The sequence below is a fragment of the Schistosoma haematobium genome, chromosome 2 (assembly GCF_000699445.3).
Source record: "Schistosoma haematobium chromosome 2, whole genome shotgun sequence".
Lineage (NCBI taxonomy): Eukaryota > Metazoa > Platyhelminthes > Trematoda > Strigeidida > Schistosomatidae > Schistosoma > Schistosoma haematobium.
In genome coordinates this window covers 25,750,099-25,816,469 of record NC_067197.1, presented here as the reverse complement: position 1 = coordinate 25,816,469, position 66,371 = coordinate 25,750,099, and the positions used below count along the sequence as shown (strand labels likewise).

The following is a 66,371-nucleotide window of genomic DNA, read 5'->3' as shown; positions in this document are numbered from 1 at the left end:
TGAATTTTTAGTCTATTTCATTTAAACCCTTGGCTACTGTTACCATAAGATATCTTATGAATATGCATTGGATTCTATTTATTATATCCTTTATGAAACCTTGTTCCTATTAGACAGGACACAACTGAAGAAATATCCGATACTGTACTGTTCAAGTTGACTTTTTCACGTATAAAATGTTTGATCGACCTTTCAGTCCATGTATTCAATAAACGTAGTTAGATTTTCCGGTTTATAAAGAATGAATAACTAATATAATCTTATGTTGTGCCCAGTTCGTTTGACAGACACATTGCATCTTCAGTAATGCTATATGTCACATCATGACATAATCAGCATATTGTGGATAGATTCAAAGTGTTCGGAATAAATCACGTAATAAGTGTTTCAACGTACAAAATAAAAGCGTTGACTTGCAAGGGTCTCAAAAAGAATTTACAACAACAAAATCATTGTATTAAAAGTACTTACATTCAAATGTGAAATGGAGTTCACAACAATATTTAATGACTTTAAGTAAGATTAATAAAGGAAACAATTTTTCATAAACATTTACTGACACAAGACATCAGTAGTACATTTCATGTAAGCAATTTGTACTCATTTTGGTAATTGTAATTTTTAAATATCACAGGTTGCAAGAAGCTAACAAGAACTAAACGAATCAATAATGAATTCATGTTATTCTGTTCATATCTTTGTTCCTACTCTCTTCAAGATGATGAGAAAGGAATTATACTTATGAAATAACCACATTCACCAACGATAAATAAAGAAAAATAAAACAAGTTTTGCAACAGATTTCTTCACATTTTTTCTGCTGCACAACCATTGACAATAAGTCGGATTTTTACTACTTTTAAGTGTATTTTACGGAAAATCCGATGACATTTAAATTGTCACTTTGTGTTTTTTCTCTCTCTCTCTCTCTCTATATATATATATATATATATATATATATATATATATATATTAAGGAGTAACTCATTTCTACTAGAAGGGCTACTAATAATCCTAATAGATTAGTGTTTATTTACGTGGTGATATTACTTTGAAGTCATTTTTTAGTATTTTTTTGAAAATGTACACACTGTTTATGTCTCATACACTGCTATCTTCACACGTATCTGTGTGTCCTTTTTTCTTCTATATTACTCTTTGTCTGTTTTCATAAATAAACTGATGAATACCTAACTAAGTATCTTTTGACTAGTAGTAGATAACGGCCATGATAATTTCTTCTTTTCATTCTGACCATCTATCTGATTAATCATATGCATAAATCATACATATCCATAACACTACTTTTATTCGACTTTTTATTTAAACGTTTTCATAACGTGATAATTCATAGGACTATTCACGAAGTTACCAATGATATGGATTTTTTCGTTCGTCATCACCCTATTATAGAGTTAGATAGAGCCAATAGAAATGTATTCATTAATGATAGTAATTCATTAACAGCACATAATAAATGCACAGAATGGAACCATACCTAAAACATGGGAAATGTTGGGGAATTCATTGATTTCTTTCACTAACAAGAATTATTTTTGGGTCATTTTTCATTTATACATTGTCATGAAAATTATTCATCTAAATTAAAACGTACTTGATAAGTAAATTGAAAGCAAGTACATATTACATAATTATTCAATAGTAATCCGTTAATTGAAAATGGAGTAATAATGAATTAGATCTTTTTCTAGGTAATAAAATAACAAAACTTCTGTGTATCTATTCGATAATGTCTAAATTCTGTAAATAGAAGGAATACACTCTTTCACTGCTTTGTCAAAATTATGTCTACTTATTATGTGATGTATGTTATTTATGTTGACAGAGATAAGTAGTGTGTAGCACCAATTAGAGGTGGAATGCATGTCAAAAGAAGGTTGAGAAGACTGAATTGAAGAAAACTGAGAGGGAAACAGAAAGGAATTGGGAGAATTGTAAAGGATACAAAGGATAACTGGTGGAAGATATGCAAATACAGTATTTAATGTAAGTAAGAACTTTCATCTAAATTTGATCGAATAGATTCACAGTATTTGGGCGCCGAGTTGATGTGAGACATTAAAGAGAAAGTATGTATATGTAAAATTTCAGCGAATGAATTTGCCAGGCAGAACGTTAGATTTACTTCAAATCCATTCGCAGAGATGTTACAAATACATTCTTCCTTCTTAATATTTAATGTATGTTTTTCATTGTTTATGAACATTTTGTAATTCTGCACTATATAATCAAAGTATCTTCTCTGACCAAGTTCTCGTCTACTGCAATTATATTGTTGTATTTACAAATATTAATGTTCACACACACAAGATAGTTTTATACTTATTACTGTCTACAATACCATTTCTCTAATATTTCTTCTAGGTGTATATCCTGGCATTCTAGTGAGAAGCAGTGACCAGTGGAGTTCAACCGGGTCAGTTGTGGGATAGGAACTCACTGATGACAATGGTGGATATGTCGCTCAATTTCGTGGATTAGTTGAAGTTAGACATTAATAACGTTGGATGCCTGCTCAGTGGTGTTGTGGTTAAGTGCTCTCGCACGGGGTCGTGGACGGGCACTACTGAGGAGTCCCACAGTAGGACGAAACGGCCGTCCAGTGCTTTCAGATTTTCCATGGTGGTCTAGCTTCAATGGACTCATGATCTCAACTATTGAAATAAATATTTCTTCACTATTTTAATGATGAGACAAAAGTTATCATTTTCAATTAGCTAATTTCATTTATCTTAGAAACATTGGCATTAAGTCGCACACACTCGTAAACGTTAATTAATTGTTACCGAAATCATTTACTCTATATGAGGCCATATATCAACCCGTATATCGTGGCATAGAAATTATCTATAAAATAATGAATAGAATTTACATCTTAGATCATTTCTTTAAGTTGTTTTACATTGAATATGAAAAGGCACATACAAATAATAAAATCTATCAGGAACAGCAATGACAAACAAATTTGGTTAGATTCATTTGGAATATTTTGTTGTTGTTGAAAAACCCATATATGAAAGAAGTGAAAATGAAGTTGTTCAGGACAATAATAATTAATCATCTACTATATAGAATATAATACGATTGAAAGATATATCTTCTTTGAATTTTTCAAGTTATTAAATCAAAAATCAAAATAACCCATAGTGTCATTGAATAAGAAAAAGAGAATTTAGCGAACAAAGTTTTCTTTTCGACGAAATCATTCACTTAAGCTGTATATTCGTATTTATAATTATATGGAAAATATATGTCTATAGGAGGATACACATTCTTGGATGTTTTAAGGATAAACTTCCGCTTTGAGCCACATCAATGTATATCTATAAATTTACTTGCTTATTTGAGGTGCATTACGTAGGCCGCACAAAGCGATCACTTTCCAAACTCTTCTCAGAACACTATCCGACTTGGCTTTTAAAAAGGAGAATGTAAAACGATTACTAGTTCTGTACAGAAGCATTTAATAAACTATGGACACATTGCTTCAAAGGATTTCTCTTTTAAAATAATATACAAAGTCAAAGGAATTGGATCAATGGGATGCCCAATCAATATTTTATGCACTGCTGAGGCATTGGCAATCCACAAACTTAAGCCCGAACTTTGCACACAGAAACAATTCGTCCAACTTCTCATCCTTCGTTGGCCCTAATTCCCTTAATGGATATGTTTCTAGGTTTTTTTCTTTCCTTCTGCACTTTTATTTGATTAATATCGAATCTTTTAATGATTATTTTTTCCATTTTAAACTCTAGTCATTTATTCTTATTACCTTATACAAGTTTTCTTGATTATTATTCAGTTTATTATTATGACATTTGTGTTTGTCGCTTTCCTTCCTATCTGTCAATTGGACTATTATCTAACCCAGAAACTATTTTCGTCGTTACCCCTTGATTAGTACGTTAACCTCATTTGTTATTTATTGTCGAATCCATTTTTGTGATACAACCCATTCTATCCTCCTATAGATATATATTTTCCATATAACTATATAAACGAATGTACAGCTTAAGTAAACGATTTCGTCGAAAAGAAAATGCTCATCGCTGAATTCTCTTTTTTTTCTTATTCAAATCAAATATCACTTGTTTTAACTAAATATCTAAATAAGAATGTTAAATACAATTTTTCTTTTATTAATTTGAATTATTTGCAAACAAATTTTTATTCAATGTTAAATAAATATACAATTGATTGATCACTGAATAGTTACCAATGTTAATTTTGTTTGATCTTTTCAGTATTAATCAAATTCGATCGATCAATATTACATTCTGACAGTTAGTTTGAGTTCTTGAACATCGTGTTGATTGTGTTGTAATAGTAATGTAAATCAGGTTACAATTTCACAATTGTGAATGATATGGAAAACTGTTTGATTACTTATTTATTTATTTCTTAAATTTTAAATTATGATGGAAATGTCAGAGAAATAATGTTTAGTTTCTTTCACTTTATGAAGCACATTTATACACAATTATCTGGAACTTATAATAATCGATATTCTGAAAATAATAATTACAGAATTCACTCCAGCTTACAGGCATGATCAATTTGATATAAATATTAACGTTAGACGTGCAGGACAAACATGTGACAGAAGAAAGTTTTAAGTATACTAGTTCAGTAGTTGTTTAGGTGGTACATGTGTTACAGCGATCCAATGCATCAGCCAGGGATCTTTAATAATTCTTAAATGGACAGTCCGTTGATTTATGAACGGAGTAATTAAGGTCATTTCGTGTGCCAGATCGAATTAATGATAATTATCTACAACTAGAGAAATTAAAACGTAAACAGAGAGCACGGAACAACAAAGCAGTAATTACCAAAATATATCAATCAGGTCTATCTAAATGCGTGTGTCATGTGACACAGTGATATACTGTTGGTGTCATTCAAATTAGTTAAACTTGCTAGGGATGGGTTTACCATAAACTGAGAGCAAGTAGGTGTTTCTACTTAGGGAATGCACTGATAAAAATGGCTAAACATTTAAAGTTCCTATAATATCACTTGTGGAATGAAATACACTTACAGGTGCTAGAATATTCAATGCATTTTCAGAGGAGCAGTATGCATCGATGCAGCGAACAAATAATGGGAGTGATTTTATCGTACGGATAGATTGTGGTAGGTTATTCCAGAGTCTAGAAAATTTACGGGTGAAGTAATTCATATAAAAAGATGATTTAGAATAAGTTTGTTTCACTATCTGATTGTACTTTTTAACTTTTCTTGTTTTCGTTTTAAAAAAAATAAAGTGCTTGATCTTACAGTTCAAACTATAGTACATGACCTGATTTCATTATCAATGAAACAAACTATAGAAGTGGGAAAGAATGTTAATTTAAAAGGAGCTTACGATGTTAAGACATTTATTCAGTAACATTTTTAGTTTGCTCCATATAATTGTTCTTATAATGTTTGTTAATAGATTATGTACCAAAAATATGAATCTATTCGTAAATTATCTTAATTTGTTTGCAGTTTCATAAAACTAACAATTCCCAGGGTAAATCTTTCAAATCTTGTAATAATTGTCTTTGTTTATTGCTTCCATGTTGTTAATGTATGTAATAACAGTGCTTATTTGTTCAAATAGACTGAAGGATAATTATCTGTTTACTGTTAGATTGATCATTTTCATTTTAGGCATTAGTAACAACTTAGAAATCAGTCATTTCACCATCTTAGGATTTTGAGAACATTTCAGTTCTGCTTATATTTCTTTCATTTTAATATGTTTTAAGTGAACTACATTGGAAAGGTTTATGTTTGGTTTATAATTTTGTTCTAATTCATTCTTACTTGTTAGACATTTAACTTTAAAATTAACTTTAAAATTAATAATTCATCCGAATGTAAAAAAACTATTATACCATTTATAAATATCTTTATATCACAATAGTATTTCAGCATGTTCGCTTATGGTATTCATAAATGTACTATTAAATAAAGCAATGATTATTGTCATTGTTATTCAATGATACAGATGATTACAACAACCATAAATCAGCTGTTACTAACCTTTGTCATAATAAAAACAAAACAAATTTAACCATGGGATAATCAGTTTATTTCCACTAAAATTCCACTAATTCATATTTATTACTGTTATTATTTTATAAAATATATTTACCATAATTAACCTGTAAACTGATGTTACTTTTAAAAGTAATCAGATAAACAAAATGTATATAAAGACAATCGGAATAAACTACAATTTCTTTAAAAAATTATTCTTGAATATATGATCGTATCCAAGTTTTGCTTGGTATACATTTATGTTTTAGCCACTGTTGTATTTTTAAACTAAAGAAGAGATAGTTATTCGTCCAAAAAAGAATTATTTTAATCAGAAATATAGTATCAACTTATCTTTGTATTATTTAAACTTGGATTAATTTCGATTTGGTTATGTATTATCTGAAGAAGTGGATTACATTAAGTTACGAAACGTCGGATAATCTAAATTTTTTTCTATTCATTGAGATATTATAAAAATCTTATTTTTATTTATAACAATCTACCCAATGCTCAATTTATTTGAAATCACCAAGTCAAACATCGTTAATAATACCTACATATATAGATATATTATAATATGATAAAATACTTAAATAAAGAAGTTGAATTTTATTCAAAATAGTTTCATTACCACTTTAATATTTGACAGAGAGACATTGAAAATTAAGAAGCTTTGGAAAATCATTTCACTTTAATATGCGATTCCTTTTTGTTTTCACGTCAGGATCTGGAAACAAGGATCTTCCGTTGTCAAAGTAGGAGTCTGATAATAGGACAAAACGGTCATCTAGTGCTTTCAGGTTTTCAATGGTGGTCTAGCCTACATCGACTCATGAATTCAACCACTAAAAATTACTACAGTCTCTACAAACCCTCATTCGAATAATAATAGGCTAAGTATAATTGGTCTGTTGTTTCAGTATCTAATAGTTTATATCATATAACATGAGTCAATTCAATTAATCACCTAACGTATTGTTTTCCGTTATCAATTCGGTGGCTTATTCGCTTGCTGAGGAGTTCCATACTAGAACGAAATAGCCGCCAAGTACCTCCAGGTTTTCCATGGTGGTCTAGCTTCAATTGACTCATGATTTCAACTATTGAAACTACTAGAATCTTCACAAAACCCCTTCTGCCAATATAGTTGTAAGTTTTAAGCAAACCTTATTTTTGTACACTTTTAACTCTGAAGTAAACTAGATCAAAAGTTGTATCTACAGTTTTGCGTCATCATGATTTGGGTAGAAAGGTAACTACAGTAATGAGTTTTGGTAAATACAAATTTCTAAATAAGTACGATTTTCTAATATGAATAAATTACTGCGTCTTAGTGGCTATACGTGTTATCTTCTTTTATCAGTTTACTATGATCAAATGCTTTACAATCCGTATTTACTCAGATAAATGAGGCATTCCGGTTCTTCGTTTGTACATGAGTATTAGAAGGTCAAATGATCGAACTTCTGAGCTACCTATTTTACAGTTGTGCAAATATTACAGAGTATGTTTCTTTTAATATTTTAAACATGTTTTAAATAAATAGTTATGTCTGCTAACCATATAATTAACTCATATACTTTTATAAAAGCATAAAACATACCGCAATGGTAAACAATATAAAACTTCGGCAGAACTATCACTGTGGTTGGTATTCTTTTTCCTTGTGATCCGTCCTTTGGGAAAACAAGTATTTCTTACACAAAAACTCATTCACCAAAATTACATGTAACTAAAACAACATAGCAAAGAGGAAATTTAGGAGGTACTGCATATTTTGAATTTGAAAATTTTCTATTATAAATAAGCACTTGGCGCCCAAAAATATCACTTACTTTAAGATACTTCACTATTAAAAGTGGGAAGAAAATTTTACATTTTCAATGCATTTTGGCTTACATTCACTAAGTCTGTCCTTTATCACTTTTTCCGTTTAAATAAGTTTTTAATTTTTGTATTTTACATTTAACTTAGAAATCTTCGGTAGACTACATTTTTTTCTGTTCAATACAATAATTACTCAATGTTATCATAGTGTGGCACTATTGCTATAGATGTATTCGAGAGATATGTCTTAAAAACGTTTTTTTAGGCAAACATTCTTACATAAATCGGGAAATAAATAGGTTTCAACAGGCCCTCTGAATGAAAATATTACCTTATATCTCAATCTATTGAATCATGTCTATCACAGACTCACTTATTCGCAATTGAGTAATTTCAACTTCAACGTTATTTTTTATAAGTCATTTTTTCATCGTCGATTAACATCAGCTGGTAAACCATTGAAACCTAAGAAATACTGTACAATTGTGTTTGTTTTGTTTTAGAATTGGTCAGCGGTGTACATCTTTGATGTGTTTTATGTGTGACCACAACATACTTAGACCACTAAGCCGATATTCAATTGTTTATAAGTGTTAACCTTACTCAATACGTGATATTTTGCAACAGTTAACTAGTGTTATCAGTGATAATTTTTTCGATGTTCACATGTTTTTAAAGTTCATGTGCTACTGTTTTTATTCAGTGCTTTAATAAGTAGTCTTGAAACTATTTGTTACCGAGCTGTCTATGCAAATGATTACTTTTCCGAAGCAAATCTGTGTTTTCACGTTCACTCTACCCATCTATTAGAAAACCATACAATCTTTTTTCACGATAGATCTATGAAAATATGTTCTGTGAGGAACCTACCAATGTGAAGATACTTAACATTCCATTCGATTAAAATCAATGGTCATTGAAAGTTTCCCTTAACAGCTTCAAATGTCTTAGTGTTAACGAAGATATTTTGAAAATTAACATTTCCCTTTATTTTGTAGAATATAAATACAACACAATGACGTGAAATCACTTACCCGAATGCTCCGGCAGGGCCGAGGGTGAGGAAAGTCTGCTCTCCCTCGCGAAATCATCTCACATAGCCATGCGTATGCAGCTACTAACAGGAAGGGCCTAGTCAATGTCTTATCGTGGCAGGGGGGTTGTTTACGAAATTGGGAGGACAGAAAGCGAATTTTCGGAGTTTAAACCCGGTTGATGGGTATTGCGGATTGACCTAGAGGAGTTAGAAAATCCTGATTTTAAACCAATGTTGCACATGGGCTCCAGGATGTTGAGGGAACAAAATGGCATATGAACCTAGTGTTGGTCACCAGTTACCATGGAATTTCATCTTCTAACAATTCTCCACTTCCTTGTGAATTAGTATATGTATGTATAAACCAGTACATTTCAAACACCTAAATACCTCAGTATGGTGAAAGTGATTTATGCGAATGACTAGTATTAAAAACTTGTACTCTAGATAAGTGATAACTACAAAATTTGGGTAGTTAACATTGTTTCAGTTGAATAGTCCAGAAAGGACCCATGATACATTATTATAAGCAAAATAACTATTTATTATATATTAAGTATTGTTCTAAAATGATGAATATTCTCCAAGAATTTCTGAGTATTAAAGCATTGTGAACACATAAATTACTTTCTGTAAACTATACAGTACTAGATTTCTTCACCATTCTTACCATAAAACATGATAAGAAAAATTCGAATTATGTTCGTTTCTTAATTCATTGCAAATTATATATTAGTCTAGTTTACAGATTGAAATGGGCAGAATAAGTGTCATAAACAAAAATTAACTGACCTTTAGAAAGTATAAAATCAAAAATGCTACTTAAAACAAAAAAAGTTTGAAAACAAAAACAAAATGAGGAAATTCACAAGAAAGTACTAATATGTATCATTGTAAGCACTGTAATTTAGCAAACTTATGAAAGTATGTTCAATAGTAAATGAACAAAATTTAAGTAATTAAAATTTTACAGAACCATCCACGAAAAAAAGTAAACGGACTGCAAATATTACAAGTATATATTTTCACCTTCTTCTGGTCTTTCTATTAAATTGAATTTAGGTAGAGATTCAAATGATTTTCTGAATGTGCACTTCGTAAAGTTATAGAAAATGCATTTCCTTTTTGTTTTATAGAAAAAGGTATACAGTTTCTTTTACATGTATAAGAGTATTTACCAGTAGGATTAAGTGAATTTCTTTACAGCAGGTTAGTAGAAATATTGGGATAAGAGAACGAAATAAATTCACAATTCCATTCAAACAATTCACAGGTTTTTTTATTTAGATGATACGTTAAAATGAATTTTCATCATATATGGATACAGACTAAAGAACAGTTTAAATTTGGAAAGCAATGAACAAATGCTTTGCATTTGGTTAAAATTATTGTCAAAGTACTCACAAAATCTCACGCAGGATCAAGTCTCAAAATTTCTTATCTTACAGAAATGATTTTATGTACCACAGATTCGAAGTACATTGATTTATTTTTTAACACAATCAATGCGATATAAGGAAAGGTCGTAGCTGATGAAGTTCATTCACGTCAGATGTATGAAAATTATCAACAATGGTATTGAAAATGGCCATGATATACCACGAAATATTTGATGTCCATAATAGAAACCAGAGGATAGCAAGTCAAATGTATCTATTCTATCCTCAATAGATCGATTCTGCAAACTGTGATGTTCATTATAGGTATCATCACCAAGGTTTGAATAAATTGAGCATTGGGTAGATTGATATAAATAAAATAAGATATTTGTAATATCCCAATGAGTAGAAAAATTAGATTTTGTATCATTTCGTGACTCAGTGTAAGCCATTTCCTCAGAAAATAAGTGACCAAATCAAAATTAATTCAAGTTTAAATAGTAAAAAAGAACAACGCAAGAATATGACGTGATGTTCATTAGCAGATTATTTGAATTACATTTTGAAAAAGTCGAAAACTAAGAAGAAACGGTTGTACAATCTTCATGGATCTTAGTGATTCAAAAAATTTACATTAGATCATAAAGATGACCACGCAGTCATGAGATTAAAACCGAGGGAAAGGGATGATAAATTATTATTTTCATACTTCCATTCAATACTACTTAAGATATCATAAATAAGTAGCTGGTGATTGAAACGTGTCAATAACCAAAATTCCGTTAATAATACATTCATATTAAAGTAGTGTGAACTTAATTAACTAGTAGAATGAAAGCCTAAATAAATGTATATTCCAAAACAAGCTGTTCTCCAATCTTTTACTGAATATTTATCCCATATTTCTCATGTCGACTTTCCAATGACAATTGGTTATTAAACAAGTTTCAGCATTTTATAAGGTGAAAACGTCTCCATAAAATGAGAGATAGATATCAAATTTTGGTAAATCACTTCTCATCATATCAAGAAGATACAATTAACTGACAAATTACTAGTTCTTAAACCAGTTAAAGTAGCTTAGACTGTTAGATATTATTTGCTTACTTTAAGAGTAAATGAATTTTGAATAAAACACATAAAATCCCAAGAACTAAAGTGTTAGATATAGTATTACCAACCTAAATACTGCATCGCTGGTATTTAATCTGCAGTTGCTAAAGAAGTCTCTAAGTGTTGACGAAAGGCACACTTTAATTTGTAAGTGTTTGATAGTCAGATGTTTAATTCAATCGAAGGTTGAGTACATCAATTGATAATTGAGTAAGTGTAAACTGCATTAGTAATGCAACTTAACTTACTACTTATATAACCAAATAATTATTAAAATGATAATCTAGACATAACACTTTATTAAAAGTATATAAATAGATAATTAATTTTGCCATTGATAACCTCACATGTGGGACTCTATTAGTAGGTGACAAACTGGAAATGACATAGTTATGTATTGTAAAGTTATTAACATAAAATAGTCTTTTAAACCATTTGATTGACTATCCACTGAAGTTTGGGATGAATTTTTTTCTGTACAAATAGAAAGCATTACTGAATAATCTAAAAGTATCAATAACTACTCAGAATATAGATAATAAAGTATTTCGGTGTATTGACAACCTTATTTAGACTCAGTAGACACCCAACTTCGAGACCAACAGGCAGGATTCCGTAAGGATCGGTCGTGTACAGACCAAATCGCAACTCTGCGGATCATTGTGGAACAATCAATTGGATGTAATTCATCTCTCTACATCAACTTCATTGACTACGAAAAAGCGTTTGATAGCGTGGACAGGACAACATTATGGGAGCTTCTTCGACACTACGGCGTGCCTGAGAAGATACTCAATATCATACTTAACTCCTATGATGGATTAAACCACAACATCGTGCATGGAGGACAACTGACAGACTCGTTCGGAGTAAAGACCGGTGTCAGGCAAGGTTGCTTACTCTCACCGTTTTCCTCTTTCTCCTGGTGATCGACTGGATCATGAAGACGTCAACATCTGAAGGGAAGCACGGGATACAATGGACATCTAGGATGCAGTTGGACGATCTAGACTTCGCAGATGATCTGGCCCTTCTATCCCAAACGCAACAACAAATGCAGGAGAAGACGACCAGTGTAGCAGCAGCCTCAGCAGTAGTAGGTCTCAATATACACAAAGGGAAAAGCAAGGTTCTCCGATACAACACAGCATGCACCAATCCAATCAAAATTGACGGAGACGATTTGGAAGATGTGAAAACCTTTACATATTTGGGCAGCATCATTGATGAACAGGGTGGATCTGATGCAGATGTGAAGGCGCGGATCGGCAGAGCAAGAGCATCATATCTACAACTGAAGAATATCTGGAACTCAAAACAACTGTCAACCAACACCAAAATCACAAGTTTCAATACAAATGTCAAAACAGTTCTACTGTATGGGGCAGAAACCCGGAGAATTACGAAAGCCATCATCCAGAAAATACAGGTGTTTATTAACAATTGTCTACGCAAAATACTTCGGATCTTTTGGCCAGAAACTATCGGCAACAACCTACTATGGGAGGGAACAAACCAGATCCCAGCGGAGGAAGAAATCAGGAAGAAGCGCTGGAAGTGGATAGGACACACATTGAGGAAAGCACCCAACTGCGTCATAAGGCAAACCCTCACATGGAATCCTCAAGGCCAATGGGGGTGAAGAGGAAGACCAAAGAACACATTACGCTGAGAAATGGAGACGGACATGGGAAAAATGAACAAGAATTGGATGGAACTAGAAAAGAAGGCCCAGGACAGAGTGGGTTAGAGAACGCTGGTCGGCGGCCAATGTTCCATTAGGAGTAACAGGCGTAAGTAAGTATATATATTAATTACGAAATCATGTAACAATACTTTCATGAAAATGGTAGATCACAACGGAACCTTGATGTGTGGACCAATGGCAATCAGCTAGGATTGGCTGATGAACCCAAACAAACGGCTAGATCTGTTTTGTTCTTTTTTCCTAGCTTTATTAATTGCAATAATATTTGCGTTCTTTTTGGCTTGATAACGTGTTCTTGATCTTAGATGGTTTAACGCTTGAGAGATCAGTCATCTTTTATGTGCACAATGACATCAGTTCCGCCGTTAATCCTAGGGAACCAAGCTTCACATCAAAACATATATGGTCCCAAAGTGCCCTGGTACGACCGAGGGTGGGGGGGAGTCAGCTATCCCTCTCGGTCACATGCATACAACCACTACCAGGGAAGTCCTACTCACTGCCTCCTTGCAACACGGGTGTTGTTTACGAAATTGAGAGGACGAAAAGCGAATGTCCATCGCTTCAACCGGGTTGGTGGACACGGAGAGTCCAACTAGGAGAGTTGGAAAACCCTGATTCCAAATCAACGGTGTACATAGTCTCCAGGATCCTGAAGGAACAAATGGCATATGAACCAATCGTTGGTCACCGGTTACCATGGGACTGCATCTCCTGACGTTGTTGCACTACCATATGGACCAGATCAGGTCAAAGGCTCCGGGTGTGGTTCCCTGAGAAAACCACCTCCTCCGGTGTGGGCACCCGCTCAATATCCCAGCTTTCACATAAACCGAATGATTTATGGCCCAGGACAGAGTTTGTTGGAGAATGCTGTTCAGCGGCATATGCTCCATTGTGAGCAACAATTGTAAGTAAAAAAGCAATCAGTAAATGATCCCCTTATTTACATTGAAAATTTAATCAATCCTGACAAAAGCTTTGAGTAATTACTCACTACGCTAATCTAGAGCGAATGAGTAAAAAGAATACTGAAAGATAAACTTTCCAAAATATAATCAATAAAAGTCAATGTAATACCACTTTTAAGCATTACTTAAATAATATAAAAGATGTTTCTTATATTACAAGGTAATATTGAATTGTATAAGAAACAATAGTTAATAACAATACAATCAAGATTACACAGAAATTATTTGTGTAATAACAGTCTTTCGAAAGAAATACACTATATTCTTGCTGACTTGTTAATGTAGTAAATGTCCAATATTATTACTTGTTTAAATCATTTTACAATATACATATGATTCTTTTAATTTATTTATCTGATAATCTTATTCTGACATTCTGTTTATTATATAAATAAAACTGTTTATTTTGATTTGATTTATTTAAGGATATAATGTGTTAGTTTACTATGAAATGAATAGAATTCCATTTTTTTTAAAGGAGATATGAAGATATAAATGACAAATTAAAGCAAACAAACAAGAATGAATGAATGACTGATTTAACTACAGATAAGTAAAACAAGTTTTCAAACAAAAAATCATATACACATTTTCATGTTGAAGCATATAAACTAACACATACAACATCATACATATATAATATGTACTCATTATTTATCGTTAATACAAACAATTACCTTAACTACGATTACTTTGATGGATAATAATACTGTTTCATTTATTCTGAATGAAAGATAATTTAAACATCATGATTGATTGGTACTGTTAAAGTAAGTACACACGGATACACGGATACATACATCGAAGTTTGTATGAAGAACAAAAATCAATTCACCAAATACCAGAAATAAGCAACGAAGGAAGTGTTTTTCAAAATGATATCCGTCAATAGGCTGTTTGTTTTATTTTCCTCGGCATATATATATATATATATATATATATATATATATATATATAAACAAATGAATTAATCAATTATACACTTAACTGATACAAATAATAAACCAAACTACATTAAAGAATTAAATAATCCATTATTTTATCTTATTTATTATAACACTTTTATAATTTGAATTATTACAGCGATCAAGGTTACAGACATTCTTTAATGAATTTTCACATGAACTCAAAAGTGATTATATAATCATATATATATATATATATATATATGCCAAGTCTAACTGTAGGAGAGTAGAAAACCAGAGATTGTTATGTCATTGTTTATTCAAAATTCTAATAGTTAGTTTTCATTTAGTAATGAGTATTTTTAAGAAGGATCTTAAAGTGAGATGTCTTAATATCATGATAAGACTAAAATAAACTCTGGAACCTTGTATATCTGCCTAAATCTGAAAACAGTCTGATCACAGTACATTGTATGAGAGATGAAATTATCCACAGAAAAAAAGAAGACTATTGATGAATTAAAAAAAGTGATGTTTTAGCCAAGATAATACAATCATACAGTTTTGGAAAATGATATCACTTCACTAAAACGTCTTTATTCTTATCCACAGAAGTAAATATTGATTCTTGTTAGTTAGTTTTCTTTTGTTTTACAAAAAAAGGCTTCTGATCTTGAATAAAAACATACAGACAAATTAGAGTTCATAGATATAACCAAAGTTCTGAGTACATAATTACAATATTTATGATACTTTCATATTAAAAGACTAGTATTTGAATGGACAATATTCTTTTCGATAAATTCTTTTCAGGTTCTACAATTATCTATCCAAATTAATAATCCGAAAAATGACCAGGTTAAGGGCAAAGTACATAGTTAAAAGCATGTGAATTTAGGATTGTGATAAACAAAATACAATAAAACTGTTCATGTTAATATGATTCATATATAATGTTTACTTGAATCAGCTTATATGTTAAGTAAAAATTTTTAAGATCCATGATCAGAATAAATATGGGTCAAATAGGGTAAGAGAGAAATAATAGTGCAATTACAATTCGTTGGTGGGTTGACGTCTATGGGAAGATCTGTGTGTGCTGCTTCGATGTCCGGTGGATTCATTGGAGCCGGCCTATTCAGGAGTTCCTCGAAGTATTCTACCTATATGTTCCGGTGTTGTTGAATTTCAGTGATTGGCTTGCCTTCTTTGTCTTTGACCGGTCTCTCTGATTTACTGTATTTCCCTGATAGTTTCTTCGTTGTATCGTAAAGCTGTTTCATATTTCCTTCTCTAGCAGCTTTTTCCGCCGTCGTTGCTAGTTCTTCCACGTACTTCTTCTTGTCGGTTCTAATGCTCCTCTTCACTTGTTTGTTTGCTTCTGTGTATTCATCTTGTGCTTGGACTTTCTCTGTTCGTGTTCGGCTGTTGTTAATTGCTGCCTTCTTGTTCTTCCTTTCTTTGATCTTGTCCAGAGTTTCTATAGAGATCCACTCCTTATGATGGTGTTTCTTTAGGCCCAGAACCTCTTGACACGTTGAAGTTAATGCTTCTATGGTGCCTTTCCAGTTGTCTTCCATAGTAGTTTCTTCTTCCTTCAGTAGACCTTGTAAGGCTTGCAACCTATTGTTGAGAGCTATCTTGAACTCATTGAGTCTGTCAGTATCTCGAAGGAAGGCTGTATTGAACCTTTGTAATGCTGCTTGTCCAGTTGTCCAGTTCTTCTTTAGCTTCAGTTTTAAATTGGCTACAACTAGGTGGTGATCTGAAGCTACGTCAGCACCTCTCCTGGTTCTCACATCTTCCATTGTCCTTCGGAATTTTTTATTGATGCAAATATGATCTATCTGGTTCTCTGTGGTGTGGTCCAGTGAGATCCATGTAGCTTTGTGTACACGTATGTGTGGAAATATTGTGCCTCCTATAGCCGATTTGTTGAATGCACACAGATTTGCAAATCTTTCTCCATTTTTGTTTCTTTCTCACAGTCCATGTCGTCCCATAATATCTTCATATCCGGTGTTGTCTATTCCAACTTTGGCATTTAGATCTCCCATCAGAATAGTTAGGTCCTTTCTTGGGCATTTCTCTATGATTGACTGCAGCCGCTCGTAGAATTGATCTTTAATGTCGTCGCTGCTATCATTGGTGGGTGCATAACATTGGATAATATTCATTAAGATTCCCTCCTTCTTTGTTTTGAATGATGCTTTGATGATTCTGGATCCGTGAGATTCCCATCCCACAAGTGCATTTCGTGCTACTTTGGACAGCATTAGAGCAACTCCCTGAGTGTGTGGAGCATTTTCCTCTTCGTGACTGGAGTATAGCAGCATCCCTTCCGTAGCTAGCCTTTTCTGTCCAGCTTGGGTCCAATGGGTCTCGCTGATTCCCAGTACTGCCAAGTTGTATCTCCTGATTTCCGTTACTATTTGACTGGTCCTCCCGGTCTCCCACATTGTTCGGACGTTCCATGTACCTATAAAAAATTTTGCTCTGGTTGTTAGAAGGGGCATCGGCCTCGTGGCTTCCGAAGGAACTCAGCTTTCACCATGAAGCGTCATAATTCTTCTAAATGAAGACCTTCTAACTCCCGGGGCAGAGTTAAAATGGTTTGAATTACTTTTTCTGGTAAGCGTTTTTTTAGCGAGTTAGTTTTCTACGGGATGGGGACGCTAACCCCATGCCCAACCCTCCTCCTTTACCCTGGCTTGGGACCGGCAGTAACTCTAGAAGAGCTACAGGCGGAATAAAGATAACAGGGACAATTACAATTGACTACGAAAGGTCATAGTCAAATTAGGTCATTCAATAGTTAAGATTACGATTGATTAATTGGCCTTGATGTTGGCCAGGGGAGGAGTGGTTGAATATATTTCTTCTGTACGCATAGCTCAGGTTTCTTCATCCGGATGGCTACTGCTTCATATTAGTGTATTCAACTTGAGAATCTTCAACTTAAAAATTACGAACTGTTTTTGGTGATCGAATAAAAATAAATTGCCATATCTATAAGCTGTGGAATGATTCAAATCCTAATCATAAAGTGCTGATATCTAACTGATAAATAGAAAATCTGGGTTCACCTTTCCTAACAAATCAGTCGATTTAGTTATCTAAGCACTTAAGTTTTGTCATACCCTCTTCCGATATTATTGTTATTATGATCACCATTATTATGACTACTTTACCGCACATTTTTCGGTAACTATTAATAATTTTATTATTTCGTTTGATCATAACAACTTGCAAGTTCCTCTTATGTTTGATTACGTCATGATCTCTCGCTCACATGCAAACTTATTCCATAGTGCTATAAATTCCACTTTTTATAAACATGGAAAGTAGACGTAGTCATTTTTCACTACTAGACAAAATGCTCTTATGCATGTTACTCAAAAAATCACAATTGTAGAACACTATTTAGTTTTACAAATTATTGTGTATGTAGAATATTTAGAGCAGACGAAGTGAAATGTGTTCACTTCATCCTACAATTTCGTCTGTTTTACGGACGTTACATACATCTAAAAATACTATGCAATTCATCAATGACCATAATAGAAATGTTTTATTACCTGTAATAAATCAGTCGGTGGTTATACATGCTGTAATCAAGTAATCATAATCACAAAAACCTAATTTATTCTCAATAACGTTTGCACTCAAGTCATTAAACACATATGTGATTACATAACTTTGATTACATGGACTACAAATCAAAAACCACAGTTTTTACTTATTAGAAAGTAGATTCTGTATTGTGTGGTTGGAATTACGTTTTCCCTGGTTGAAGAGGGAACGAACAGAGGACAGTGTAGTGAGAGTTAACCAAGCAGATTTTACAACCCTTAGGCTGCATCACAGTTACTTCGTTATGATCGAACACGACTGGTAGATAGATTAAATTTCATTGTTTTACAGGTACTCATGCTCAAAATGAAGACAGATAAGTGTCAAATATTACATGTAAACAATGATAGAAACATTATCTGAACTGTGTATTGCAATTAACTCAATATCGATACCACAAATAAACGTTTTTATGAACCAGAGATAAATAGCAAGCATAATTGTAATAATTGTTTAAAGAATTAATCCACTATAGAACGAGGAGAATCAAACATGAAGGTGAAAACCCAAGTTTTATGATGATTTTAAGAAAAAAGAAATTTTCTATTTCTAACTAAAATATACATTTTATATCTTTCAACGGTAGTTCTTAGCTCAGAGTTGAGTTTAATTAATAAATAGTTTTAAAATAAATGTAAAACGCTTATTCATCATCAAACTAAGAACAATCCTGCTTATAATGTGACTATATTCTCGAATCAGAATTGTCTCTCTTGGTCTGTTAAAGGACGGTGTGTACAGAAAAGGGCAGTATACTTACTCATTAAACTATAGTTTTTCTAATCACAGGCTGATCCAAAAATGTCCTGAACCCCTATTCAGCTTATTTAAGATGTCTTATTTTTAAATAAACTTATGAAAATACATCAGAAAACAGTTTTATACGAAGACCCAACAGATGAATATCAGTTTAAAACCGCTAATTTTATACATTGGATGTAATACTAAGTTAAACATTGATTCTTATTTCACTAAAAAATTTCATGCCTTTGCTAATGCGCTTTCGTATTCATTCCAAGTGAACAGAATGCAGTACTCGTATTATGTATGAGGACATCTTAGTTGTAAGGAAATCCATAATAGCTTGTTAATATTCTTAGTTCCCACTCACACAAAAATGTAGATCGAAACTGAATACATAAACCAGTGATTTACTGCATTAAATATTTAATTTTGCATGACTTATAAAGCATGGAACAAAAATCAAATCGGACAAAATCACAAAAGATCACGATAAACATTTTGTGAAACAATTAAACCAACTTATCTACGTTGCCAAAAATCAAATACGTTGGCAGATTTGTGAAAACTACATTGATTTACACTTCCAACATAACTTATATCAGGAAGAGTAAGCAGTTAGCATGTTTTCTCATTCAACTGATGTCTACAGTGAATAGGCGGACTCAGTGTCGTTGACCCGATGTATTTTAAGTACTCCACAATTACACTTTTAACAAAAACCCTTCACAAGATGATTGATAATCCAACGTTATAGTTTGGATCATGCACCAAGAACTAGATGCTACTATCTCGAATTCGATTAGTGAAGTTACGCCATAAATATACTATGTAAGTAGTAAATATTCAGCTACAACAACTATTTCCCTTTACCAATAGGATTATGTAAAATACAACGTTCCATGATTTACTTTACTTCGCACTCAACATGAATTTCTAATCCACAAGAAATAATAATCAAGTTTACGAAACGTTAAATAGAATTAAAACACCAATCGATGGAACACAGCTGTCTTTTAACTGGTTTCATATTAAAGAAAATACAGAAAAAAAGACTAATATTTTGGTTACACTAAAATTTGCCGTATAAAAAACCGACTTGACAAACAGCAAAAGATTGTGTAAAATAAGCTATCTTAAGTGTAAAAAGGGGATAGAAAAAAATTTCTCCCAGAGAAAGAATGAGAGAGGAGATAATGGTTGACAAGCGTTGAGGTAAATATGACATTATGGTGTAAAAAAGAAAATTCTAGTCGTTCATCCTCTGGATATTCTTTTTTTTGAAAGAATATATGATACATCATAATATGTCCAAAGATTGTAGGAGATTATTATTTTTCACAGTATAATAAAACATGAATATGAATACACATTTGCCTGTCGAGGAACATTTAGATTTTCAAAATCATTTAATGTGATTGTTTGCGTAAGCTGGTTAATTCACTAATAAATCAATGTGTAGGTTTGTGCATTTATCCGTACGGTAGCCTATTTGTTGAACATAGTGTTTAGACGTGTGTGTTACACGACAACAACAACAAATCAATATAAACAACCCAACATCAACAAGGGTAAAAGAATGTAATATGTATCTATGCGCTTATCCCATAAAAGGTTAAGTCTTGTAAACTATTAAAACGAGGTCAAATATTGATATATAGATATATCACAGTTGAATAACATATTTGGTAAAAAAAGAATACTATTTTTTATAAGAAAAATTGTACTTGAAAACAGTTTTAATTTACTTATCCGATTGATAAATGGAATAGGAACATAGAAGAAAAAAATTTAAGAAATAATTTAATACAGTTTTAATGTACATTCTAACAAGAAATACTACTAAAACTTAACGTTATTAGTAGACATCGAAACACAACCATGATAAGAAAAAAAGGTTGATTTATATCAAACTAAATGAAGAAATATATATAAAAAATGTGCAAATTTAATATAATTCATTTAAATGTCCAGCATGTTCTTCTAAACACTTTAAATGTGCATCAATTTTTTGTTCTAATAACATGGAATGCTTTTGTTCATCCACTAAAAATTGTGCAGCTAAATTATAAACATTTGTATCTTCTTCATTTAAACTATTATGATTAATTTGAGAGTGATATAATGATATTGATGATGATGGTGATATGAATGTTGAACAATATGATGGTAAATGAAGATTTGACTTCTTTTCAAATGATGATGACTGTTCCTAGAAATCAATAAAAAAAAACATTAAATGAATTTGGGGGAAAACAAGTAAACTAAAATAAACAACTGATGATTTTGCAGTAAGTAAACATTATTTGAGAAAATTAATGATTTATGTCATTTGTTCAGAGATGGGTTTTAAAAATAGTTAAACTGAAAACTATGATCGAGAAATTTATTTGTATTGGTTATTTGAATCTTCCCGATGATGTGTCAAGACTAATTAATCAAACCCCATCTCATCGCACAATTCAGTAGCTATCTGGACTCAGCAACTAAGTGGGTAACGTAATGGCGTTTGGAGCGAACGGTAGTGTGTTCAAGTCCCGGGGTGAAAATCAATTCAGGGATGCAGGTACATCCAGTTGATGAGTCCCAAATAGAACGGAACACGTGTCCTGGATTTCACTAATAATCACCATCCATCTCCATGATCGAGTGTTTGAGTGACTAGGTCAGGATTTTAACATAATAGATAGATAAATACAAAAAATAATCATATAGGAACAAGTAATTGGTCATGGAGCAGTAACCATATTGTTTAGTCCCTAGTGCTGATCGAATTCTATTGGTTAAGCAACAATATAGTAAGTAGGCTAAGTAACTCGATATAGCCCAGTACTATATTTTACGTTAGCTTTCTGAAAGCAAAGTTATAGATCGACATTTTGTCCCAGATAGCACCTATCGCCAAAGTTCATCAGTAGTTTTCAGGGACCGGATGCTATATGTTCATTTCGAATCCTCATAAACTAAATGTTCGCCAAAAAGGAAGCTAGGTGTAGTACAGTCATGACAACCTAGAGGCGTGTCCGCTGAGCCCAGACGACAACTACATGGGGCCGATCACACAGCTTTTTTCTGATTAGTTTTTGATATTTAAGCTCCGTAATTTTAAAACCTTACTGTTAGTGGCCGCAATCAGTGCGGCAACATGAAGTGTGGCATTTTTAAGGCCTAATTTTACTAACCCTTTCGTTCCGTTGTAGGAAAGAAGCATCACCACAGATAGGTGTTGTCACAGAGGAATACCGTACTGTCGTCACATCTCTGTAGTCAGTCGTAGACCTTTGCTCTCAAAAGCTAAACGTGCTGTTTTTAGTTCTACAGCTCTTTAATTGACGTACCTGAGCATAATAGGATCCAAAGAAACTAGTGTTCCAGTCAATATAGCTCAGATGAGTTATCGAGATAAACAAGACCGATCGTTAAGTCAAGGTAATGGCCACAGTCTAAATTCTTGTAGACGTAGCTTCACTTTACATAAGTAGATATTGAAGTCAAAGCAAACAAGAATGACACAAACAAGTTAAGGACATGAATAACATAAAAGAGAATACAATTACAAGAAGATTGTTATTAAAAAAGATTATTAAACATAAAACAACTACTTTCAAATCAAGTCACTTAAAGTTTTCGACTATTATTTTCTATTATCTTGTTAAATTTAAACAGAATGCTTACAATAAAAGATTGTGCTTATTCTGATGTGTAAAATGAAAATGAAAAGAAAAAGAAGCAAGCTTTGAATCGTTTGAAATGATTGGAATAAGTCATATCTTTCTTCTTTACAAAATGCTTTAATTGTCAAGAATCTAACAGGTATAGACTAAATTAATTTGGAACTTATATTAAGTATTTTATCAAAATGATATCGATGATAATCATGAAGTAATAACTTAAAAACTGTTTTACAAGGACAATTAAGTCATTAATTTTAATCAATAATTTGTTGTATAATTAACTAAAACATCATATTCTATTATACTTACTTCATTTGACAAATTCATTGATTGATAACAATGAAAATTTGTATCTGATTCAACAAATGTACTATCTTGTGTGAAAACAGAGAAGTGTGGAACACATGTGGATACAATTCTAATTGAATCAGTGGAATAATTCAAACATGAATTTGGAAATGAATCAATAATAGTTTCATTGATTTCGGCAAATTTTGATATTTCAGAAACTGGTGAATTTAACGTCAATAGTGTGGGTTCTAAAACAGTAGCACAGTCATGCTTATCTAAACTGTGAATTTTAAGAGTAAAAGATAACCATTGAAAAATTATTAAAATCATTTTTTGTGAATTTACAGTAAACAAAAGGAACTGACTTGACTAACTATGTTCAACGAGCGGTTTTAAACTTATGGTGCGATAAGAATGACAGAATATTTACCAAATATTAAGTATACAGAATAATCTATTTCAATATAACTTACCAAACACAGGTTTATGTACTCCGCGCTTTGAACCACACTTTTTATACTAGGGCTAGTTATACTATCTGGCTAGCCAAAGTGAGGTAGTCAAACCGGATTTCATACTTCTGACTTAGTAGTTGACAGTTGAGTACGTTAACCACTAAGCTGTCGTTCCGCAGACTATTAAAGTTATGTTTTATAACTGCGATACAACCACTGAGCACAGACCACAGAGAAGCTATGGATGAGAGTAAAGTAACCTATAAGATTTAAGGAAATTACACCGCGAGTGACCTACTGCAATACTGAAGCTGATTTATCAATCAACAATAATCGATCTCGTGTTGCATATTTCTTAGTGTTAATCAAATCAAATCAGTTAGGTTGAACAGTATCTACTATTCTAAGTGGTTTGATATCTCGTGTACTTAGTCTGAATTTAAGGTACTTAGAGTTAATCTTATCCCAATCGATAATATCCACCAACTATGACTATGTAATTCAAATAAAATATGTAAATATCAGATAATGTAATATATTTTTTATAACGTTTTATATATTATAAAAGTATTCACGAACTAGAATCACGATTATCATAGATTAACTAAAGGTGAAAATAGAGACCAATAAAACATAGACACTTTCTAGTTAAATGGATCTAGAAATCTTAAATTCAATCTCACATGAAGGAAGAGTGTGTGTGAGAATTCTGATCAACTGTTTCAAAATTGAATGAAACAGTTTCGTGGAATTAATGAGTTGTGGCCAGCAGTGGGATTCAGAACACATGCTCCATAATATTTAAGACTCATCAGCAGGATAGATGGATATACGAGTATTGATGTCCTCGTTAGTACTCGAACCGAGTACTTTCCTGATTTAAATACTAACAAGCTATACACTGAGGTACATAGTCGAGATGGTTACTTGATTGTCAAATAGATATATAAATATTAGTAAGAGGGTGCTATTATCCCGTCGCTGATATTCAAGATTAAACCTTGATCAGTTTTCTGAAACTCGGCCATGGAAATGGATGGAATAATTCAAACGTTTGTTAATAATGATATAGATAAAAGGGTTGTGTAAAATCCTCCCTAACGTATGAGAATTCTCAATCTGACACAACATCGTCATTACGAAAAACACTCACAGCAGGGATAAACAATGCGTGAGCTAAGGAGAAATAAGCTAATCAAGAGAAAATAATACGAGGTATGAAGTAAAGGAAAACTATTAAAAACAACTTATTTTATTCTTTTTCACTTATACACATACATATAAAAGTTTTGGGAAATTAGTTATTCCCTTTAAGAACAGTGTTCAAGATTATATATTTCTGACGCCAACGTAGCGAAATAAAAGATCTGATCGGGCGCTTCATTTAACAGTACAACTAACAAAATGTGAACGTGAAAATTATATATTGATTTCAAAAATATGCAATCCTGGTTATGCATTTTTCAATATTAAATAATTTGATGTATGAATGGAGAAGAAACCATATTTCTGTAAACAATCCATTTATTTCAAATATCCTATGTATGACCAAATATTGTTTACATGAATAAATGTTAAGAGTTCTTTGTTTTGACCTTGTAAAATACAATGTTATCCGAAAGATGAAAGGATAATACAAACATATATTATTTAGGAAAACTACTTATTCTAGCTTAGTAATAAGTAATGGTGATGATAGTCATAGAAAGTAAACGTGAATATTCTGTTCTGCAGCTCCCATCAGTCATAAAACACAAAAACTACTTCTACACTATGACACTTTATTGTGCTTAGCATCTTGTAAGTCGTGTAATCCTACTTCTTTATGAAGTATAAGTTGTAATCTAAGTTTTATCCACTATAGAATTCATGGATTCATGTGAGTACTTCAATCGAGATTGCTAAAACACAAATTATATTTATGTTCCAATACTTAATCTAAAGAAAATATTAATAAGTTAGCCAGTAGAACCTGCCATGAGTACGCATTGGTTCATGTTTCCAAAACTTAAATCAATTCTACCTAGGGAATAAGAAGGAAATGGAAGGGAATAGTATAAAATACAACCAAAACATGAACAGGAGAAATACAGTTTTTAAAAAAACGAATGAGATCTCAGAAGAAAACACTTAAGGATGACACAAGACTTCAGAAATAGAAAAAGGCTGAGAATAATTGCAACAGTGCCACAGCAACCGATTGCGCGTCTTATCACACAAAGTAGTAAACGGCAAGTTACAACTATTATACGAGCCAGGATCAAGAATCTCGTACACATTAACATGACTCATACTATTCATTAATGACTTGATGAGGTAAAACTATGTTTAAATATGGCAGCCTCTAGGTTTTTTCATACTTACTCCTTTATTAATCAGAACTGCACATTGTGATAAGCGGAACAAAAACAAAGTAACTCCTTTTAGATACACTCTACAAATTTTTATTTTATTTGAATGCAACTTACCAAGTGCTGATTTTTGCACTCAACGATGAGTTAAATGCTTTTTGTAAGAGCTAAAGATACCACCCAGTTGTTCGAGTTGAAATAGAATATTTTAACCTTACAACAAAATACTTATTATGATTTATATGCTTTAACCGCTTTACCACTTATAGCCACACTTCCGAGTGTAAATTTCTAATGCTAAAAAGTTAGTGAAATTTATAATTATTATTAGTACGATTGGTTGAAAAAGGCTGAATTGAACAACATTCTAAGTAACTTACTCGACTAATCCATTTTCGTTTGAATTGATACCATTATTATTATCATCCAGAAATTTAACTGAGGGTGGCAACAATTTAAAGCGTGCCGATGGTATTGGTTTACATGATGCAACAACATCAGATTCGCTGGGTAGCAAAATTTGTTTTTCATCTTTATTTTTAAACATTTTGTTTGGTGTAGTTTGTATTAACTGTTCAGAATTTTTAGATTCGTTACAAACATCCGTAGAGTTAGCAAGTAAATTGATGTTACTGTGAAAATCTTGTTTAAAATTCGGACAGTTTTTGTTTCCTTGATTAATTTGAGCCTGAGAGTGATTGACTTCCATTTCAATTTGCTTATTGACTAGATCTACTGGAGCGTTAACAGTTTTACGATGGGTACTACTATTTGATTGATTGATAAATAGTGTTGAATTAAGATCAGCACAATAATTATTAGGTATTTTATTCAACTCTTCCGTATTTGTTAATGAGTTGGACGAAGTGAGATTTGTCTATTAAGAAATAATTGGATGGAAGATAACAATTTTTTGAAAATTAATGTTATTGAATAAAATTAAACGAACTGAAAACCCAACTAGAATATCGAAAGTAAAGGAAAAGATATTTCGAAATAACATTTTACCGCAAACACCTACAGTTATCAGTAGTATATTCGTAAAGAAGCAGGTCATTAACTTGAAAACGAAAAGGTAGAATCCATGACAGAAGAAGTTCGTATTCATTCACCGATCATATTACAAGGATAATCAATAGACAATACAACTAAATTGATGTACACTTTGGAAACTGTAGTGTACTATAAATTATTTGTAATGGAATAAAACATCAAGATGTTAATCAAGTCAAAACATTCCGGATTTAAACCTATTAAGTAGATTCCGTTATGTTCACAGTGCGAGGTAGATGACCCTGTATAACAGTTTAGATATGTGTTCTTAAGGAATTTCAAAGTGAGACACAAAAGGTGTTCAGACAAGTTTGTTGAACGAAACGTTGGAATTATTTAAATTTCAATCTTTGAGATTATTTCAAATATAATATTCACATATAATAAATCATTTTAAATTATATTACTTTAACACATAATCAGTAGTAAAAATCAATTGACAAAATTGTGTCTGATGAAGTTCCTGAAAAAGCGGTGAGTCAAATGAATGTGTAGCTGTAACTCTCCCACAAGAACTGCTTTTACTTTATTGAAAACACTCTTGACTTAATTTTAGATAACTCTGATTTCTGGTTTAAAGTGACAAGAATAACAAGAATTGTAATACCAGTAGGAGTTGTGATAGCAGCCTATATCATTTTACCTGAATTTCAATAGCTTTAGTTCATTTAGTTATAAGAAGGCATTAGTTGAAACACTATTTTATAGGGCAGAAAGGATATCTACCACTGACAAACTGGAAGAAGAATTGATGGGAGTGGAAAAATGCCTACGAGACAACTTTTACCCACAAAAGTTTATTCACAAGTATAAAAAGCGTAAAAAAAACAATACTGAAGTAATTACTGTCAATAAAAAACCAATAACTACAAGCCATAACTTCAAAGGTGATGAGGTTGCAAACACAATCAACAGGAGACTGAGTACTGCGCTAGCCAGAACTTATCCGGCGGCCAAACTTCAAATTCTGTATAAAATAACATGCTCAATAACTCAATCAAAGGTTGATAAGCATCCTTTTCATGTTACCGCCAATTGTATTTATAAATTTACGTGTACCTGCCAAAGCAGCTACATTGGCCGAACAGAAAGGAGGGCATATCTCAGATTTTTTGAACATGTTCCAAAAAGCCTCAGAACAAGAGAAAGAAAGACTCTAAACAGTACAATCACCAAACATCTCCTTGACACAGGACATCAGGTCGATACCCTACAATCATTCAAGGTGATTAGTAAGTAGCCAAACTCTAGTCTTCTGAAGTTTGCTGAAGCAGTTGCTATCAGGCGCCAGAAGCCTGATTTATGTGTTCAAAAGGAGATGGTTATTAATCTTTCCTTGCCTTGGTGATTAATATTCCTTCGTTATATCTTAATATTTTTCCTTTTCTTTAAACTCTATCTTGCATTTATCACGCCATTGAGTTTTATTCCAACTATCTTATTTTATCAACTGAACTCTACTCATTTTATTCCTATCAGTGCTTACTTGTTTCTAGCCGTTTGAACTGTTGTCACAATGTTCTTTCATCACATAAGGTATATATTTACAATATTCAGTCTATTAAATTTATTCACACCCTTGCTATACTATACGAATATGTCTTCAGTATAACTTCCAATCAAACTCTTTCATGTAAGTAATTTAAACCCATTAATTATGATTTTAAATACCACAGGTTGTAAGCAGCTGACGAGAACCAACGAAATAAAAATGAATTCATGCTATTCTGCTAGAATTTTTGTTCTTGCTCTTTTCAAAATGATAAAGGGAACTATGGGTATGTCATTTTAAATTGTTGTAACACTGCAACCAAATAGAATAATTATATTTTAAGTGGGAGAAACACTTGCATAGTCATATACATATTTTGATGATCCGCAGATATGACAAAATATACGGTTCTTATATTTCATATGTGTTAGCGGGACATATATTGGATTAAATCATGCTCAATGCACACGCTGATTGACTAATTCTTATCCAATCAGCGCTGGTCGATACTTGGAGAATACTCTAGAAATCTTCTCATGTAAAAACTATAAATATACTAACGTTTTTCCTATTGTGCTTCTTACTTAAATATAACCTTTTTATTTGGAATATAATCTCTTAGTATCCGAGACTACTAAGCAATAGGAATAGCTGAGTTGTAATAAGAGAGAATTATAACAATATGCGATCACTTGCCAAAGAGAATTTATTAAATAGTAAGCACTTATGAAAGGATAAGTGTAAATGGATTATTGATAGAATTATTCGTCAAATCATGTTTTAATTTCTTTCTCGACAAAAATTCCATCAGTAAAGAACGTTATAAAAGTAAGAAAATGGTGTAGTATATGTTGAAAATTTAATTAAAGCTTTGACTAACTTAGGAAACAAAAGAGTTTCGACCGAGATTCCGGACAGATTTCCTCGGAATTATAAAATATCTAAACATAATCAACCACTTTTTTACAACTATCTAGAAATTTACTTTATGTTGACTGGCAAGTAAAAACAACGCAAAATTAATAAACAAAAAAACGGAATACCAAGCGTTGCCATACTTTCCTACAATTCAAGAAAATCCAACAACAGTGAGAAAAGAAATACATAAAAAGTATGCTTACTGACTGCGTATCATTGAAGGTTAAAGTAGGTGTTACTTTGATTGGTCCATCATTGGGCAGTAAATAGTCGCTTGTTTGTACACTTTCATCTGAAGTACAATGTCTTGGCGTCTGATTTATTTCATATGATCTGGATGCTTGAATCTTCATTGTAATAAATTATGTATAATTGGATGTTATGCAACGGAGACAAAAGACGAAAGATTATCTTTTTTTTAAAAGTTACAACACTTTCGGTTTCCTCTACAGACACAGATGTTAATTAGTCTCTCTATTTGATAAAACTATCAGTTTTATTTTATGGACAGATTAAGAAATCAATAACTAGTTAAAGTCTACAAAACAATGCAGATTCACTTAGACCGGTGATCACATTCTAAGTTGATCGATCAAGAAATACAGAGATAGAAAATGATGACAGAGAATACTACTCAGTGGCTAATCAACTTTAGATAAACCAGTTCCATAGGACGTCAGTTGTTACCCTGATAGCTCAGTGATAACGTCTCGGACTGTGGGTTCCAACTCCACAAGGGGAATCGTCTCTCTCAAAATTGCAGGTGCACCTTGCTGGAAAGTTCCAAATAGCGTAAAACCTAGATTCAGGATTTCCTGCCAACTAACTCTAACTATCTAATATCTTATACATGTGTAACACCGTTGGGCCACTTGAATTAATGGCTGCAATCCAACTTGATTGATGGAATTCAGCCAAGACTGAAGGACTAGACAAATATGACAATGGTCACTACTCGGTGATTAATCAGCTGTAAATCCATATTCGTATTTTGGATATGTTGTGTAAAGGACAAACTGGTGGATTTTAACATCGTCCAGTCGAAAAACAGAGAATATATGATTTGAAAGTTAAATAGTTGACCAAATAGGTTTTTATTCCACGACCAATTGTGAAAGAAAGAGTATGGTAAACATAAAGACTCGGACGTACAGAGAACACCAAGCTGGAGATTCAGAAATTAGAAAATGAGTGCATAAAAATCATTGCAACTTGTCTTGATTAAAAAAGGTTCACACAAACTATGAAGTAATGGTGACAGTGATTCGGAATAGACAACTGTTCATAAAAAATAATTAAAGATAGATTTTACAGTGACAAGTGTAGTAGTCGTGTTACTATGATTCCCATTTTCGTTACTATTGCTATTACCATTGTTATTATTATTATTAGTAGTAGTAGTGAAAGTAATGAGGATTATAAAAACAGCATGTTAAATTGCACAAATATTTCTATATTGATTTGTAGGTAAAATAACGTGCGAATAACCAGTTTAAATACATAAATATTATGGAAAATAAACAAAAGAGGTGTCAAGATTTGGTTACACCGTCTGGTAGGTCTTTCATAACTATAGAAGAGGAGAAATATTATGAACTTATTTTGAATATAAGAGCGAAAAATTGCTGGCTCGATTCTTATAACCTCCATTATATTGAAGAGGTGAGCTCGAGTCCTGTCGGAAAAATGATAAATGACAACTGTGTGCGCTCTAAACTTAGATATCGAATGAGCCAGGTTTGATAGGAAAGACATATGTAATGACTTATCTGGACCACGAAGTCAGATAGTCACTAACGTATAGCAGGAAAATCGATAAATATACTTTAAGATGATAAAACCAGGCAACCAATCCTTTGTTTGAGCAACCATCATTGAGTGACTAAAAAATGATGTATAGACTATCTACAATAAGATTTCTTTTGGTAGATGTATGACATTGATAGCAACAGCTTTATTAGATTGAGGTCTCGGAAAGAGTGTTTTTTAACGAATAGTTAATGTGTCTAACCCCCTTCTTATCACACATATTTTTTTCAAAAATCTTATTTGGTAGTAGATTTAAGTCAATTACATTATGAAACTTTTTGTTTATAGTCCCACTAAAATACACACTTATTTAAACAAAATACTTATTCTTCACAAAAGCTTAATCAGATTCATTAGAATCAGACCTGAAAGATCTGGTTAGACGTTGCTGTAAACAATGGATTACTATTCGCTTTGCATCAATCTGGAAACAATACCTACATTGTGGATTACATATTTAATTAAAGTTTCTTTCATGGTATTCAGAAGATACATATATACATACAAAAATTGTGTAAAATCATTAAAAAATATATATATGAAATAAATCATAGCACAATTTTAAACGCTAACCGACCTAATTTAGTTAGTAGAGCTGGTCAACATCACTGACCGAGTAAAGAAATTGGTACTTGGTGAATAATTTACACGAACTATATACATTTGATAGAGAAAAGTTTAAGTATATTTAAAAAAAAAAAAAAAAACTACTTACATTACAATAATTTAATATTTTCAAATAGACATATGAAGAAATTCCAAATGATGAAACATTATAGTACTCAAAAAGATAAAAACCTACTTGATAAACATATTTTTTAAGTCGACATATTTCAGATATTGTTTTTGATAATTTAGATGATAAATCCTATATTGAAGATAATAGATGTTTATTATCTTTAATAGATTTAAATCATAGCTAACTTAATATAAAGTAAAAACATAAAACCAAGTTCTATTTAATATATTTTAAAGATAAAAATTCATTTATTGGATGAAGTTCTACTATTCTATTGACCTTTAATTACTTTGAAATTTCTATATCTAAATGATTAGTCTGTGAACATGTGAATAACCCCATCGCTACAAATAGTAATAAAGTTCGAATGTGTACTTAGTTTATAAATTTGTCAAGACTTATAATCTATTATTAAAATTATTTTACGTTCAGAAACTGATTTATATGAGTCAACATTACTTTCTATCTCCATAATTTACATGAACCGCATCTGTAGTTAATAGACGAATTTATATTAGCTTATATAGTATTTTTGTATATAAGAGTCCTTCCAACGGCAGAAACAGTAACCAGTTGGATTAAAAAACCAGAGTTATGTGTACAATAGAAATTTTCTCAACCGCTTCTCTTACCTTGGCCAAACCTCAGGACCAGTTAATCTATCGTAATCTTAACTATTGAATGACCTAATTCAACTAATGCAATTGCAACCTTTCTTCGTTAAATTTAATTGTCTTTGTTATCTTTATTCACCTATCGTTGTATTATTATTATTAGTTTAACATCACTATTAATCTCCTGAATGCATAATTAATCTACTTAGCACCCACTCAACTTTATTATTTCCTATTAATTTCATATACATTTTTGCCTGACATAATCTTCCACTAAACATTTGATCGAATTTGTAGCTGCATTATTATTTCTCTTGCCTTATTTGAGTCATATTTATTCTGATCATGAATCTTATAATTTCACTTATAAGCTGACTCAAGTTAATACTGCATATTAGTCAACTCAACATTAACAATTTATTTCTATCTAACAATCCTAAATTCACATATTATAGCTCCAGCTCCAGTACACTGAGAGAACAAATGGCGTATGAACCAATCGTTGGTCACCGGCTACCATGGGACTGAATCTCCTTACGATGCTCCACTGCCTTGTGGATCAGACCTTTAGGTCGAAGGCTCTGGGTGTGGCCCCCTAGGAAAACCACTTGCCTCGGTTTGGGCACCCGGGCAGTACCACAGTCCTCATACAAATCAAATGAGATTTGTGTGGCGCATATGTATCTAGTTTCCCCTTGTACCAGTATTTGTGTTCAAATAAATAATTAAATAAATAAATAATGCTTTAAACGATGTACTTTGCCTTACATTTGGTCACTTTTTAGATTATCAATTTGGATATATAATTGAAGAACCTGAGGGGAATTTATTGAAAAGAATATTTCCCGTTCATATATAAGTTCTGATTACGGTTGGAATTTTTAAACGATTAAACTCTAGTATTGTAACAAATCCATTGAAAATATCCATTGAGGATTCATAGTCACTCCGATCTATATGTATGTGTTCAACTCTTCCCAGTTCAAAAAGTAGAGGATAAATGATATAGATCATCAACTGCTGTGTCGTCTCCAAGTGAAGAAAACGTTTAAAAGGATAACTAGTTCAATAACTAGTATATTTTGACAATGAAACATATTTTAAATAAAAACATACGCCTTACAAAGAGGGTTATTTATCAAGTAAACTTTGACAAAACTTGATAGAAAGCTCAATTTTTTTGAAAAATAATAAAATTACCAAAAGCTAACCACCAAGATTAAAATAAAAAGCAAAGAATTTCATCAGATTTACTTGGATTAACCGAACTTACATCCATTTTCGTAGATTTTAAGTACTATTTGAATAATATACATATGGATAAAAAAAGATATGCGTCAATAAATACATGTTCTTTTTTCTTACCTTTTCAACTAAAGAAAGCTTTCTTTCAAAATTCCCCACTCTTTCACGGGCTTCATCAATGGAAGTTTCTAGGGACTTAGTTTGTCCATTAGAATATGCTTTGGATTCCACTAGACGACGAATTGTAGCAGACGCTATTTGACATGTATTTTCAAGTCGACTGAAAGCAGAAATGAATTAAATTAGATTGTGCACTGTGATGTACTAAAAAGATATAAATTCATTCGTCAGTAGCTCGATAAGACAAAATGTTCTTACCATCACCTTTGTGGATTAATGACCTATATGAAAATGTTAAGAATGATTTAGATTGAGTAAGGAACATTACTACAACTAAACCCATCAACATATTTCGGTCCTAGTTGTAAATATCCTGATAATAACGCGAAAGGTAGCGAATTCCCTAGATAATTTTACTCCCTGTCTTGATCAATTTCAACTCAAATTTTTAAAATCTAATAAAAGAAACCCGTTTAATACAAAATGGTTCAGATTGTGATAGCATAACTGATATGTTTTGACCAATTTTTATTGCCTCAGCCTGGCAAGAGGAAAATTAAGACTGAAAATAGAGCCATAGACGATGACGTCCAATTAAATTTAGCTTTCTCATGGAAGATATCAGTTATCGAATATGATTAGTTTTATTCGATCGATGTCTAGTGTTTTTGCTTTCTTGTTAAAGCGCAAGTACAAAAAAATGGATAGTGACGTTGCAGTAGTTGATAATTAAGATGAAACTTAAGTTTTCGGGAAGACAGCCAAATGTAACCCTTTTGGATTTATTGTACAGAAGAATTCACTTTTGAAATCTGTAAGTACGTTTTGAATGTAATCAAGGGAATATTTGAATTTCAAGGTAGCAGTATCAGTCAGCTGAATTCCAGGTGCAAAACTTTTGAATAAATATCTAGGCTCTCATAATGTTCACAAATGTACTTCCGGATTGTGATATATACGGAATCTTTCAACATCATCAATAATATATAACACTAAGTTTTTCTGTAAATATAAATCATGAGCGAGAATTGTCATCCAACTAATCACGAAAATTTATCAATGTATCTAATTGGACTGAAGAAATTAGGGTATAGTTTGTATCAATTGTGGATTGCTTACTGTTGATCCCAGATAATTTAAAATTAAGTATCTTGAACTGAGAACACTAATAAGATTTATGTTAGTCAGGTAAGCAAAACCTAGAAAAACGGTTTGTCAGTAGTTCTTATGGATATATTCGACATGATTTTAGTGGTGATTATTCTTAACTTCGTTAAATGCAAACTGGGTATTATCAGTAATACGTACCAAATTAGGATATCCCAAGAGTATAGCTTGAAACTGTTATCACGCTTTGTGATATTACTTTGCTTGTCTATAAAAAATAACCCCTAATTCAACATCGAAAAATCATAGCTGAATTTTTCCATATGATTTAGTCAGTAGTTCACTAAACTTATGACGGCAAAACATAAACATGACTATAACATCTTAGCACTAATTGTTCTAAAAGATTGAATGAGTCGTACTTACCGAAATATTAATTACTAATTAGTGCTTGTGATTTTCAGTAGCCACTGAAGAATTGAATTGATAATTGTTACAATAATGGAAATTTTTTAAACAGAACGAACATTTTGAATATTTTTGTTAACTATATAAATGTTCTCCATTCCCTCTTTCTACCTGTGATAAATATGGCTCAGATTTTTCCCAGGCTCTTCGTTGTCTCCGTTTGTTTATTTATAAAGATTCTGTCATGATAACCAACGTATTCGTTTCCTTATCAGTTGCTCTCTAATTATATAAAAACTAAAATTAGCTTATAAGTACCATCCCAAACAACACCTCATTATTACAACTCAATAATCAAATACGGCATTATGTTGTGGATAATTAGTCATACTGACTGTATGGACGTTGATGTAGCACTTAGATTTACAAACTTTGGTTGACGAAGAGTTCCGAAATCTGGCATGTTGATTGAAAATCAAGTATCTAAACCAATGAGTTAGAAATCCTAATTTTATGGAAGAGATTATTAGAAGATTTATTCTATGTTAACAAAAACTTTACTTAAATCCAAATAAATAGATACATCCAAGTAAGTGAATCTAAAGCTAACTGATAGGGATGGTTTTCGTAGACCTGAACAGCAATCCATTTGATCAGAAAAATATACCAAGTTTAATTATTTTAAATTATTGGTAAGTAAATCAATTACCTTATTTCTAACATTTTATCTATGAGAGTATTATTAGCTTCACTCAGTTGATTTTCCAAGTACTTAACTTTATGAGTAATTTCTTCTTGATCACTGAGAGCCTGCTGTAACTGTTGTAATGGTGATGATGAGTCAGTAGGTGAAATTTGTCCATGTTTAACTGATATATTGGGTGTTGAATTGTGTTTTCGATGTAACAGCAAGTTTAAACGCTTTGCCATGGTTTTTTCTTGACGTTTTACAGATTTCTGAGAACCATTGATAACTGACTTTTTCATTTCAGCTTCACGAGGAAGGCGATGAATCTCCGAAATTTTATTCGTGAGTGATGCTTTGGTGATCATTAATTCTTCGGCCTATGAAGAAATTAATAATTAGAGAAATTGGCTCAAAAATACCTGAAGCCTAATTGTATTTTTATGATCATTTAACTGTTTACTAAGTTTGTCGATGGCTAACTGATGCTCTTCTTTCATCTCTTTAATATTATTCTTTTGATTGGTTTCCTCTTGTAATTTTATTTCAAATTGAGATTGCAATTCATCATACCGTTTCTGAATATCAAGTGTGCTATTTCTTTGATCGGCCAACTGTTGTTTCAGTGATGAAATAATCTGTTCATTTTTTTGTCTAGATTTCAAGTTGAAAAATGATAAACAACGTTTTAAGTATGATCTAGTATTAATTCCAAGATTCTGCCTTGACTTTTTGGTTAAACTAAATACCTAAATGTTTTATTGAAACCAGGTCACTTGTATATAGGTATACTGAATAAAAAAATGCACTGGAATGATAAAATAGTAGTCTACACACGGACAAAGTAAGGGGACTAATTATCTTAAATATGGTTTGAGTTGTTTGACTGGTTGATACCTTAGTTTTAATTTAATAAGTAATAACCTAATAGTCGATGCACTGAGTCTGTTTTTCAAACGGATAGTGGTTAATTAGTAAGTTGTGTAACATCACAATATTGCGTAGTCCATTAAAAATTTGCAATAAAAAGTTAGTACAGAACATATACGTATGCGAAATTTCTTAAGGTGCCTTTTCATCAGATTACATTCAAAGTATTCAGCGTATAGTGTTAAACTGCATTCAACCACCAATACAATAACAATCAGAGAATTCAACAAGAAACTGTGAAGACGAACGATTAAGGCGAGTTATTCTACGTAAAATATCTCCAAAGACCGCAAGAAACTACATTCTACAGGAAGCCCTTAAAAGTTGTGATAAAGTGGGTTAAACGATAACTAGTAATGAAGTCTAGATATCACTCGAAAATCCAACCGAAATTCGAACGAAACATAAACTACTGTAAACATTATGAACCATAAAAAGGTTAGGTGAGATTAGATATTGTAAATGAGAGAAGCTCTTACTGTTAAACAGTTGAAAATTTATAAATAAACAAGTTTTATCTCAAATTTTACGAATGCTAAAGGTTATGTTTCATAAGGATTTATAAAACTTATAGTCAAATTTCAGTGAGCCACTTTAGGTTTTCAAGAACTTTGAATTGGCACATTAACGAGTATGTCCCAGATTTGAACCGGCTTCACCTTCCTAGGTTTGAGTAGCCAACACAATCGACAAGGCTCAAAGCTGAGTACAAAAACCTGTGTTCAATATATGGGGTAACTACATAGACTGAAGTTAAGAAATAATAGTTAATTCAGCAGAGAAAATTTAATTTCGTATTTACGTTTGTATTTATAGTTGTTTGGCAAATATATATCTATAGAATAATAAAAAAGATTGAGTTACAAAATGATTTCAGATGTAACCTTTCCTATTTTTCTATAGATATATACATTTGCTAAACAACTATAAGTACAAATGTACAGTTTGAGTGAATAGATTCGTCGAAAAAAAGATTTCTCCACTGAATTCTCTTTGTTTTTATTTAGTGACACAATAGGTTGCTTTGATAATGAAGTCTACAAATTAACATATTAGAAAACAGCTTCAATACTTTATTCCCAAATCGAAAAACAGCTATTTATGAATTAAAGGACTAGGTTAAACGTATCTGACCACTGGCATCATCATAAATCTCGTGTCTTTCACAACTGGTACCTGGCTAACGAAAATGAAATAAAAATGGTGGCATCTGAACCTCTAAATCAGTGGTTAAACATGGAACGCTGGAACCAAGATCACAAAAAACTATCACAAGAATATCATTAAATTTTTCTGCAATTCCTCCCGTGTATTAAAGTCATGAGGTGATTACTGCAAATTATGAGATAAACAGGATATGTGATGGTTATATAACTAAGTGAATAGAATGGCCAAAATTTTGAGCTGTTTAATTCTATTTTGAAATAAAAATGAGTGTTCATCAGTCCTAAAATCTCATCAACCATATGGTAAGATAAAAAAACCTTTATTTTAGTGAGTTTTACAAACAGGACTAGCCAGAATAACTGCCTAATGAACCATACCATCTATTTGACGTCAAATGTTGTACCTTGTGGTAGAATATTAGCTTTAAAAAACAGGAATCAAAAGGCTTGACTTCTAATCTGTAAGAAATAATCAATGTGAAATATAAACATTCTTACCGAAAATTACACAGTTCATGAGTCAGAAATCGGATAAAAACAAGGAAAAATTTAAATACGATGAAAATCGTCCAGCATTTACAAGTCGATGAATTTTTAGGTTGACTGAAACCTTTACCAAGTATTTATATCAATATCATGCTGAATAACAAAATCAGGCCTAATGATTATATGTCAACGATAGGACAGGAAGTCTATGAGCACACTTTTTATTCAACTTGCACTGTAGAAAACATCTCCTTGGTGAAAAATGACGTGTGATTATTTGACTTAGGCTAGAGAATAACAGTAAGGAGACAAGTTGCCGTACTACTGAAAAATGATTAGAAGTTCGACTTTGCTCGACTGTAACATCGAGTAACCAGAAACAGAAATTAGACTGCTTTATAATCTGGACAACTGTCCCATTTTTATGGTGGCTACCGCATATATTTATTCACATTATATTTCACTATTTATATCCGAATATAATATACAAAATTAGGTACACTTCGAAATAATTATTCTACAAACCTGGATAGTTGACCGAAAAGTAAATGACACACCTTAATCTCTCGTAATCGGCTTTCAGAGCTTCATTTTCAGTCTCTAAATTACGTAGATGCATTGAGAAATCACTTTTTTCTGCAACTAATTGCTTTTGATATTTCCTTTGGAGATTACTGTAACTAGCTTTCATTGCATCAACCTTGTGACTTAATTCCTCGATCTGCTTGCCATAAAAAATCCTTGGATCTTTGGATTCAACCATTTCAAGGCGCCTAAAAGCATCTTGTAGCTATCAAAACAGTTTATTAAATAAAAAAAACTTACATCCCTTTCTTTTTCGTTAACAAGACCCTGAAGCCTGTCATTTTCAGACACCTTAATCGACAGCTTTCTTTCAAGGGCTTTAAGATCTTTTTCCCACTCACATTTCTTCTTCTCAATGAGCATATCAATCTCAACTAAAAGCTCCTGTAATTCATACTCAAACTCAGATATGTGTGGCACAAGAAAACCAAAGTTTTTCAATCTAAAAATCTCAAATTTACGAAACTTCAGTACTTATTATTCTCCAGCTTCCGCTCCACATTGGTTGACTGACCAAATGAAGACGAAAATCCCAAGGACATGTCAAGCAATTTAAAGAAACACAAAACAATAGGTTTGGTTTATTGACGCCAACAAACAAAATAAACGTTTGCAAAATGAGTGTGCGAATTTCTGAAATAACTTCATTATCATATGCTTTCACGGAGGTCAGGAGATAGAATTCATTAATTTTTGTGCAGTATATCTATAAGGATTCGAAAGATTTCTCTGTCGATTTATAGTTTTGATTTCCTGATTACCATGACATCGTGCCTGCATCGATGCTAATGATTGCCACTTTCTTCCATCGTGGCTTTAAATGAGACAGCTCTGAGTATTTTGCATTTGGCTCTCCTAAAAAATTTTAGAACCGGTGAAATGTGACTGAGCCTTAGCCAAATCGTCCAGCAGGAATGTCACTCAATATTAAACAATATGTTGATCGGCTTCAGGGTCAAGGACAACCAACACGCATCAATCGACTTCACATGAAGGGTGAGCATATGTGCTAGTGATCACACTCTATTTCCTTTATCTTTTCCTACTGATGAATTTCTGTAGAAACATTATCTAGCTATTGTACCTGAGTACGACTAAAGGGTATTAAGTGAAACGTGTGATATTGATGTAAGCTGGCAGGTCAAGCCACTCTCATTCAACTGGAATAGACCTTCAGCCATTGGCAAATATCTCACACCTTTGTGATCTACGCAATCATTCTTCTACCAACCGGATTCTTTTAAACTGTTCAGGAGTTTGTGTACAGAATTTAGGTTTTCGCCCACCGAGCTATTTGCTTTGCCGTCGACGTTTCACTGACGGTCGCATTTGAGGCTTTGTTGTATGAAATGGGTGAAAGCGTAACAATCATTAGTAAATTGGTTATATGTGGCAATCTAATCCTTTTGCTTCATTCATCTGAATTTATATTTGATGTTTTGGAGCTATACAAAATACTTAAAGTTGTTACACTCAATATTTGCCTGATTGGTACCAATAAAGCGAACTATTTCACTATACCGAATTGATATACGGTTTGTCAAAAGAAAGTCTGTTAAGAATAATATAGGTTATTGGTCAGCGAAAGTCAAGTGATGACTTATGTATATAACGTTCCACATAACTATCACAAAACGTAATAAGTCAGAAACTCGTTTTCATACCTTCTAAATTAATTTGTGTTCATTGGGCTGTCCTAAATAAGTTATATGCTGACCTTCCTGTTTGATCGGCGCTTAAGTCTATTCTTAGAAATAACACACATATTACTATTAATGGCTTTATTCAATATTATATTTTGGTACATACTTCACACGACCAAAATCCTAACACAATTATGCTGAGACTGGATCTGGTGTGTAACGTGGACGCAGTGCCACTTTGGAGAAGATTTCGAAGACTATTCAGTATATCTGAAGTAATGAACTGATATGCACTTCTATAGACTATATTTATTTAACATGCATGTTGTGAAACAATAAATGTTGTAATTTGTAGATCATGCCTGTATCAATGGTATGTACGTGCCTTTGCGGAAATAAAAAAAGAAGTAACCCCGATCAACTCTTCAACATTTGGCTGCCACAAAAATGCGTTTACATATAGCACATAATAGTACTAGTAGTACTCTAACCATAACGTGATATTGAAAATCGGCCGTCCTTTGAATATTTTCTAGTCGAATTTGATTCTGTTACTTTCGCATCTCATATGCGTACATTGACGACTATTTGGTAGGAAATCACTATAAAGAGAAATGACACAAGCGACGAATATGATATTTACAGGACTTTAAGACCACTCGACCAAGACGATCAATCGAAAGTGGTAAAGTAGCAACACAAGCTGGAACCCAGCATTCATACAATCGGTATCTCATATGTTATGTGCGAACAACCCAGTTGCAGGTTCCCTGTCTCAAGCATGCGAATTTAACTGTTATGCAGAAAAGACCATCCAATAAGATGGAATGAATATGGTGACATCTTCAGTAGATCAGACAGCTTGTCCTAACTAAATGCCTGGGAAACTGTGGTGTTTGAATGGACTAATGATTCCTTTTTAATTGTTGAATGCTTGATTTCGAATTCCTTATACAGCACATTCGTTTGTGCTTATCTAGTACTTCTTGATCCGATTGCGTTATTTCTGGGATTCTTAGTTTACACTATAATAATATATACTTCTGCATGAGCAGGTACACGCCATTTTTACAGGTATGGTCTACAAATTACAGCATTTGTTGGTTCACAACATGCTTCCAACTTATTAAGTTTATAGTTTTTATAAAGTAGACTCGTAGTGTGCTTGCTGTAAACCGTGACCTTGAGGAGACGCGTACGTCAAGTTTGTTCCGGACGTCAGAAGTTTAATAGCTGTACCCTCAGAGCAAGTTTTGAAGAAAAATAAAGAGAAACAGAAGAGCAGCAAGGCACTTGAATATGACCGCCAAACGTTGCTTTACATTGTGTAGTAGAACAGACAGAGGTATAAGAAATTAGAATAAATTCATATTATCTCTTGTTAGAGTGAAATGAGGTCAAAGGCTCCATATTAGAGAATGTAGCGATAAAGAACAATGAGTTGTGTCGTTTAACAAGTTGAAGTAAGCTCACACGAAGGAAGGGAAGTCAAGGTTGGTATAAGGAAAGCGGTTTATTAGAAGGGTGTGTATATAGAGGGTGAAGTGTTAAGAATACTAATGACTATATATTTTGCTGGCTAACTTTTTCTTCCTTTTTTGTCTATCCGATGCCAGCCACACAATCCTAGTGTAAAAGTCCGAGTTAGCATGTTATATGTTGTCTTAGTAGAATGGCTAATCCAGCATAATATTGGAAACATGAGTCTGAGTGGTGAGCGTAGGAAGACAATCTATATCACAGATTGATTAACTTGTTCTCAATCATAAGGAGCCTGATACATACAAAATTTTCTGCCCACAAACATGGGTGGATTGAAGTCACCGCCCCCACCATCAATGCTTGCTGGTCAGTAACGCCACCCTTCCTCGTTTTGTAATGTTAGGTTCATTTAAGTTAATTTTTGGATATGTCGTACCTCACACAATTCTCTGTGTTTCACATCCTTTTGGAAAACACTATTTCTAGAAGTACCATTTTACAAGCTTATCAGGCAATTACAAGTCATGGACTGTTTATAAGGCATCGATGCAGTGCTTTAGTTGACTATAATATAAAGTATAGTTTGCCAATCAGAGTATGAGCGTTAAGAAGGGTATATTGTAGGATAGTTGTTTATTTAAACAGGCGGATAAAGTATAGAAGTATATGAGTTGTGGATAAGGGAACGAGTGGAGAAATAATATTAATTGCTAGTCAGCATAGTGTACAGAAGAGTAAAAGGTTAATACAGGATAAACCGGAAGGAACTCACAGTAACTTGGTGCTGATGTTATTTTCTGTTGTCCTAACCAGTTGATTGGTAACAGGCTCCATAGATGCAAGACCACTGGTAGTAGGCAGCCGTTTGTGCGGTCCTCTTGACTTTTTAGGGTGGTAGTGAGTGTCCCTTATCGACCGAGTTTAGTTGAACGGTATCGATAGGTTCAGTGAGTTACCTGTCTACTTCAAATGAAGAAACGGGGCGGAAAAAGTAACTAATATAACTGCAAAGTAGGAAAAATAAGGCAAACTGAACTTGAAGTCCATTTTGGTCTAAACATGGAGAGAGCTTATGATGTCTGAGTGAGGCGCAGATGTGTTCTTATGTGCTAGATCAGTGCAAGTGAGGGCTTGATCAAGCAGTTTTACAAACGCATTTAATTCATCTGCCATGCGAATTTCGGAGGGGAGACTGTTCCATATTATGGCATACTTGGTGCGGAAGACGTTTTCCCGAGTTTTTGATCTGTATTTCCTAACCTTGACCGTAGACACTTTGTTTCGAAGTTCGTATTCATGTGAATCTCTAGCAAGAACTATCTTACATGTTGAATAAGTAAGGTTTTTGAGTAGATTAAAGTAGAGAATCAAATAAAACCTAAGCCTTCTCTCCCAAAGGGAAGCTATTCCTAAGATTTGGCATCGTGAACTGTAGTCAATGACTGAGTCATTCTTAAGTAATTTGCGGGTGAAGTCTCGTTGTATTCCTTCCACCTTTAGTACATCAGATAGGCGTAGGTTAGAAAATAAGAACGAGCAGTATTCAACGATAGGTCTTACACAAACTTTATAAAGAAGGATTTTAGATTCAGTTTGATAGAAATTACGGAGAATGAAGCCAAGCAATTTCTTCGTTTTAGATGCTTTGGTTGAGATGTGTTCAGGGAAATTAAGACTACGTGAGTAATGTACCCCTAGGTCAGTTACTGACGCCGGTCTGGACAGTGTGTGATTGCTAAGTGTTAGTTTTATTTTAAGAGACGTGTTGAGCTCTAACCTCTAACGTTTGTACCAGTCGTCTACCATGTTGAGTTTATGTTGGATTGTTTGCATAGTACTATGTCCATCGCAAATGTCAGTTTTATAGATGTGCCTAAGCACTTGCATATATTGTTGATGTAGATTATAAAGAGCGATGAACCGAAGACACTACTCTGCACAACACCACTGGTTATTGGTCGAGGTGTGGATGCTTTAGAGTTAATCTTGGTTATTTGATATCTGTTCGTAAGAAAAGACTTGATCCATTGCAAAAGGGATTTATAATTCCGACTGGCTTAAGTCTGTTGGTTAGAAGACTATGAGGTACTTTATCAAAGGATTTCTTAATATCGAAGTACAGTATAATAACTAGTTTCTTCTGGTCGCGTATACGAGTAACCTCGTTAAAGTAGTCTATCAGACATGTACTAAACGACCTTGTCCTAATGAAGCCGTGTTGTGACGGGTCTATTAGATCTTCCTTAAGTAGGTGATCACATAGTTGATTTTGTATCACTTTTTCCATTATGCGTGATATGACTGGAGTGATATTTATAGGTCTGTAGTTTTCGACCAGGTTTCTCGGTCCGGATTTGGGTTTGGGAAGAACATTCGTTACCTTCCAGGTTTCCGGATATGTACCTGCCTATAAAGACAATGTGTATATTTTGAGTAATAGCGTCTGTATGTCTGGTCCTGACATTTTAAAAAGGATTGAAGGGATGTCATCGGCACCAGAACTCGCATTTGGCTTAAGGGTTTTAATGGCAGTATGTAAACTCCTAATGTCAAAGTTTGTGGTACTAAGATAGTTTTTGCCGATGCACTTAATGTCGATATCTGGAGCATGAGATGTATTGCCATTGTGGGAAAAGCATTCACTCATTGGTTCACATATGAAGGTTTGGTCGTTATACGTCACTCCATCGTGCAGTAATGAGTGAATGTTGTGGTCTGCGTTCTTTCTTACGCGTTTCGTGAGGAGACGACATAGGACTTAGGCTTTAGATGCAGCAGCGACCGCAGTACGTCCCTCTACCTGTTTATGCTTATTGTATTGACTTTGTACTCCTTCAAGTACAGAGTATATCTGGTGCAGGGTACTGAAGTCTTTCGATATATAGTACGTCCTTTACAGTTTTCGCAGTTTAGATCTAGTCTTTTGTTTTATATAGGGAGTAATTGTTTTAAAAGCAATTTTAGAGGGTATAGTAGTGTCCAGTGCAGATTCGGTGGTGGTATTGAACATTTCTAATGTTTCTAGGAGGTTTTCACTGGTAAAGAAACTGATCCAATCATAGTGCTTTATTAGAAATCGAAAGTTTTACCAGTCAGTGCTTGCATAGTCTCTATATTGGAAACGCGTATTTAATATCTTTTATTTGTTTTACATGGCAAGAATCGGAAGGGTGTAGAGGACTATTTTATGATCGCTGTTGTGAAACTTTTCGCCAACCACCATTGATGTTGGTGTGGCATTATGACAGAATATCAAGTCAGGAATGTTGTGATTTCGTGTAGGCAGGTGTACATGTTGTTGCCAACCGTGTATGTCTAATGACTTAAGTATCCTTTCTAAGCACAATGGGCCAGAATGTATCGTCTAGTTGATGGTGGGAAGGTTGAAATCACAACATACAGTTTGGTAAGTGAAGTCAAGCGAGACAGCCTGAGCAAATGACTCACTTATAATAGTGCAAGTTGAACTAGGAGTGTTAGGGGCTCAATATATGCACCCGATTAGTATTTTAAATTCATGAGTGTGCACAGTAAGCCATATCGATTCAGGAAGTTTGCTGAGGACATGGTCACTATAGGTGTCCGCTCTCAATTTTTTCATACATAAACAAGACAACCACCACTCTTCTTGGTGACTCGATCACAGCGGAAGGGCTCATAGGTGTCTATTTGTAGATATGTGTCTGTGGTGTCGGACGACAGCCAACTTTCTGTTATCAATACAAGTGAGGGGTTGTTTAAAAGTAATAGGGTGCATGGGTGAGTCATCTTACTTTGTACAGATCGAGCGCTGACTAACATAGGTGTCAGGTACGGCGAGTGTTTGTCTAGTAGAAGGGTATGATGTAAACCCAGTGGATTTTCTGTTTTGCCATGAGAAAAGGAAGAGTTGGGAGCGTTGGCTCCATATTGATAAGCGTTTAGTTTATTACCAATAGGGTTAATGCGAGAAGGTTAGTCAGTCAAATACTCCTAATCATCGTGGAAACACAACCATATTGCTTCGTTGGAACGAATAACGAGGTAAAAGAAAATGCAACTAAGCTTTTATGTGCAATGTTAAAAAGCCTTGAGGACTACATACAGTAAATACGATAACAAAGGAAACTGCCGCAACAAGATTCCGCAAAGTTCATTATCGACTGACGGTGTACATCTTAGTCATTTTCGTCTCTATCTAGTAGAGCTTTTATCGGAACAGATTTTACGCGAAATCCCGCGATAGTACGTATGAATAACACTTCTTCATCTATTACATGTTCTTTTAATAAATGATTGGTTGAAAACTTTGGAATCATTAAAATGAACCGTTGATGCCGTTCCAAGTTCATGCTATTCTAAAATACGTCTTGGCAGTGATACTCTTCTAAGCGACCATATAACAACGAAGCGGCCGTTAGACAAACTTCTGAACACCATCACGGTCAAGAATGACTAACACGGACTGGCTCGAGAGACAGTGGTTCCGCTCTGACTTTCTGTAGTCTAATTTTACTCACAGATTTGAAAAGTAATGTGATGTTTGTCCAATATGGTCAGCAAAGTGGCCAAAGCACGTGGATATCATGAAATAGGAGTCCATGTGTGACTTCGAAGTAAGCTGCTCGGTCACAGCCCCCCTATTCAACTTGGGTAGACTGCGGCCATCTACATAGACCACCTACAATGGTTATCTGCATATCTATCGGTGAAGCGAACATGAACAAAGATATTTGTGATCATAACAACCATATGACAAAACAATATAAATATTGCTGGACAGTATAATAGCTAACAGTAAAACTGCCAAGTAGCTAAACTCCACAAACTCTAACCTTAGAAGACAGCTTCTCATAGTTGTATAGCGGTAAATAATTAACCAAAGTGAACAGCCATGAACGTTTCTGATACTAATACCTATATCGTTAATTTTGCCGAGTACGTTCCTAGTCGACGGCTTGTAGTGAGATTTTTGAAGCCGAGCATACGATAGCTGGAAAGAAATACGTTTAACAGTGATGACAAGGTGAAAGTCAAATTTGATGAATACAGGACGCAAGAATCAGAACTGTACAACTCGGTCGAGCAGATGTGGTCACTACAAATGAATTGTTATGTCGTCTACAGTGTCGAGCAAACATAGCTCATTTTAGGTTCCGGACGGTCCAATTTTCCATTCATATTTAGTCATATTTTGACCTTGCCGATTATCCACCTATTAATCTTGACTTCTGTGTGAGCGTATGTGTGTGCTTTGCTTATCTTACTCCTCGTATGTCTGTATCTTATTTTTTTCTGATTGTAAATATAAATTCTCGCCTGGCTAAACCGGGCTGACTTGCAAGCTTTCTCTACTGAACGTCATTTCCCTTTGATCCATTCTCCCTTCATTCGCTTCGTTTCTTCTATCTTTCGTCTGGATTGACGATTGTATGAAATACACGTATTCCAAATTCATTTTCGTATTTTGCTAGTGCACTTCCGTTATTCACTAACCGATTTAAGTCGATAACTGTGTGCAAGGATTGTCGAAATGTTCAGGTCTGTAACAGCTTAGGTTGGTTGGTTAAGAGTCCACCCCAAATAACCAAGCATATGCCGAAAAACAGTATTGTTCAAGTATTCATTCACTTCCTTATTTTTTTATAAGCGTTATATTCCCTATTATCTTATATTGAATGTTGAGAGCCTTTGTTTGTCTGAACAGATAATCCCACGCTCCACTGTGACTGCGCGAAGATCGAAATAAAGACCTATTCACTAATTGTCTGGTTTCTTCTGTCAATAGCACGAGGGTTACCTTGAGGCACGAAAGGTCAATAACGATAATCACACGAGCACATTGGAATCAGACATTCAAGGGCTACCAAAAACCTTGTGTTGTACTGAACTAAATATGTTACTCTATCCTCATTTTATGTTTCTCAGAATTCCGCTGACCATCACTATAGAACAGGTCAGCACAGATGATTGTATGGCATCCACGTCATGTCGGATAGATATCTGAGTTATATCATGTCAGTTCTACAACCTTGGATTAGTTTTACTGTTTTAGTAGCAGAGATGAGTGCATTAGTATCAACCTAGTAGTTAACCTTCCATACTCTAAGCTAGACATTTACACTAGATCACAGTTGTACACGCCGTGACAAGCATCCTTTGGAACAGCTCCATTGCTTAGGTCAGGTGCTTCTCGACTCATCGGAAAACTTTCAAATGTATCTCCGAAGCTCCTTATTCTTGAGTTTGTTTAGACCAACTTTGGGAACTTTGATCATATAGAAAGCTTGACAACAGTTTTGCCAAGCACCGATCAGCAGTACAATGCTTTCAGTCAGATGTCAAGAAGTCAAGGCTGCTGCATAAGCGAAAATGAGAACGACTAAACCTACAAAACTATCGATCTAAAAAAGACTGGCACAAACGAAGAAATATTTGATGGAAGTTACCAACTAACGCCAAATGACAACTGATTGCGAAGAAACATTCGTGGTTTTCACTAAACTAAGAGGGGCAATTTACCGATGAGCCTGAACAGAAGCAAAATATTTCAACGATAATATTGTCTACGTATTGTTGCTTAATTCAGAAGTTGGTAGTCAATTTGTTCCTAATAATAACGTAACAACTATTCAAAACGACGTTGAAGATATACACACGAGGCATTATAAAAAAGGTTTTAAGTATGATGGTACCTGACCAGCACTTCCTTCGACTGGCAGAGACGGTTGACAAAAACTCGAATCCAGATAAGGCGGTCATCGGAAGTTTGGAAAACATAAGGGAAATAGTAGGAATTCAGCATTTGTGGACGTTATAATAATAGTTGCGGTTAATCTAAAATGAGAATAAACATAAAAAGATACAGGCATTCAACAAAAACCCAAAGAGTCTTTTACGAAGTTCTCAGCGTATTTCCATTTCAGCAAACGATAATGGGTCTTACAAGGACATGTACGTGTTCCAAAACTTTTAGATAAACAATATTATATCCAGCAAGCTTAATGAGACATCTGTAGATCACAAACGTAGATTATCTATGTCGAATGATTGGAGACCTAATCGAGTTAGATGAGAATGGTGTGATCAACAGCTCGCGGTCAGCACCTAACGTGTATTACCCTTTTGTCGTATCAATGCACAGTGGGTGCTTTGAAAACCGTATGACACAAAGGACATTATTGAAGAAATGCATTAGTAAAAGTAGGTGCAATAGAGGGGTTGTGACCACTTCAGGACAGGTCAGTCCATGGCACGCAACCAACTGATGCGCGTGGAAGATTTAGGTAGGGCTCGTTGACATTCCACCAAACTACACATCTATTAGGTTAAAAATGAATAGCTAGGCTTCTATGAAGATTCGGAAATTCTGACGGGTTTTCGATATGTCGTGTTAGATCATATTCTATTTGTCACATCTTAAACTGTTACATGGTTGTATTAAATACCTATGTGTCTCTTTTTAATTTTCCTTTACGACATTATCCCCGGTTACCCAACTTCAGTAACTTGTCTTGTTCCTCAAATAAACTGACGTATTACGCAAAGTGGCTCAAGAGGAATCTGTAGGAGATATTAATGATTAAGTGTTTCCATGACTCATCTCACAATCCTGATGTCATCTCTTTGGATTAGTTTGATGGATGAAATATATATGCAAGAGCATGAACTTTGGCTTAGACTATATTCAAGAGTTAAGCTTGAATTTTCGTTGCTTTTTTACCCCAGAGAACTAAAATGCGTTACGGTAGCTATTCACAAAAAACATATTCAGTTCGTTCCAAAAAATTGAAATGAATCCTATGGGAGAAATGTAACTTTTAAGGCGTCAGTAAAATTCTACTTGAACTAAAAATGATTAGATCTGTAAGATATTTCAGTTAACTGATATGGAGATAAATAACTGTAGACCGTGTTAATTTTGATTTTTACGGTACAACTGTGAGGCAGCGCTCCAGGGGTATCGCGACACTTTTTTGCGCTACTTTTTCATTTCTGCTTTGTGCACAACCAAAATTCGAAATTAATTATGAATAAATTTGAAAGTCTATTTTCCGTTTTGATAAATAGGTGAAAAGGGTTTTTTCCATTTTGCGTTACATGGTATCGCGAAGTCCTTGAAAATTCATTATTCAGGTGCTGCTATAATAGTTTTTTAGTGTTTGCATCGCAGACCAGCACTTATTTCTACTTAGGTATACACTGATGGTAGAAAAATCTTTTATTTTTATATGAAATAGCATGATTGAGGCATATATCGTCATAAAAATTGTATTGTCGTCAAGGCTACCAAAACTGCGTTACAACTAACGATACCATGGTAAGATTTATCGTTTTTCCCGTCTTTATCACAATTTCGGCTGATTTTCACTGTTTTGTCCGACTTTCATGGCAGAAATAGGTTGATAGTGAAAACATTAGGTGTCCCGAGTGTTGTAAATATTATGTATATGCTAGAGATGATAATAACACATACCAAGATGTTAATATCACCTTCTACAGTTAGATATATTAGCCACTAGATGATTATATTGCAGGAAATAAATCACAATCATGCGGAAGAAGTATAATTATGTGGAGATTTTACCAGAGACCAAGCTAAGGATAGCATTACTTCCCCTTGTGTAGATCTACACAAGTATTTGGCTGTACCAAAGCATGTCATTGAGATATGGTTGTGACTTTTTTTCTTTTTTTAATTCAGAACTCACGGGACGACTACCTCAATTCTCAATAGCCGTGCAATTGTTTTGATGTTATACCTACATTTCAATAAACATTATTTTTCAAACAGCTTACTTTCTTACTTACATGGGAAACTGTAGAAATGTTGAGAATGTGTGTTTGAGTGTCAGTGAACTTTTGATTAAATGCACATTCCTTATAAATAATGCATCACTTGTTCCTTCTTTTTCAGATAATTTAAAATAACAATGCATTAGCAATTGCATTGGTTATGCAAAACAATCGATGCTTAAGCTTCTGCTCTAGTGTTGTACAATAATACGCTTTACCTTTTAAATAAAATTTTTCAAAAATATACCGGTTTTCCACTGCATTGCAGATTTATTTTGGTCTGTTGTTGAAAATAAAGGCAAACATAGGAGACTTTTGGGGTTATGTCAATAGATGGAAAATAGGGAGTTCTGTGTGTAGTTAGGCGAAAAGTGGACAATTCAGCGGACATTTAGGCGAAAAGTGAGTAATTTATCGACGAAACGGCGAAAAAAGGGGGAAATCCGCATTATTTCCCCCGGACAGGCGAAAAACGCGACATTCTGATGCGTTTTCCCCTTTCGCTACCAAAGCATGTACCCCCTTATTTACCCTTTTTGGGTTGTCTGGGGAGCTACAATGGTTTGGCTGCCGGTATTATTGCAAAAATACCTAATAGCAGAAATAAGTACTGATATAAAGCTGTCACGAGAAAGCACTGAAAAGTACGACTCGATAGTCAAGATATCTTGATCTAAGGTGACCAGATTGTGTGAGATCCTATGTGATGATCTTCGGAAATCAACCAAGGCCTGTCTAGCTTACGTGCTGATGCCGTAAATGACAATTACTCATAACTTACGTGGGACTAGAATAGAATATGCATCAAGAATTGCAGGTTACACAGGACGATTCAAAGTAGATTCACACAGCAGTCTTTATATATGTTCATCGTCTAAGTTTCCGAAGTGCAACCTGTCCAAAGAATTAAATAATACAATCCGTGTATGTTGTGACCCAGACTTTCCTAAGCAACGCAAGAGATAAAGGAAATAAGCGTGATTGACTATCCAAAGGAAGGGTGTGCTAAATGCACTTTCGATCTGTAATTGAATACTAGTTCCCGTTTTTATACTAGTTTCTGGTAAACATTTATACTGAAATAACTTTCCTGTCTATCTTATTTCCAGCTAGCTTCGCAAGTGTTCACAGACATAACGGGAACAATCCCTGAGAAATAGAAGTTATTTATTAATGGATCATTTGTGCTAGATTCAAACTTTAATAAACGCTTTCATTTATAACGCACCAGTCTTTTAATTACGGCAATTCGTATCTATCGTGACAGGTCGGAATTCGAACTACTAGTATGGTACACCATGTTCAAGGTAGCAGTATTTGGTAAACGGTATGTATGACTAATCGCGTGTGCGCCAAACTGGTAATTATTACACAAGAACGCGAAACAACACCCCTGTCTCACAGCCACATAATACTGCACAATACACTCCCTGCCGTTACGCTATAAGAATAAGTCAGTGGCCATATAAATGAATTTATGTAAAACTAAAAAGATAACAATATTAGAACTTCTTGTTATCAAGAAGCATAGCTATGGTCTGTATTAACAATGGATTCTGACGTTGTAGCTTCGTCATTAGCACCGATTGAACTCATCACTTGTGCGCATATGTCTTCCGATGCTTCGAGGCATGAACGGATGAGTTTACTTGCCAAAGGTTCACTAAGAGCATGGATTGAGTGGTAGTTGCTGGTGAACTTCTCTAGCAGATCATCACTCCCTGTAGAGATTGAGATGTTGTCCAGCGCACGAAGAACCAGGTCTATTATGTATTTTCTTGTCCACTTGTTGCTATGTCGAAACAACTCTACAAAACTTATAGAGATAAAGGAACACACATACCTTTAGAATGTGCATACAAAATATGACCACAGGGCAGCATGTAGTCATTGAAACGCAATATTTCGACCTGAAGGATAAATTTATTTGAAGTAAAGCATACGTAGATGACTGACGTCGTCTCCTTTGCCTAGGATGTGTTGGCGAGTTAGAAGTTGTAAGCTCTTCAGAAGAATGATTATGACTATCATCATCTACATTCTGAACGCAGGCATCTGACTCTGACGAACTGCGTTTACGTCCATATGTACAGACATAACTCACGAAAAAGTACTTTAGAGTTGGATCATCACTGTTCTCTTTGTATACTGACATAACGTACTTAGTATGCGTATACTAAAAAAATAATTACTAACCACAGAAGTCATATTACCTATATCATGCATCATCACGATGGCATCGTCTTCGTTACTTGAAGAATGAACGTTACTAGACATGGTGTGGCTGAACCCAATTCAAATCTAAAAATGTCTTGATTTGACCGCTTCTGAAAATTTTCATGAATTGTCGATGTGACGCACCAATCATTTTGCGACAGTTTGACCTTCAAGTGCTCGCAACCCCCATCAGTGGACGATACCCTAGGAGCGTTGCCCAACTGTGACAGTGACAATTTGTGTCGTGTTTGGTTTCGGTGGTAAGCACTTATGTTCCGTTTTAATGTCCTCCTAGAGATACGTATCTCAAGATCGACGGTCTAATCTCTGCATAAATCCACCCTATATAGTCTACTTCCCGCTTATATAAACGGGAAGTGATACATATGTATCACTGACATTTAAGTATTAGTCGTGTGCACACGACAATGATTCTGGTGTAACTGACAAATATGACAGTCTTCGATCGATATTTGGCAAGGAATATAAGCATTAACTTGTTAGTTTTACGCTTTTCTTGGACTTAGCTGATGATTAAGAACTTCGCCTTAGCTGCCAATTTTGGGGAAAATTTGGCACATTTTGGGGAAGCCGCTATAGTAAATTTAGGGGAAATGGCACAAAACCCCCAAATTCCCTTTTAACCTTGGTGAAGGTCATTTGACTTCAGCAGTTTCCCTAAAAGTTCCCCAAAATTGGAAGCTCGGGTCTGTTCTAAATGAAATACTTGCTCTTATCAACATTTGACATGCCTGTAGGCATGTCTCGATTGTCACAAAGCAGCAGATTCAAATGGAATATTCGAATGATAGTATGAGAAAATTTTCGAAAACACCCGGGGAAGCCACATATCCCCATTATCAGTGACGGGTGTGATTTTGTTCAGTGAAACATCAAAGTGAGATTATGTTTATTTAAGTATTATTCTGAAAATTTCTCCTAAGAATGTGACAGCATACAGTGAGACTTGGCAGTCGTTAAAATTGATCCCTGCACCTAGAAAACGGGAAGGAAAAGTTTTTGGTGTAGACTATTAATGATATTGTCTTTCTCTTGATAGCAGTTATGCAGCTTAACTTTTATGTGACGAAAACCTTGTGTTTCTAACAAACTTATGTCTTGTTAGAGATATGTGTCCACATCACCCAGTTCCCCTTCAGTAGTGCTTTCCTCATTAAATTTTTCGGGGTTGTTTGTGATTACCTTGTTAAATGAAGATAATAATAGTAAGTTAACTTACTAACAAGACAAATAATCGTTTTTGAAAATAACTTGTGCTTGAAACTCACCAAAGTAGTTGTGAACCATCGATTGAATAGTCGACTGGTTCCCATCCGGATCGACGTCTGTGTTCGTTAGTTCAATTTCCACTGAGTTATTTGGCTTAATACATAATATCTACCGACAACCCGGCTGCTTGCTACACCAAATACTTGTTTACTAGTCAAAACAATTACAACACACTTTTCTAGTTACAGGCTTAAGAAGTTTAAAAATGGGTTGTTTCTTAATCTCAATGTTCTAGTGTATTTATGAGAAAATGCAAAATTAACATACAAAAACATACGTAAGAGGGAATCAATCACCTCATTATTTGTGTGGCTTACAAAAATTTGCTTAGACGATATTCCAGCTATAGTGTTTGTGTTCATAACTAACCACGGACAATATTTTTCTATACGAGTAGAATGAAATGCTTTGGTTAGAAGACCTATGAGTTTAAAACCCGTTGATGCATTATCCAAGAAATCTGAAATTTCTCCAAGCTTATCCTCAACTATTACCATATCATTGAGCTTAAATGAGGTGAATCAAGGATCTTTGCAAGGAATAACGTTTCTTAGAATCTTATGTGACTAATTTTAGTTATAACAACGCAGACTTTGAGTTATAGCCTACCACTAACGATTTTTTTTGTACAACGCTGGAAAGCCTTTTTGGCTGCAGCTTATCCGCAGTACACTGTCCTTTTTATCCGCCTCTTATAAAACTCGAAAGGGTAAACTGAATATGAATCCAAAGTCCCATGTAGAAGAACATTAGCATCGTTATTCAACAAATGGATGTTATACAAAATGTGTTTTACACCGTAACGCCACTCATTTTTTAAAACAAAATTATGTACATCACTTTTAATGGCATCAACGGAGTCGCCGTACACTCTGAGGTGAGATAATATAGATTTCTAAACACTTAAAACTTACGTGCAGCAGTGATGGTAAAATACTTTTAAAAACTGAAGATACTAAATAAAGAAGGGATAACCTATATCACAGGAGAGTAGTGTTCGCAACAATGTAGATGGTAATAGAAAAGAATGGTTGTGGAAGACACGGCTCGAAAACTAAATGAAGATCAGCAAAACAAAAAAAGAAGTAATATAATTCGTAAACTTATGATTTAAGGGAAGATAGATAGTAGATTTACCCACTTTCTAACCACTAATCACTAAATTCACACGAACCTTAACTAGGTAATCTGCACCTGCTTACATAACTCAATTCAGCCGTTATTGTCTTCACGTATTGATGCCATGTCATGATTTGGTCTCTCCTAGCTTTGTCCCAAGCTACTTTAATAACCATGAACGTCGTGATTCTTAAAGAGAAACGTCACGCAAGATGCGACATTTTGTTTAAAACTTGGGTAGTTTCCTTAACACAATACGATAGACTTAACTATAGGTGTGATACGCTTGTTCATATTTTCAGGTCTTTTGTGGGATAAGGCCAGCCACAACGAATTTTTACGCTGCACCTTAATCATACCCATATGAGTAGTGTTTCAAGGGAAAGCGTACACCATACTAATAAGAAATAATTAGAAGTTAGGATTTCCATGATAATGAATAGTTTGACTCTGCGAATAAATAAATCCCAACCTCTACTGACAGATGACGAAAATAGGCGAAGTGAATGAAGACGCCGCGAACAAAAGGAACATTATTGTAAGAGAGCACAACATTCCCACCTCCTTTCTCTCCCACTAAACTCCTTTTTTTACTACTTCCTTTTGGCACTTTGGGGTGTCAATGGCATACATGCAACACTAGTGTCAGAAGAGTATTATCTGTTCACTGGATTAAGTCGACAACTGATTACTTTAGCTGCTCTTTATGCGTACAACTCATATAAGAAGCGTTTTGTGATGTAGTATCTAGTTCTCCCATATCAATTATCTTTCGTCTTTTTTAGGCTGTCTGAAGATTATAAATAAGTACTTCTGTTTTCCAAACAATGTTTCCTGACGCCTTATAAATCAGTTAGTTTAGGAATTACTTCTTAGAAACAATTTACAATTACCACTTCTTAACTTGGCTACTAATAATCCAGAGTTCCCATTAGTGGAATATATGTTGGGATCCGCTTTGTGGGTTAGTAGAGGTTCTTGAAACAAACGCACTGAAATGCAGTGATCGTATCAGGCTGGAATAGACCTATGTATCACAGCACTGGGTTAGCTAATAATGACTTTATATATATCGTATATTGTTTAAAGTAGAAGCCTGTGAAGGTCCCATTTTCTTGTGCAAACACTAAAAGCCTTTATGCTGATGACGATTGTAAAAGCAATTTCAACTTCGCGTGCAACTTGTTTTTGGTTTATATACAGTGAGCTTTGTATGTACCGAAGGATACAAAAGGAAAATACTCTCCCGGATATTAGCACTCTTTAAATAACATCTTCAAACCTAATCTTTCCGACTACTGCTTATACTCTTACCGCCTCTACCACTACGGGATTTTAATCGACAACTGCATCTTTGTGCTAATGTGGTGTGGCAACTCGAACTGATGTACGTACGTACGAAGTTCTACGTTGTTACTGACTAACTGAGCACTTACCATTGCTTTTATTGTTTATTTAATTCCAGAACATTCACAATGGTAATTTTTCGCTATTACAAATGTCTTAAGTACTTCAGTCTGAGCTCCGCGTCGCTGAAATATCTGAAGATACTGCAGATAACCTAAAAAAGTTCAAATTTCGAAAATCCCAGAACACAGTTGCCCTCATATGTTGTCCCTTGTTTATTAAGTGTTAATCAGTATCATGTTGTAGTGAAAATTGATAAAGAAGCTTTGAAAATCGAACCAGAACAAATACTTGAAGTCAGTTTATTTTATATGCTTAAAGAATTTCCCAATTTAGGATATTACACTTAACAATCTCAAAGATTCTTTACCGTACCATCAACCAAGATATATTCTTTTAAGTTACCGTTATGAAAAGGAGGATGGTCGAGTAGCATTTCCATACTGTCTATTATTTTCAACTCCAATGGGTATGTGATTGTATCGAATCGGTTTTTTTAATTGTTCTTAATTGCTTATGGATAGGAAACTAAATTGTCTTCTACAGAATCAGAAATGCGACTTGTGTCAAAGCATCATTCTAATTCATTGCCTACTTTACTAACTTGTCAAAGAATAACTAAGATGTATCTATCTCTCGGTCCTGGGGTCTGGACACGTAATCCAGGTATTCCAGCATTACACTGGGGTAAAGGAGAGCAGAGTTCATAACACATATCCTGAATACTACATTCGTTCAGACTTAATCACTTTCACCGTGTACCTGCAGAAATCTTGGGATAGTGTTCTTAGTCTTGTCGAGCTACAATTGTGCCGACAGGCTTCAAGAAGCACTTGCTTTACTACAACCACACATGGGATCCCTAGAAATATTTGCTTTAAATTTTTGTGGCTGTCTCTCATTATTATGGGCTTTAGAGATCAGTGATGCCAAAGGATGGGTCAGTTAAAAGGACCTGAAGATACTATATATATAGTTTATCCGTTTGGATAGAATATTGATTTAAGCCTGCACATTATTAAAAACTTTATAGGTTCTGCTACTAACCTGAAGATGATGTATACCACAAGTCTTACAAATCTGATGCATAAAAGCGGAGTTACGAAGGTAAGTATTGAGGTTCAGCATACTATATCTGACCTCTTAGGTTTTTGAGCTCAGAGACCTGGAAGAACTTTCGGATGAATGGTTACAAGAAAACCTGGATCGCACAACTTGAGTTAATAAATTGACCTTCAGATCCAATTTTGTTAATTTTTTTTACATAAATTGAAATCCATGTTATATTTTATTCTCTTGTATCATGACGCGGAATATAGAAATAGATTAGAAGTAAAAGTACACGCTGTAACAGAAACCTATTTATTTGGTAAGAATATTTCAGTTACCAAGCTTCGTTAATTACTTCGCAAAACTTTTCTGCTCGATGCCAAAAACTCCTTATGACTATCCAGTGTATGGAATCGATCGTTAAGTGGTTATCATACATGATGCTTACTCCTATACTTTCCCCCAGTCAGGTTTCATAAGTAGTAGTCCCAAAAGCTCTCCGTAATTTGTTACTTAGAATTTAAAATATCCAAAAGAGAGATTTAAAGTCTTCCTCAATTAGTATTTAGTTCATTTCATTCTGAAATATATACATTTCTGTGTAACATTTTGACGTAATGTTATCATCCAACTAGTGAGTTTTGCTTGCTTAAAACAAGACTTTCGTCGCATAAATTTAAATTTTTACATGCAAATTTACACATAAATGACCAATTTTAGCGAAACTATAAGTCTGTTTCAACACATTTCTTCTTTGTTGCTCTCTATTTTTATCACTTACAATTAAGGCTTCAATGAAAACCTAAATGACTTTACATTTTATGCCCAAGTTTGAAATTAAAATGGGAGCCTTTCTTCAAGTCTGGTTCGTAAGAAATGAAGTCAGCTTACGGTTGCTTGACAAACAAAAGAAATACAGGCTTAAAAGTGAGAAAACTGTAGTTTATCCAAGAAGAGTCAGTGGTTAACAAGGGAACACATATATACGTGATACTATACTAAACTCAGTAAATAGTTTGTAAGGGACGTTTTAACACTTTGCGGAGACGAACTTTAAAATTTATTCTAACACACATATTGGTACAAGGAGGCAGCAAATACATATGCGCCACACAGATCTCATTTGATATGTGTAGGGGCTGTAACGCTGCCCGGGTGCCCAAACCGAGGCAGGTGGTTTTCTCAGGGGACCACACGCGGGACCTTCGACCTGATCCACAAGGCAGTGGAGCAACGTAAGGAGGTGCATTCCCATGGAAGCCGGTGACCAACGATTGGTTCATACGCCATTTATTCCTTCAGGATACTGGAGCCCATGTGCACCATTGGTTTGGAATCAGGGTTTTCCAACTCCCCTAGGTGGAGTCACCGTGTCCACCAACCCGGTTAAAGCGCCGGACATTCGGTTTTCGTCCTCTCAATTTAGTAAACAACCCCGCCACGAGAAGGCAATGAGTAGGACTTCGCTGGCAGAGGCTATATACGCGTGGCCATGTGGGGGCATTTCGAGAGGTAGAGCGGACTCTCCCCACTCTCGGCCGTACCAGGGCATTTGGGGGCCAGTTATACAAACACCTATGTAAAATGAGCAGTTAATTGTGAACCCGCTAATAAAGAAAAATCCAGCGAGGAATAAATGTAACCTTAATACACCAAGAAACTCATACCAAAACTTACTGAATTTCATACAGCAACTGGGTAGTAACTCAGTTGTCAGGCGGGAGATGAATTTCGAATGAAAACATCACAGCAAGCGGATTTCGATCTTTTATCTGGATAGGGCTTATGGAGATCTCACTATGATTAATACGATTACATCCCTAAAGAAAAGTGACTAGACGTTTTCAGAAAGTGAGATGTTTACTGCAATAATTCAAATACAAGTATCACCGCGCTTTATATTACATAAACACAGTTTACTCTAAAAACAAGCAGTAGATCGAATAGCGTCATTGAGCGATTACCAAATTAATGACAGAACAAACAAAAATCATATTTACAGGATTTCTAGTCAAATAGTTAACGCATTCCAGCTCTAGCTTTCTTCTTTCTTGATAAGTTTCTCAGTAAGCTTGGTGTGACTCGCTTAACATCTCCATACCTCCCGGAATACGAAGAGGAATACAATTGGTTTTTTCGAAAACTGTCACATCTTTGACGAGCCGTGTTTTCAATATTTGCGCTATCCAGTATTCGAACATGAATCCCATTCAACCTGTTTATTTTTTTCCATGACTTGTGATTTCGTGTTTCAAAATCAGATCCCTTGGATTTCAAGGTGTTAATTGTAAAAGAATCAATATTGTCAAAAAGTATTGTCTTTGATTTATTCTTATCGTGCTCTTCACTGCCATCATACCCTTCATCGGACTCTGAAATGAATAAGTGAGTTTTATGAAGAGTGTAACTATCAGCAGAAATAATACCATATATATCCTATTAACTGCGTGAGGCTTAGTAATAAAGCTGCATTATAGGTGGACCAGACTTCAGGTTTATTTGCTTCAAGTGGTATGAACTTAATAGAATTATCGTATTGTGGTCGACTTTTATTCTAATCAGCTACAGGGTGTCCTATACAGACACCTAACGGTATTCTTAATGACCTTGGTCAAACTGATAAAGACAAGTGTGAAGCTAAAACAAAAGAGGAACCAGATGCACATTAAAAGCTTTGGAAAACGTCAATCACGTAGTATTGTATACCTCACTAGTATGGTTTTAGCGAAAATACGTCGCTAATAATAGGAACAGTTTGCTGGAGATATTGCCAGATCCCCTGGTGAGTTTGTATGCAAGTCATAAGCACAAAATTATCAGAGAATTACAATTACTATCCACGAATTTGGTTTTTGCTCTACAATTCAACCAGAAACAAGACTAACTACTCATTACCACGAATTGAGTAACCAAATATGAAAATAAACGTATCTATTGTGTGAGGATAAACATAGTGCTGATATATTTGCACGTCACGGTAATAAGATCATTATAAATTGCTACATTAGGTGGAATGAAATCTAGGACGAATTGTTAAACCTTACAGAATACGTACTAGTGAGATTGTTTGTCTTAAGTGTTACCGTAAACACTGCGTCAAATGTACTATTATGAAAATGTTATTGATATACTACATGATATCGTTAGCTAGAATACTAATAAGCTAAACATATATAAATTAAGGCATGGTATAAACAATTATCATCCAGAGTTACACACCCAAGTCATAAGACACGATTAGAAGTGTAGTTTCTTGTGATGACTGTCAATCTAACACCGCTTTTAGGTACGTATTTTAGCACGCGATTCATCCTACTGAAGTTTCTGACAGATAGGAAGAGGTGAGTCTGAGGAAAACTGTATGACGCGACTCAAACATAATTGAAAAGTTCACATCTTAAAAATCAATCATTGTACAGGGATAGTAACTTACCGTTGCCGTATAGTAGTTCATTCTCGTTCGGTGAAGAGCTGGCTGATATGTCCAAGGATTGAGATTTATTTTGTATGGGAGGTTGATCACCATCGTCTTCACCAAATTGAAGATGATCTGATGTGTTAAAATATCCCGGACAGTTAAATTCTTCTTCTAGATAGTCCTTTTCCTTAATATACGTATGTATATGATGGAAGTGACAACCTTACATTTGACTTTTCCTTATCCTTCAGCGGTATATACTAATTTTCAAAAGACTATTACATAAAACGCATAAGACTTACTTGGATTTCTTGGCAAGCTATTTCACTAGACTGGCAGCCGTCCTAAAGTAAAATATAACAAACCGCATTGAACATTACTGTTTGTTTGCGTACATTACGTTTAGCTTTGCGGAGTGCTTTGGTTTTTATGCGATTTCCAATAATAGTCTTATTAATTTTTCTCTGGTGGGTTTCACGTTGCTTAGCTTGATCAGTAAAACTACACGACACTGGAAGATCCATTTCAGCTTCTTCCATATCTTCTTTGTCTGAACTAATAGACTGCATCTGCAAAGGATCAGTGAGACGATAAAATGTATTATTTGAATAGGATTTTGGTGAGTAATTTAGAATATTTGTAGTATAGGTGCTAATAAAATAGTTTCTACATTTGTTGCCGACGAGCGACAATCAGCATACGTGAAGCAGAAAAAAAAAGCCGATTGATAGGAAGCTTTGTAAACTCTCTAGGCTTTATTCCGACACTATTTAGTGGTTCCAGAGCACACTAGCATTGTTTTGATGACATGATGTAATGCCTAATTACTCGATCCTTTAAGACTGTCTCACAGCAACTGAGTAGACAATTGGTAACCAACTGTACCTTGTCTGAGCTATATATGCATGGATATACTGAGGTTTTATAAGCTGGCCGGTTCATATGATCAGTGTAGAAGGGGAAGTAGTCACTATTTTAAATCAACTCAGCTATAAAGAAACATTGTGATATAAAATAAGTATTTATTGTTCCGAGTTTCTACAAATTAGAATAGATAGGAAGCAGTAGTAAAATGTATGATGAACAGTCTAAAGTACTCGGAGGTTTTAGCACATAGAGGCGTTTTACTTAACAAGGCTAGAAGGTTTTTGGAAAGATATATCGTTCGGTGAGTGTATGAACTATAATCATAAAAATATTTGGCAAACATAGGCTATAAGGCACTGATGAACCACACTAAATGTAGTAAACGCCTAAAGGCAACCCACTTTAAGCTACAAGCGATGGACTAGTCTTCGTAGTAACAATCCAGACGCGTTTCCCTCCAGGTTGTTTGCATGGGATATGTTACACGGAGCCCAGTTCGTTGATAATAAGACTAACAGAACAACTGTTAGCATTACAATAACATGAGCTTGTATATACATTTTAGTACTAAATCGATGTGACAGTAGTCAAGTATTTCATCAACCGAATAGCATTTTTAGTTGCCTCTCCATTTCCAAAGCCAAACATTCAGCATATCTACGCAACTATCAGTCTTTAAAAGGCACACGTTCCAATGGGTGATCGCAACTCTTCAGAAATTGCAATAGGTCCTAAGAAGATATCCTTGTTTGTGAAGTTAAACCTATGTACTAAGTGTTGTCCCAATCGGTGAGCGGCTAATTATGTTATTGGCGAGACTATAATTTAAGGACGAATCAATCAGATTTACGATAACAAGTCATAGATTTTGGCGCGAAATTCACTCACCCATTTGGCTAATTAGTGTTTTGGCAGTATAGCTGATGTCAATTCGTGACGAAAACCCTACATCTAATCCCTGACCTAAACCATCAACTGTAAATCATAATCCCTATTCTTCAAATTGCTTTATAACCCTCATTTAGCCCTAGTATGTAAGCGGACACTCTCAAGGTTAGTCTAGCGTCGCTCCAATGTCATCCATAAATTATAGTCTCACCAAGCAATCTTATGAAAACCCGAACCGCGATCAGATCATATTCGTTTAGGATAATCATTCTACGTCAAAGTGCCTAACACCTCTTACAGAATCACGAAGGGCAGCTAATACTTCAAGCTTGACTTCAAGTTGGCAATCTACTGAGGTTACATGAAACTTTGAGATGTGATGTATCAAGTGAACTCTCCAAAGTGTAGTACCAGACTACGAAGACTTTAAACATATCTTTCTAGAATGTGGCACAAAATAAGACCAGTAGCGTGATTAAGGATTAGACGACCAAATACTACTGTAAGAGCTAAACACCTATCTACACTTCGGCTTGAATCTAACACACTCATAGTCTAATTTCAGAAAAGATTTTGAATCCAAATTGTTTTCATTGCCAAGTTGCACAATTAGGCTATTCTGTGCAACAAACTCATAAAAACGGCAGTGGCAAATGTACGACAACCTAACAAACAACCTTCACCGTGAAGTTTGCGCGCGTAAATATTACATTGATTGACCTTTCTCTCTCGTGTGCATAAACAAAGGCTCTTCAAGACAAAGTAAAAGAAGTAATACATGTTTTCGATGTTCCTGTGTACAGGAAAACTCTTGGGTAAGTGATTTTTACGTCAGGAATTTAACTAGTAATCACCTTAAAATATATGGTTTTCTCAGAATAACAAAATAAGTCTAGAGATTAATAATGTATCAAGTTTATCAACAGGACATAATAGCTAGTTTGATAAGAGCGACCATGCAGTAACAAGGAACATGACTCCGTCAAATTTACCTAGATGCCATATAATCTCATAAACACGGGATTATTATCTAAAGCAAATGAATATCAAAGATTTTGATGAACTAGGTTGTCTGTCTTATAAGCAGCGTCTGTTTAAGTACTATGGTGTGAAGACTTTGGAATATGATTTTTTTCTTCTGAATTAATGATCTTAGTTATCGGTCATCCTAAGTTTTGTAGTATGCAGAAGATATGGGTATACAACCAGCAAAACTGGGCGAACAGATTAGTGTGGAGCTTCGAAAACACTGATAAAATGGGCTGACATTTAGTGATCTCCAATTTTATAACGGCATACACTGATCACAAAGTCACCTTAGCTTTTAATTAATTTTTATTAACTCAGATAGAATGTGACTAGTGAGACATTTTTAACCAAATCGATCATATATTGAGGTCCATCCAAACTGAAGTTATTCTATTTTTCATACAAAGAGATTAGAAATTGCTTATTCACAGTCTCCATACAAATCATCATTTCTCCTGAAACTCTTGCTTCTACGAGGAATTTATAGGTGCATTACAAAAACTTTTAAAAGCCTAGATCTGAATAATTTTGTCACTGACTATCGTTTCTATAATTAAACCCTTCACTTCAACGCACTTGTATGGCGCTTGTCGAGATGTTAAAAAAGATATCGAGCCACACGAATGAGCACTATTTCAGGATTAATACAGGTCACTGAATTCGCTGCATATTCGTTACGAAACTTGCTGATTCAGCATATTGGCGACGAAAATTCAACCACTTGACAGAACGTGCACTGTGCCATCCTGAATAAATTCACCAAACAAGTAATATTTGTATTCAACAACGAAGAATATTTTGACAAAAATTTCCCCAACTCACCAAGTCCTTAAGTTCCACGTACGTCTGTCTATAACGATCGTGACAAAATAACCATTTATGTACACATATTCAACACTAATTAAGCTCATCAGAGGCATAAAATGGAAACAGTTAATTTTTAAGGAAGAGATGTCAAATGCTTACAAAACGAATCGTCAGTGAAGTTATTAGTTCATGTAAAAAAGATGTGACAAGTAGTTCAAACCAGTAACCTTAGACAACCAACTAATGATGTCTGAATATGAAATCAGATTAGAAAGGCGTTATATCGTTCTTGTTTTAACAGCAACAGTAAAGATTAGGGTCTAATGAAAAATCGTGAATGCACATTTGTGAATTTTTCACAAGACGTCCTCTATAATATAAACTGGACTAGTATATACACACTAATTAACACCACCTATGTATGTGTTTTTATACTGAAACAGTTAGAGTTCCATTTAGTTTTAGCTTAGCATCACTGGCTATGTTTCATATATACTTTAAGTTAGTGCACCTAAATGTTGCGCAATTTTTAAGCTAGAGTTCTACGTAAAACTGTTCGAAATTGAGAGAATGCTTATCCTTAGTTTTCGAGCTGAGAAACATTTATGAAAATTTCTGTCAGTAAGAAATCGTAGCACTGACAGACGAACAACTCATTAGGCAGCATTTACTAGGATGTAACAATAAGAAACGAAGGATATAGTTACGTTTCGGAGGAACATTAAAGATCTCAGAATACCCTGTAGATCAATGCAAAAATAACTGTCCGATGTCTCTGTTGTCTGATTTTAATGCTCTGTATTTTCTCGTGCTTTTATTAAAAATGGAGAGAGCGAAAAAACTTTCAGTCTTGATCTATCTAATAAACATGCATTTGCTTT

At 34.1% G+C, this 66,371-nt stretch overlaps 2 protein-coding genes across 3 annotated transcripts; one reads left to right on the top strand and one right to left on the bottom strand.

Moving 5' to 3' along the window:
• Positions 1-52,798: 52,798 nt before the first annotated feature.
• Positions 52,799-64,393, bottom strand: MS3_00006565 (uncharacterized protein). Its single transcript, XM_051214728.1, has 6 exons — positions 62,280-64,393; positions 62,202-62,243; positions 62,127-62,159; positions 61,915-62,086; positions 60,159-60,853; positions 52,799-53,214 (listed from the first exon to the last, which is right to left on the bottom strand). The coding sequence occupies exons 1-5, from the start codon at positions 62,466-62,468 to the stop codon at positions 60,501-60,503; spliced, it is 789 nt and encodes a 262-aa protein (XP_051067913.1). The 5' UTR covers positions 62,469-64,393; the 3' UTR covers positions 52,799-53,214; positions 60,159-60,500.
• Positions 53,804-59,147, top strand: MS3_00006566 (uncharacterized protein). Of its 2 annotated transcripts, none has more exons than XM_051214729.1 (7): positions 53,804-53,875; positions 57,490-57,502; positions 57,541-57,634; positions 57,678-57,727; positions 57,768-57,900; positions 58,465-58,538; positions 58,579-59,147. In XM_051214729.1, the coding sequence occupies exons 2-7, from the start codon at positions 57,500-57,502 to the stop codon at positions 58,648-58,650; spliced, it is 426 nt and encodes a 141-aa protein (XP_051067914.1). In that variant the 5' UTR covers positions 53,804-53,875; positions 57,490-57,499; the 3' UTR covers positions 58,651-59,147. The 2 variants fall into 2 exon arrangements, with proteins under 2 accessions (XP_051067914.1, XP_051067915.1); XM_051214730.1 differs by having other exon boundaries at positions 57,541-57,621; positions 57,665-57,727; positions 58,579-58,717.
• Positions 64,394-66,371: the final 1,978 nt, after the last annotated feature.

Excerpts from the sequence above, each read along its gene's own strand:
- MS3_00006565 (XM_051214728.1), bottom strand. The coding sequence starts at position 62,468 with ATGCAGTCTATTAGTTCAGACAAAGAAGATATGGAAGAAGCTGAAATG. Across the intron at positions 62,087-62,126 it reads AGGATAAGGAAAAGTCAAAT|GAAAAGGACTATCTAGAAGA; the intron begins GTAAGGTTGTCA and ends ACGTATATTAAG. Across the intron at positions 60,854-61,914 it reads TGAACTACTATACGGCAACG|AGTCCGATGAAGGGTATGAT; the intron begins GTAAGTTACTAT and ends TATTCATTTCAG.
- MS3_00006566 (XM_051214729.1), top strand. Across the intron at positions 57,635-57,677 it reads GAACACAGTTGCCCTCATAT|TGAAAATTGATAAAGAAGCT; the intron begins GTTGTCCCTTGT and ends ATCATGTTGTAG. Across the intron at positions 57,728-57,767 it reads AACCAGAACAAATACTTGAA|GATATTACACTTAACAATCT; the intron begins GTCAGTTTATTT and ends TTCCCAATTTAG.